The sequence below is a fragment of the Muscardinus avellanarius genome, assembly GCF_963383645.1.
Source record: "Muscardinus avellanarius genome assembly, chromosome: 1".
NCBI lineage: Eukaryota > Metazoa > Chordata > Mammalia > Rodentia > Gliridae > Muscardinus > Muscardinus avellanarius.
In genome coordinates, this window is record NC_137786.1 from 36,057,615 (window position 1) to 36,118,562 (window position 60,948).

Genomic DNA, 60,948 nt, shown 5'->3' on the forward strand with positions numbered 1-60,948 from the left:
AAATTGCTGAGACTAGCCTCAAACCTGCAATCCTCCTGTCTCAGCCTCCCAAGTAGTAGGATTCCAAGAATGCACCACCATGTTGTGGTATACAGCCCTTAATTACATTTTTTTTTTTTTGCAGTACTGGGGGTGGAACCCAGGGGCTTACTACCTCCTTATTTTATATTTTTATTTGGAAACAGGGTCTAAGTTGCTGAGAGCCTCACTAAGTAGCTGAGGCTGGCTTTGAAACTGTGTGATCCTCCTGTCTCAGCCTCCCAAGTGCTGGGATTACAAGCACGCGCCACCACACCTGGCCCTTAAATACATTTTAAGAGGGGATGGGGTCTATGTTGCCCTGACTGGTCTCAAAATGGTGGACCCAGTGATCCTCCTGCCTCACCCTTCTGAGTAGTTAGCAAGTACACTTAATATTCTTTCTGATGTTTCAAAGAAAAGCACTTTTGAGGCTACATTATAAATTGAATCAGATTTTTTTGTGTGGGGAACACAACTTTTATTTAGAACTTACAAACTGGTTATTGGGACTTTAATGTTTGACAATCCATTTCCTGAAAATGAGCAAGAAAAATAACTGGTGTTTGTGACTAATGATAAAACTCAAAATTGCAGCTGGGGATGGTGATGCATATTTCCAGTACTTAGAAGGCTGAGACAGAAGGATTGCAGGTTCAAAATCTCACAATTTAAAGGGCTTTCAGCAACCTAGTGAGACTTTATTTCCAAATAAGAAATAAAATTGGCTGAGGGGGAGTGAAGCTTGGAGGTAGAATGCCTCTGGACTCAATCCCCAGGACAAAAAAAAAAAAAAAATCAAAATCAAAATTGCAAGCAAAAATTTTGAATTTGGAAATACTGTACTCACCATAATGATCTTGCTAACTTCTTAATGAGATCAGTGGTAATAAAACCAGATGTCTTTAGTTTGATAAATGCACCAATATTTGTACACGCTGTACAAATTAACCAATATTTTCCAAATGTACATGCTTGTGATAACTAGCCTCTGAGGTCTCCGGTGACACCCCACTACTGACATTCATACCCTTGTGAAGTTCTGGAACCAGGGTCAGTCTGTGTCACCTATGGAACAGGGCATATGTGATAACTGATGACTTCTCATAAGATAGTAAGGTAGCAGCAATGTTTCTTAACCTGGGTAAGAGGTTTACAAAGCCATATTCACTATACACTCTAAAAAATTCTTTAAGCCAAATATTCATGATTTGTGCACTTTCCTGTATCCCCTAACAAGATTCTTAGGGGATGCTTCATGGTCACATTTGTAGCACTTGGTTCACAGTGGCCAAATGAGGAAATAGTTTGAAGAGAGAACAATTAAATGGTGCTTAAGACTGGGTCCCTTTTCTAGGGGTTTTCTAAATCTTTCAAGTAATATAACCTGGATCCCCTCTACTCTGGTAAAGGTTTCCTCCCTTGAAGTTTTTACACTTCATTCACCACTTTTTTCTTACTTTGGTCTATGATCCTTATTAACCTTCTGATCTATTTAATATTTTCTATGTTTTCTTCTGAACACCTTCAAAGTTATTAAAAACTCTCTAAATTTATCAGTTAATACTTGTCATTTACAATAGTTTATTCATTTATAATAAATAGGACAGTTCCGTAGAAAATGATTTTTCAAATAAGACAATTTCTTGTACAAATGTATACACAGTAATACCTAGAGCAATAATTTCCTTGCAACAACAACCCTATATGCTACACACAACTCTTTAAGCATTGTTTTCTCTTGTTTTAAAGACTCAGAATACCAACAGTCTAAGCCGGGCGTGGTGGCGCACACTTGTAATCCCCACGCTTGGGAGGCTGAGACAGGAGGATCGCACGGGTTCGAAACCAGCCTCAGCTACTTAGTGAGGCTCTCAGCAACTTAGTGAGACCCTGTTTCCAAATAAAATATTTTTAAAAAGGTCTGGGAGTATAGCCCGGAAGTAGAAAGCCTCTGGGTTCTACCCCCAGTACCACCAAAAAAAAAAAAAACCAACAGTCTAACAAAAGCCCTCCCTAACAATGCTGTGTGGATACAAGATTTAATACTGAATTATAACAGTAACTGTATTCTTACCAAATCCAATGTTAATTATGTATAAATGTAACCTATTTTGACTTTTAGGTGGTTGATTTTTAGATAACATCACAACTAATTGTGATGAGATGTGATGTGTGAGACAGAGATCCCAATATTTGAAGTACTAAAATTTGGTCAAACAATGTATATTTTATATTTAGGTGCACTCTTAAGTAAGGTAGCCCCGAACAAGTTCTTACTCTCCCCTCCCCATTTTCTTTTCCCAGAGGTTAAATAATAAAGACATTGTAACAAATGAAAAATGAACTTTTTCTTTATTTTGCCATCTCTAAATCAAGGTACTTGAAATTTTATACTCCCAACAAAACATACATGAACTACTAGGATTGATTTCTACCCTACCACCAATTTACAGTTATGCTGTATGTGGACTTTCACTCATCATCTCAGGAGAACTCACAATGAAAGTGAGATTTATATTTTAGGTGGGGAGATGGGGGATGAGTTAAGGAAAAAAATACACAACACACATTTTTCTTTCATTCCAAAGGTGCCATTGGAACACAGACCGTGGAGCTCTGCATCTACCCACAGGCCACCAAGCATCAATTCAGTGTGGATGGTATCACTACATGATCAAAAAGGGCAGCACAGGGAGGGAAAAAGGGAAAATTTTTATATAAAATTATCTAAAACTCTGAAAAACTACAAAAGCATTTTAAGAAAAAATATAACCAAAGTAAAAGCAATGATATTTATCTCAGTGAAATTATTTTAAATTAGATATGATATATTAAGCTCCCATATGTCCCAAACTGGTAGAAAAAATCCTCTCAGTGAGAAATCAATTTTAATGGCAAAATTTTTACATATCAGTAAAATCTGTTATATTTAAAACTATGTATACAGTACATTTCTGGCAAAAACCTTATACATCTTTCAGTTGTCAAGACAAAGTAAAAATATGGTTGCATAAAATCACAAAAAATATAAATTGTTGAAAAGATAATAAAAAAGATTAAAAATCATTTGCATTGACTCTCCTTACATCTTCAATATCAGTAAGAATTTGCAAAACACAATAAATTTGTGAAAATTCTGTTGCAACCTTGACACGCTTAGCCAAAAGTTGTCATTTCAAATATCCTACCTTAAAAAAGAATTTACTGCAACAGACTACATTTATCATACTATTTTACACAAGTGCATTATTTAAACAACTCCAAAATAAAACTCAGTAAGTAAAAGAAATCACAATAACTTATGAAAAAAGGAAAGATTATAAAATTAACAACTTTTAGAGGGGCCTATTTAAGTGGTTCCTCCTTTTGTTTTCTCCACCCCACAAGTTTATAGATATTACTTAGTTCTATATACAATCTGTAACTTTAAAAATAAGTCTTCTGCTCTTAACATCAGGAATAGAATGCTGCATTCAGAGAGCCTAAGTGAAGTCAGTGTCCCCCAGAGTACCACACCCAAAGTTATAAAGTATTAACTCATGTTTAAATGGACTCTTCTTAACTTCACACAGCTTTCCAATTTGAAGTTCAATAGAATAAGGCCTGGACAAAAAGAATCAAGATTTCTGTATTAAATTTAGTGCAGGAGTCCAGAGGTACTGAAGTCACCGTAAACTAGAGTAACCACTTATGCCAGGTATCAGGACATCTGATTATATTAGCATCTGGTTACTTGAGTGCTAACTGTATTTGCCAAAACAATCCTAATATAATGAAAAAAAATTAGCTCTTTTACAATGGGAAAATAATCAGTGCCAAAAAATGTCCAAAAAGAAAATTTTTCCAGTGCATGGGGATTAAACCAAGGGCTTCGTGCTTGCTAGGCAAGCACTCCACAACCGAACTACAAGTCCAATTCTAATTTTTTGATAAAATAAGGCAAATATGGGTGCTATGGGTTTTCTTTTTTTAGGGCGAGGTGGAACTGGAGATTGAACCCAGATGCGCTCTGTCTCTGAGCTACAATCTAAACCCTACTTACAAGCTGCTGAGATTCTTAGTTTGCTGAGACTGGCCTCAAACCTGAGATCCTCCTGTCTCAGCTCCCAAAGTACTGGGATTATAGGCATGTCCCACCATGTCCAGCCAGTGTATTTTATCATTTTATCAGCATATAAATGATATCAATTTTATCTGAGGAGACCTTAAATCTCATTTATACCTATTATGGTATTACTAAGGAAAAAATAAATCAGAGATCATAGACAAATTAAACATGTTTAGACAGACTTGATAATGCTAATTTTCTAAAAAAATTAAAAGCTGACTATTTAGAAGAACCAATTTATTCCACATTTTGCCAAATTAATGTTATATGTGACTAAAGAGCTATAACAAAATCCAATGTGTACCACTTTAATTGGATCCTGGTTTGAAATAACCATCTATAAGCTGGGTGTGGTGGCACGCTTGTAATCCCAGACAGGAGGGTCACAAGTTCACAGACAACCTCAGCTACTTAGGCCTTCAGCAACTTAGTGAGAACTTGTTTCAAAACAAAGAAACAAAATAGGGCCAGGGGTGTAGCTCGGAGGTAGAATGTCCCTGGGTTCCATCTCCAGTATCCCAAAACAAGAATAAAAGAAATAACCATCTATAAAAGAAGTTGGGGGACAAACGGGGAAATCTAAATATAGGATAGTATTAAGATATTGGGGAATTACTAATTTTACAGTGAATTTGTAGGAGATTTTTAAGAGAACTATCATTATTTTTAGGAGATGCTTGAAGTATCTGGGGCTAATTAATTGTGTCTACAACATCCAAATGGTTCAGGTAAAAAAGCATATATAAACACAAATATATATGCATTACTATATCTTTATATATATATATACACACATATATATGAATGTAGAGAAAGCAAATATGGCAAATGTTAATTACTGAATTTAAGTAATAGATAAACATGATCACCATACACTTTTTTCTTTAAAAACATTTATAATAAAGTTGGGGGAGATTAGATGCAAGCATTTAAAGTTTTTAAGACCTGTTCCTTCTATGCACTGAATAAATTTAAGCGATACATAATCAAATGACTAGAAATGTTTGCATACATTCAATACTGGCTAACATGATAAGCCAGAGGAGGTTGTGAAATTGGCAAAAACGACATGATTTATTTACAGTATATGCAACTCAGCTCTTGAAACAAAAAGAGCACTTTATATACAAAACATACAGGGGAACAATTTTCAGATTAAACTTAGTGCCTGGACTATCTGGATATATAAATTGTGTGTTTTGGGACTTACAAGCTAAAGAAAAAATTTTAATTGACTTTAATATTTCATATGACATATTATATAGTACAGAATTTTAAGAGGGCAATATGGAAGAAGTTATCCAGACTGTTTCTACTACTGAAAATATTAGCTATTTAAGAAGTTATGAAGCCTAGAAAACAATATAACCCATAAAGGTTTATGGAGACTCTAGGCAAATATTTATTGAATAAATTTATGAAGTAAATATAGAACATAAACATGTAATAATATATGAAGGCCTTTATGGTAAATATTCTACAAAGCCCTGTGTATACTAAATATAAAACAGCCAAAAACCAAGTGAGCCTGAGAGACCTATAATTCATTGTGTGCATGTCATATTATACTAATACCTACTGAACAATGAACAAAATGATCTTATTTCTGCACATTAGGCTTTTAACTATTAATATGTTCCAATCCCTGTGCAAACTGCATTCCCAAAGGCCAATTCTTAGTTGTAATTTATATATATACACATATGCACATATATATGTATATATATACATATGCACATATATATATACACACACACACACACACACAAACACAACTTTATATCAAATGGAAGCATTTGGCTATTATTTGTTATTCATGCTTATTGCTATCAAAGAAATAAGCAAAGTTTTAGATTTATTGTGCAAGAATTTTAATTAGATTTGCACACATTTCAAAAAATTCTATCGTGTGACTTCCAGGTCTTGGAGTTAAGTCAACAGGAGAAGAGTCAAGTGAGGTCACAGATGAGGTAAGAGAAACTTCTGAGGATTTTCCTTGAGCCTCAGCATCTGAGTCATTCCTTTGGCAAGACCGATAGTTGCTAATTGATCCCGATCTCTGAGGAGTAGCAGTCCCCGATTTGGCTTCTGTAATCTCATCTGGGTAAAAAGAATTTCAGTATATTATAACCTATGACTACTCCCACAATTTTCTAACAAGCCACTAACCAGCTATCCAGAGCATGTTTATTTAAAATACCTTCTATAATTAAGGCAATGTGCCTGTGTTAAACTCTTACCTTTTTTTACACACAGGACATATTCTTGTATGGCTATTCAAGGCTGGGTACAAATTACAACTATTCATCCGTAAAAGATTCATCCTTAAAAATTAAGAGCCCACTAAAGTTATTACCTGGGTTTAATAAGTATCATTCTTTAGAAATAAAAGTTAATCTTTCTATATTAAAATTATAGAATCAATTCACTTGAAATACAAAAGGTATCTTGAAAATCATTTCACCCAAGTCTTACTGATGAGAAAACATGAACCCAGAAAAGTTGTGATTTAAGTGATTTTTCCAAGGAAACAAACAAACAAACAAAAAAAAAAAAAAAAAAAAAAAAAACAACCAGAAGGATAAAGTTATCCCAGTGCTTAGGCGACTGAGACAAGAGGATTGCACAGATTCAAAGCCAGCCTCAGTTACCTAGTGAGGCTTTCAGCAACTTAGTGAGACACTACTTCCAAATAAAGTATAAAAATAGGTCAGGTAAGCCCCTGGGTTCCACCCCCAGTACCACACACACACACACACACAAAAAGAATAAAAATCGGGCTGGGGGTTTAGCTCAGAGGTAGAATGCCCCTGGGTTCCATCCCAATACTGCAAAAAAAAAAAAAAAAAAAGATACAAAAACAAGAAATGCAGCCGGGCGTGGGGGCACACACTTGTACTCCCTGCACTTGGGAGTCTGAGACAGGAGGATCACACAGGTTTGAAGCCAGCCTCAGCTACTTAGTGAGGCTCTCAGCAACTTAGTGAGGCCCTGTTTCCAAATAAAATATAAAATAGGCTCTGGAGTATAGCAGAGAAGTAGAAAGCCTCTGGGTTCCACCCTCAGTACCACCAAAAAAAAAAAAAAAAAAAAAAACAGAAATGCAGCAAGAAGCTATCACTTTAGGATCAAACTGTATCTTGGCCTTAGGGATTTTATAAGATGATAATTTTAGAAAGACCATACACCATAAGATTACACTATTCCCAAATGTTTCAGAAAGTCACAAAATTTAGTATTCCTTTTATATTGAATTGCTAGGAAGAGGTCAAAATACTTCAAAAGAAGCCGAGCGTGGTGGCGCACGTTTGTAATCCCAGCATTTGGGAGGCTGAGACCGGAGGATCACGGTTCGCAGACAGCCTCAGCTACTTAGTGAGGCTCTCTGCAACTCAGTGAGACCCTGTTTCAAAATAAAGAATAAAAAATTGGGCAAGGGGTATAGCTCAGAGGTCAAATGCCTCTGGGTTCCATCCCCAGAACAGCAAAAAAAAAAAAAACAACAACTTCAAAAGAGTCAGACTAACCGCCAAGTTAGGTAACAAGATCTAATATACCATCTCTGTTGTTTTATGTGACGTACATACCATCAATACTACGGAAATCCAGTAGGTAAGTTCTACTATCCACTTGGTATAACTGAAGACTCATTTTGGAATATGTGCTTGTCACCGGATTCTTCCTTCGTACACGCAAATAATACGGGTTTACAACCTAGGACATATTGACGAAAACAAATCCAAATCAGTTCTAAAGAACATTTTATAGACTACAAAGTTTGCAAAATGTGTTAAGACTCAGATGCTTTCTTACCTTCCATTCATAATCCAATTGTTTAATTGCTCTGCATACTTCTGCCATGATATCATTTGGTCGACTCTGACTTCTAATCCCCAAATGCCATTTTGCTTTCCTTACACCTTGATGTTTGGATTTCTGTGGATTTAATTCATCGAGGGTATGGCGTGCCCTTGGTGTTTCAGCAACCAAGAATGGTACTCTTTCAGGATGGGGCCGAGTTAAATGGTGATCATCGAGAAAAGAATCAGGTGGACTTGTTGCCAAGTAGAAATCTTTGGCTTCATTCATTATTCTCCTGTTATCTATTATGAGGTGGTAGGCAACAGCCAAAGGGTCCTGGTGATTTCTGTTGTAAAGGCAGCTGAGAACTTCCTCTTCCGAGCATTCAAATTTTTCACATACTTCTTTTAAGGCTTCATCATCAATCATGGTTGAACTATATGATGGATCCTCAGGAAAGAGATATTTTGGAAGATCTTGTTTAAACCATTCATGTTCCCTGAGAGAAAATGATGGGGTCAGAATAATTCTGAGTACAGCCAGGACTGAAAATAAGAGCTTTGAGGACTTTATTTTTATTGTTGTGGTACTGTGAATTGAATCTAGAGGCATTCTACCTCGAAGCTATACCCCCAGCCCTATTTTTTACTCTTTATTTTGAAACAGGGTCTCACTGACTTGCAAAACACCTCACTAAGTAGTAGCTGAGGCTGTCCTCAAACTGTGACCCTCCTGTCTCAGCCTCCCAAATGCTGGGATTATAAGCGTGTGCCACCATACCCGGCTGCCACACTCTGATTTTAAGGGTTGATAAAGCAAGAGGAAAAGAAATGTCTACATTTACATTTCAAGTTTTGAAACAAAAGTCAATGACAAACAATCACAAAGTACAACTTATTTCCAGCTCAGAACAAAAACATACTGTATGGCTTTATTATAATATTCTTTTGAGCTGGGCATGGAGGCGCACATGTGTGATCCCAGTACTTAAATGGCTGAGATAGGATGGTCGCAGAGTCAAAGCCAGACTTGGCAACTTAGTGAGGGTCTCAACAACCCAGTGAGACCCTGTTTCCAAATAAAAAATAGTATCGGGCTAGGGTGTAGCTTGGAGGTAGAATGCCTCTGGGTTCAAACCCCAGTATCAAAAAATAAAAGTAATAATAAGAATAATACTCTTTTGATATGCTAAGTGAAAAGAATCTAATACAAATAGTAGACAACTACCCTTCATGGAGTTCTCATTATGTGCTGGGTTATTATACTAAACACTTCATATCTACATAGATGATCTCCCCTCATCCTTAAAGTAGCTTTATGAAGGTAACATCCCCTTGTTTAAAATGAAGGAACTGAGGTTCAAGCAGATCAAGGAACTTTCTAGGGGTCACAAAAACAGTCAAAGGTAAAGACACAGAAGCCAGTGCAAGCTTGTAATCCTAGCATTTGGGAGGCGAGACAGGAGGATCGCAGGTTTGCAGCCAGCCTCAGCTACTGAGTGAGGCCCTTTGTAACTCAGTGAGACCCTGTTTCAAACTAAAGAATAAAAATAAATAAATAAATAAATAAATAAATAAATAAATAAATAAAATAGGGCTAGGGGTAAAGCTCAGAGGTAGAATGTCCCTGGGTTCCATCCCCAGTACCGCAAAAAAAAAAAAAAAAAAAAAGACTCAGAAGGCTATGGTCTGAATTATTTCCTATTCCAATATGTTAGAATTAAAACAAAAACAAACAAAAAAAAAAAATTGAGAGAGGAAAATACCCAGAAGAACAGGAGTTATCTTCTAGGTGATAGAAATAAAAATATTCCCTTCTCTCTGGTATTTTTCCAACTGTCATATATTACTTTTTAATTACAAAAATATGTAAAATACAAAGATATCGTTTAGATGTTTTACAATATAAATATTAGAAAATCATGTATCTTTTCCTTATGGGAGTAAAGTCATGCCCTTCATCTGTGGTCTATTTGTTAGCTAGTCTTTTAGCATACAGAGTAAATGCAAAAGAATCAAGCCTTCGTGTAATCTTCCCTTCTTGATTACTCTAACGTTTTCTTATTAAGTATTCCTAGATCCATGATTTCTCCCTTCCTTCTCCCTCCATCTGAGAGAAATGTGTAATCCAAGCCAGGCACAGTGGCACATGCTTGTAATTCCAGTACGTGGGAAGCTAAGACAAGAGCATCACAGGTTCTAGGCCAGCCTCAGCTACTTAGTGAGGCCTTTCTTCTGAGACCCTATTTCAAAATAAAGAATAAAAAATAGGACTCAGGGTATAACTCAGAGGTAGAATGCCCCTGAGTTCAATCCTCATTAACACAAGGAAGGAAGGTAAGAAGGAAGGAAGGAAGGAGGGAGGGAGGGAGGGAGGGAGGGAGGAAACATAGGTAGGTAGAGGTAGGTAGGTAGGTAGGTAGGTGTAGTCCAGCCATTAGAAGATCAAAAAAAAAAAAAAAATTCTTAAAAGAAAAAAGGTGGGGAAAGACAAGGATAGTAGGGATGGGGGGGCGGGGGGGTTGGCTGTAAATATTGTGTGTGTATGTGTGTGTGTGTGGTGTTGTGTGCAATACTGAGGATTGAACCCAGAAGCACACTCCAGCCCCATTTCACTTTTCATTTGGAAGCAGGGCCTCACAAGGTTGCTGAGGCTGGCAGCAAACTTGCAAGCTGCCTATCTCAGCCTACCAAGTACTGGGAGGATGCCACAGCACCCCGTGCTGTAGTGACTTTTTAAGTCTTCATCAGAGACTGCTTGCCTTGCCTAAGTTAGGGGAGTAGATTTGTCGTCTTCACTTCTGCCTTATTTAAACTATTAGAGGGGCCGGGCGTGGTGGCGCACGCTTGTAATCCCCGCGCTTGGGAGGTGGAGACAGGAGGATCGCGCAGGTTCGAAGCCAGCCGCGCTGGCGTAAGAGACCCTGTTTCAAAAATATAAAATAGGTCTGGGAGCGTAGCCCGGAGGTAGAAGGGCTTCCAGGAACCCCAGTACCACCAAAAAAAATAAAAAATAAAAAATAAAAAATAAACTATTAGAGGGAACCATATGAAATCCAACACTGGCTTTTACCTACAAAACAATAATTTCACATGACTAAAGTGTACTAACAGGAAAAACAAGTTATTGATTAAAATTTCTCATTCCTTGAGATTAAAATATAATCAGTGAGATCAGAAGTCAAAAAAGCATCACATCAATTTACTACTAGAAAGTATTCAACCTAATGAGAATACATTAAGGTGAAATCTAAAGCATACTATAGAAAATCCTGCAGATCCACTACAAAATTTAATTAACAACCCACCAGGATCCTTCTTGTTTATCAGCAGCATTTTTAGTGTTGGGCAGATTTTTACCCAAGGGCTCGTGAATACTAGGCAAACTCTCTACCCATGAGGTATACCCCAGCCCATCATTAGCTTCCTTAAGTTTAAAAAGTAATATAATGGTCATTATAAAGTTTTATAAAAAACAAAGATATATGCATATGCAAAAAATGAGAGTCCTGCTTCTTACCAGTCTTACTTCCCTAAGTAATCAGTTTAGCACTTATTTTTAACACCAAAGTGAAATAAACATGCTCTTACACTGTAACTTCATATAGAAACACTGGATTTCACTGTGTATTCTCAACCTCTTTTCATTTTAATTTATATTATATAATTAGGTGTGATAGTTTCCAAATTGCTTTATTACCTGATATCTTTTATTGTGGCCCTCTTCATAGGATCCACTTGCAGCATGTGTTTCAAAAGGCTAATCACAGAAGGATTTAAATACTGAGGGGTATAAAAAATCCCATCACATATCTTCTTAAACAGAGTTGGCACATGGTCGTCATCAAATGGAAGGGTTCCACACAACAAAGCATAGAGAATAACCCCGCTGCTCCATATATCCACCTCCGGGCCTGCGTACAGTCTGCAACAGGAAATGCAACTGCATCAAATAACCATTAACAGTGTCAGAGTCAAGCAACCACTCAGAAAGCTCAGTGCGGACAATTTAATAAAGAATTAGTACTCAATGTGATTTTATACCTATTCCTGCATATTACACATAAATATCTGAATTCTATTACTATTATCTTAAAAACAAAAGTAAAGTTTTCTAAATCATAGAAAAAATTTTATCAATGGAGCCAAACTTTGAACAAACTGATGACTATAGATTTTATTTTTTCCTGAGGGGGGTAACCAGGGAATGAATCTATGGCCATTCTACCTCTGAGCCACACCAAGAGCCCTTTTAAATTTTTTATTTTTGAAACAGAATCTGGCTGAGTTGTTGAGAGTCTCACTAAGTTGCTGAGGCCGGCCTTGAACCTGGGATCCTCCTCTCAGCCTCCCAAGCACTGGGATTACAGGCATTTGCCCCCTGTGCAGCATCAGAACTGAATTTAAAATCATACTTGAACGTGATGATACACACCTGTCATGCCATTCGTTGAGAAGCTAAGACAGAGACTACAGGCTTAAGGCCATCCTCGGAAACCTAGCGAGGCCCTCCTAAGTACACTACAGTCAACCGCTTTACCTAGCTGCAGACTCATTAAAACAGCTAAGGTCTGATTTCAAGGAAAACACTTATTTAAACTGATGAAAATAAATTGTTGAACTAACCAGTACTCTTGAAAGGAAAAGTTCCCATTTACCAATACCTCAAAAATTTTATTCAAACAGGGAAAATCATATTTCATTAAGCACTAGTACATATGTGCATAATTATAATACATTTTATTTAATTGTACTGTCCCTACTACGCAGGTCCTGAGATGCTTTCCTCCCAGAACAATCAGACAAACAGAATAATAACTTTAAAAAGAATTTCAGACATTAAATTAATATAAAAAGATGATATTCAACAAATCTAGAATTAAGTACTTCTGAGCCTTATTCATAGCTATGCCTTTATACAATATCATTTCTTTGAGCAGTCTAGAAAAACAAGCTTATAAAAACAAAGAAAATACTAAAATACATATATATATATATATATATATATATATATATATATATATATATATATATATTTGTACTGGGGGTGGAACCCAAGGACTTTTTAACCTCTGAGCTATACTCCCAAACCTATTTTATACTGTATTTGGAAAGAGGGTCTCACTAAGTTGCTGAGAGCCTCACTAAGTAGCTGAGTCTGGCTTTGAACCTGTGTGATCGCCTGTCTCTGCCTCCCAAATGTTGGAATTACAAGCATGTGCCACCACGCTCCCGCTACTAAAATATATTTGCATGCATTATGAGTTAGTCAAGATGTAAAACATTCAAACAGAAATCTGGTTTGTATGAAAAGTTATTAAGTTAAATTTAAAAGTTACTAAACAAAAAAGCTTCTCTGTTTTCAAATTTCAGTGTGTGTTTTTTTAAATGATAAACACATAGGGAAAATTAACTTCTGTTTTTCACACTCTTATTTTGTGTGTATGTGGTAATAGAGTCTAAACCCAGAAGCAATCTACCTCCAAGTTATACCCCCAGCCCGAATTTATTTCTTAATCAGAAGCGGGGTCTTGCCAATCAGAATTTATTTCTTAATCAGAAGCTGAGGCTGGACTGAAACTTGCAATCCTCCTGTCTTAGCCTCCCAAGTACTGGAATTACTTACAGGTGTGAATCACCACACCCAGCCAAATTCTGAGGATTTTATTGGTGCATTACAATTATATGGGAAATATTCATACATACATGCAACATTTGATCAACTGAATTCCCCAGTATCTCCCCTTCCCCTCTCCTTTCCTCTATAGTCTACAGGTCTCCTTTCTACTTTCATGAGATCTTCCCTCTTCTTTTTCCTTTTTGCTCTCTAGTTTCTACTGAAAAAACATATGACCCTTGACCTAGTAAGTCTCACTTATTTAATTAACGCTGACGCTCTCCAGGTCCATGTATTTTCCCACAAATGATGTAATTGTGTTCTTTATGACTGAATGAAACTCCACTGTGTGTAGATGTATTCCACATTTGCTTCATCCACTCATCTAATGATAGGCACCTGGGCTGGTTCCATAACTTATTGTGAATTGTGCTGCTAGCAGCATAAACATGCATGTGTCACTGTAGTATGCTAACTTTAATTCTTTTGGTGAAATACTGAGAAGTGGGAATAGCCAGGTCATAATGTCGGTTCTATTCCTAGTTTTTTGAGGAATCCCCACATTGATTTCCATAGTGCTTGTACTAATTCACCCACCAACAGTATACAAGTACCCCCATTCACCCCACATTCTTGCCAGAATTTATTATTTGTAGCCATGAGACTGTCACTTTTTTTTTTTTATGATGGTACCGGGGGTGGAACCCAAGGGGCTTTTCTACCTCTGGCCTATACTTTCACACTTTTTTTTTTCATATTTTATTTGGAAACAGGGTCTCACTAAGTTGCTAAGAGCTCACTAAGTAGCTGAGGCTGGCTTCGAACCTGTGCAATCCTCTTGTCTCAGCCTCCCAAGTGCTGAGATTATAAGCGTGCACCCGGCAATGACTGCCATTCTAACTGGAGTGAGATGAAATCCTAGTATTTTGCATTTCTCTGACTTCTACAGATATTAGACATTTTAAAAATATTTTTGTTGGCCATCTGTACTACTTTTGAGAAATGCCTGTTTAGTTCATTTTCCCATTTACTGACTGGGTTATTTTGGGGGATTGATGTTAATTTTCCGAGTTCTTTATATATTCTGGATATTAGCTCTCTGTTAAAAAACAAGATAGCAAGGATCATTCCCCATTCTGTATGCTCTCTCTGCTCCTTTGTTTCATTTACTGTACAGAAGCTTTTTTATTTGATGCCATCTCATTTGAAAATTACTTTTAACCAGCATGGTAGCACACTTCTATAATCCTGATACTTGGTAGGCTGAGATAAGAGGATTGCAGGTTTGAAGACTGCCTCAGCAAGAAGTGAGAGTCTCATTAACCGAGTGAAACCCTGTTTCAAAATACAAAACAAAATAGGGATAGGGTGTAGCTCAGAGGTAAAATGCACCTGACTCAATCCCCAATACAAAACATACCAAAAAAAAGTACTTGTATTATTTCCTGAACTTTAAGGAGTCCTCCTGAGGAAGTCCTTGCCTGCACCTATTAGAGTGTTGCTCCTATGTTTCATTCTAGCAGTTTTGAAATTTCTTGACTGATTCTTAAGTTTTGATCCAGTCAAGTTGACTTTTGTGTAGGTGAGAGATAAGAATCGGTTTTCAGCTGGGCGTGGTGATGCACACTTGTAATCTCAGCATTTGGGAAGCTGAGACAGCAGGATCTGGGTTTGCAGCCAGCCTCAGCTATTTAGTGAGACCCTTTGCAACTCAGTGAGATCTGTTTCAAAATAAAGAATAAAAAATAGGGCTGGGAGTGTAGCTCAAAGGTAGAATGCTTCTGGGTTCCATCCCCAGTACCGCAAAAAAAAATAAATAAATAAATAAAAAATAAAAAATAAATTCCAGTTTCCCTAGCAACATTTGTTTAAAAGGCTGTCATTTCAGCTGGGCATGGTGGTGCATGCTTGTAATCCCAGCATTCGGGAGGCTGAGACCGGAGGATCATGGTTTCGCGGACAGCCTCAGTTACTTAGTGAGGCCCTCTGCAACTTAGTGAGACCCTGCTTCAAAATAAAGAATAAAAAATAAGGCAGGGAGTGTAGCTTGGAGGTAGAATGCCCCTGGGTTCCATCCCCAGACCCGATTTAAAAAAAAAAAAAAAAAAAAAAAAAAAAGGCTGTCATTTCTCTGGAGTACATAATTCACACATAACTAGAACTAAAAACAAAAATCACATAATCATCTCAATAGATACAGAAAAGGCCACCGACAAAATTCAGAACCCACTTATTATAAAAACACGAAAAAAAACTTTTTTGGTGCCTTTATCAGGATCAGATGAGTGGGTAGGCTTGTCTCTGTATCTTCTTTTCTGTTCCATGTTCTACATTTCTGTTTTATACCTGTATCATGTATGTTTGTTTTTGTTACTATTGCCCGATAGTATAATATGAAATCAGGTATGGTAATGTCTCTAACACTGTTCTTTTTACCTGCCTACCTTTAAATCTTTTTTTTGTTGTTTCGTTTCGTTTTGTGGTACTAAGGACTGAACCCAGGGGAATTTATTTCAGCGACATGTTACCTCTGAGCTAAATCCCCAGCCCTACTTTTTATTCTTTATTTTTGATTCAGGGTCTCACTAAGTTGCAGAGGGCCTCACTATATAGCTGAGGCCAGCCACAAACCTGCGATCCCTCTGTCTTAGCCTCCCAAGTACTAGGATTACAAGCGTGTGCCACCACACCTGGCCCTCTGAATCTTGCTAACTTTAATTCTTCAATTTCTTCTCCCAGGAAAAAAATTTAAGTGCTCTCTTCTAACTACGTTAACATAATATTACTTGCAAAGCAACATTCTCCTCTATACGTGGAGCACTTAACTTTACCCACTTAATGTTTTTTTTCTTATCAGAATACTTCCAGATAGGAAAAAGAATAAGCCTTCCCTTTGCTTTCACTAGAATAATGCACATTAAGAAAACCTTGAAGAACAAGACCTTTGCAAGTGTTCTGGGGGTAGGAGGGGATCAAATACTACCTTCCTGAAATTACTTCCGGTGCAGCATAGTTGGGCGAGCCACAACTTGTTCTTAAAAATTCACCATCTGACATCATGTTTGAAAGACCTGAAAATGCACAAAACAGCTACTCAAGACTTTCCACAGACAAAGGTAAACGCAAACTCCCATTATAGAATAAGACAAAATTTGCAATTAAGTGATAAAACAGCATTTTCTTCTTTGCTTCAACAAAAACAGTTCTTATTCCCAAATATTCTGCAATTGTTCCCTCAAATGCATAATCTATTTCAACATTGTTTTATGTGTGCAGTACTGAGGATGGTCTCCAGGGGTGTTCTATCTCTGGGCTACTAGACCTATTTCTTATTCTTTATTTCTGAAACAGGGTCTAAGTAGCAGAAGGCCTCACTAAGTTGCTGAGGTTGGCTGTGAACCTACAATCCTCCTGTCTTAGGCTCCCTGGTACTGATATTACAAGAATGCACCACCATGCCCAGCTCTATTTTAACTTTTAAAGTTAGTTCATGAAGGACCCTGTGGTCCGGGCCTCTGGCCCCGACCCTGGGCAGGTGGGCAGGAGCTGGTGGGGCACCCCTAGGCGACCCCCTTTCCACCCGGAAAGACCCTGTGGTCCGGCCCCGACCCTGGGCAGGTGGGCAGGAGCTTGTGGGGCACCCCTAGGCGACCCCCTTTCCACCCAGAAAGACCCTGTGGTCCGGGCCTCTGGCCCCGACCCTGGGCAGGTGGGCAGGCGCTGGTGGGGCAACCCTAAGTGACCCCCTTTCCACCCGGAAGGACCCTGTGGTCCGGGCCTCTGGCCCCGACCCTGGGCGGGTGGGCAGTCGCTAGTGAGGCACCCCTAGATGACCCCTTTCCACCCGGAAGGACCCTGTGGTCCAGGCCCCTGGCCCCGACCCTGGGCGGGTGGGCAGGAGCGGGCGGGGCACCCCTAGGCGACCCCCTCCCCACCCGGAAGGACCTTGTGGTCCGGGCCTCTGGCCCTGACCCTGGGTGGGTGAGCAGGCGCTGGCGGGGCACCCCTAGGCGAACCCCTCCCCTCCCGGAAGGACCCTGTGGTCCGGGCCTCTGGCCCCGACCCTGGGCAGTTGGGCAGGCCCTGGTGGGGCAACCCTAGGCGACGCCCTTTCCACCCGGAAGGACCCTGTAAAAAAGTTAAATAAAAAGAAAAAAGGAAAATATCAGAGAGGGGTCAAGGAGGCCATGGCGGATGCCAGGATACTGGAGATGCAGACAAAACTTATCCAAATGAACTGGAATTATTGGAAAAATTCCCCGCTAAGGAGGACTGCTTCTTCTCTACATTGTTAAGAATCTTGGATATCACCTGTAAGGAGAGAGACTTTAGCGGAGACCAAGGAGAAAGGCGGTGCTGAAAGCGGTCTCCGCGTTGGCGGTGGAGACTTGTATCCAAGAGAAGCAGAAATCGGAGCCTACCAACCTTATTTTTTTTTTTTTTTGGAGAAATTACACCAAATGTCAAATGCTGCTTAGGAACACTGGACAACATTCAGAGTGGAAAAAGAGCTTGGGAAAGATTTGAAATGGTGGAGACAGTGGCAATGGCAGTGGCCAGTACTCAGGGGAGACAGAGATCTGATGCATTACACCTGGAAACTTTGAAGTAATGACACCAGAGGCAGAATGCTACCACAACGTACCCTCGAGAACGTGGGACAAATGGTTGGGCAAAGAGGGTGCTCAGATTAGAGCCTGCCGAGGGGTGAGGCCAGCGACGGACACAGCAAAGCTGGGACTGGAGCCTGTCGTGAGGCAAGGCCAGTGCTGGGTCCTCCGAGGCCGGGATCGGAGCCAGCTGAGGGGTTAGGCCAGTGTCAGGGCCAGCGAGACCAGAATTGGGGCCTCCCATGAGGCAAGGCCCCTGCTTGAGCCAGTGAGGTCTGGATCAGTCCACCGGGTAGCCAGGCTACAACTGGGGCCATCAAGAGTGGGATTAGTATTTGCAATGCGGCATGCACAGAGAAATATCGCAGAAAATTAAAACCAGATGCTTCCCCTAATCAGCAATAACTAGGAAGAAAGGGACAACAGGAAGTGGTCGAGCTATAGAAAGGGCCCTATAGTGAATCAATTAAGGTGACCAATCAGAGGGTATGGAATAGGGGAGGATGGAGCCTCTTTAAAAAGCCGGAGGTACATAAACATATGTATCACAGTTAATCACCAAACAAGCATGGGATCAAGGGATGGGGAGGGAATGGGATGGGGACTGGATGAGGGCTAACTGGATGATGTGTGCTTGTATATCCTCTCAAGTCTTGTATTCCAATGTGATGTATGATTACAATGCACCAATAAAAATAAATTTTAAAAAATTTAAAAAATTAAAAAAAAAATAAAGTTAGTTCACTGTTGGGAGTTTAATGAATGTATTTTGCTTACGAGAATAAACTTGGCATGTTTAAGTTTTACTAATACAGTAATTGCTAGGGAAATAAACTCAAAAACATGAGTAGAAGTGTTAAAATTCAGTTTCTATTAACCCTGCTATGATTCTTTAAAACAGAAAAAAAAACCAGTAATTTTTCAACTGAAAGTTTCTTACTCCAAAAATAAAACTCTGTCCTCTCAGAAATGCACTCTATAATCATGAGCTTGCCATGGTGGCACACACCTGTAATCCCACTACTTCGATGGCTGAGGCAAGAGAATTGCAGGTTCAAGGACAGCTTAAACAAGTAGTGAGATTCTCCTCAACCTAACAAGACCCTGTTTCAAAATAAAATTTAGAGCCCGGCGTGGTGGCGCACGCTTGTAATCCCAGCATTCGGGAGGCTGAGAGCAGAGGATTGCAGTTCTCGGACAGCCTCAGCTACTTAGGCCCTTTGAAAATTAGTGAGACCTGCCTGGTTTCAAAATAAAGAATTAAAAAGAAAAAAATAGAGCTGGGGGTATAGCTCAGAAGTTGAATGCCCCTAGGTTCAATCCCCAGTACAAAAAAAAAAAAAAAAAAAAAAAAAAAAATTTAAATTAAAAAAAGCAAGGTTTAGTGGCCCATACCTGTAATCCCAGTACTTGGGAGGCTGAGACAGGATCTCAGGTTCAAAGCCAGCCTCAGCAATTTTGTGAGGCTCTCAGAAAACTAATGAGATCCTGTTTCCAAATAAAAAACAAAATTCCGTAGATGTAGCTCAGAGGTAGACAGCCTCTAGGTTCAATCGATAGTATAAAAAAGCCCGGCATGATGGCTCATGCTTGTAATCCCCGTGCTTGGGAGGCTGAGACAGGATGACTGAACAGGTTCAAAGCTAGCCTCTGCTACTTAGTGAGGCTCTCAGCAACTTAGTGAGACCCTCTTTCCAAATAAAATATAAAATAGGTCTGGGAGTATAGCACAGAGGTAGAAGGCCCCTGGGTTCCACTCCCAGTACCACAAAAAAAAAAAAAAAAAAAAAAAAAGAAAGAAAAAAAGAAAAGAACAAAAAATTTGGGGGGGTGGGGTATGGGGATTCCTGGAAACCCTTCTGCCTCCGGGCTATACTCCCAGTACCTATTTTTATACTTTTTTATTTGGAAACAGGGTCACTTAAGCTAGCACGGCTGGCTTCAAACCTGGGCAATCCTCCTGTCTCCACCTCCCAAGAGCGGGGATTACAAGCGTGCGCCACCTATTAAATAAAGATAATCATGAAAACTCAAGAATAAGGAAGTCAAATAATTTAACCGGTTCCAAAACAGAAAACCAAAACACCAATAACTAAGGTTTGTTTGGTTTACAGTGTTCAGTGCATCTCTATAGATTTAAAAATAATATACAAAGAAAACTAAGGAAAATATTTATAAGAATTTTCTCTGATTTGAACTGAAGCCAACCAAATGAAGAAAGCTTCAGAAATTCATTTTTCTCTTAGGTTTAATGTAAATGGCAATTTACACAGGAAATAAAGGAAAAATAAATTCATTCTTAAAAATCAAATATTTAAGCTGAAATTGGATTATCTTTTTTTTTTTTTTTTTGGTGGTACTGGGGATCCTGGAAGCCCTTCTACCTCCGGGCTACACTCCCAGGCCTATTTTATATTTTTTTAATTTGGAAACAGGGTCTCTTAAGCCAGTGAGGCTGGCTCTGAACCAGTGCAATCCTCTGGTCTCCGCCTCCCAAGCACAGGAATTACACACGTGCGCCAACACACCCAGCTAAACATGTTTTAATTTATATAATTTTGTTCAAATAACTCATCTTCTATCTTTCAACTTTTTTTATGTGTGGTACTGGAGATGAAACCCAGGGGCTTTTTATCTCAAAGCTATCCCTCAGCCCTATTTTTTATTCTTTTATTTTGAAACAAGGTCTCACTAATAGCTGAGGCTGGCTTCAAACCTGTGATCATGTCTCAGCCTCCCAGGTACTAGAATTACAAGCGTGCACCACCACACCCGGCTATCTTTCAACTTTTTAATAATTCTAACCATTCTCTTTTCTCCATATTTGACCAAAAGAATACACAGGGAATAAGGTATTTACCTTCTTCCTTCACAAAAATAATGGTCTCTTTTCAAATGATCTCTCTAATACTTCCAACTTACTTATCTAGTATCAAAAATTTTAAAGACTTAAAGCTAAGAAAAGAATAAATGGTTTAGAGTCAAATATGACAAAGTAGAAATAGCAATAAAGCAGAACTATATATATTCAAGCGTAATACTTGAAGAAAAACTTCCTTTTTATCCTTTTCTTTAAAACCCCTTCACAGTAGCCAGGCATGGTGATATACATCCATAATCCCAATACTGAGGAGGCTAAGACGGGAGGATCTCAAGTTCTAGGCTAGCCTCAGCAACCCCATGAGACACTTTTTCAAAATAAAAAGTAAAGAGCTGGGGACATAGCTCAGTGGTAGGGTGCCCTTGGGTTCAATACCCAGCAACACACACACACACACACACACACACACACACACACACACACATTCACTGGGCATGGTGGTGCACACTTGTACACACACACACACACACACATTCACTGGGCATGGTGGTGCACACTTGTACACACACACACACACATTCACTGGGCATGGTGGTGCACACTTGTACACACACACACACACACACACACACACACACACACACACACTGGGTGTGGTGGTACACACTTGTAATCCCCATGCTTTGGAGTTGGAGACAGGATGATTGCACAGGTTCGAAGCCAGCCTCAGCTACTTAGTGAGGCTCTCAGCAACTTAGTGAGACCCTATTTCCAAATAAAATATAAAATAGGTCTGGGAGTATAGCCCAGAGGTAGAAAGGCTCTGGGTAGCCCAGTTTAAAAAAAAAAAGAAATTCTTCAAAATGAGTTTTGTTTTTTTTTTTTTGCAGGTCTGGGGCTGGAACCCAGGGGCATTTGACCTCCGAGCTACACCCCCTGCCCTATTTTTTATTCTTTATTTTGAAACCAGGTCTCACTGAGCTGCAGAGGGCCTCACTAAGTAGCTGAGGCCGTCCGCGAACCGCGATCCTCCGGTCTCAGCCTCCCGAATGCTGGGATTACAAGCGTGCCCACCACGCCCGGCTAGGTTTGTTATCTTTTCTGTGCCATCTTATTTATGCTGTTAGTCACCTAAGTCACTTAAATGTGATTGAATATATTTTCAAAATGCATAAAATTTAAAAACCTTAGTTTTTCTTTTTACGTGCATATTGACAAAATGTTATACTCAATCTACTACATAAAAACTATCTGTTGAATGCTACTTATGTTTGCTGAACATAATGAGCATATAAAACTACAGAAGTATCCTTACCAAAATCAGCGATCTTTGCATTCATGTGTGCATCAAGCAGGACATTTTCAGGTTTCAAATCTCTATGGACCACCATATGCCTGTGACAATAATCCACACCAGAAAGGATTTGTTGGAAAAGACGTCGACTTTCTTTCTCATCCAACTAGAAAAAAAACAAAAGTATCTTAAAGATGTGTCTTTCAAAAAAAGAAAATAAATTGTGTACCTATAATTCTCCCCCCTACAATTTTTCAAATTACATGAAACCTTCCAAAGTTCCTGATACATTTGAAAGAGAAGAGATACATGCATCATAAAGCACAAATGCTAAGAGGATCTTGGGACCCAAGTCAGCAGCATCCTAATCCTATTCCTATCATTTGCATACGACTGCATGTAATGCCTTGCCATCTTCTATACCTCATGACCTATATCAAGTAGTTTCAACTTCTACTTGAAACCAGGCATGTTTTCTCCTATAAACTAGAAATGTTTAGTTCTTCATTCCTTTAACAAGTTTTATTAAGCACCTTCAAAGTGCTACACAGTTTTAGACATTCATGATAAACAATGAATAAATAACAAACTAAGGCAGTAAACAGGTGAATATAACATATCAGTGTGCTCTGAAAAATAAAGGAGCAGAATAAATATAGAAAGTGATGCTGGGATGCATGATACTATTTATACTTTTTTTTTTTTTTTTTTTTTTTTGCAGGTCTGGGGATGGAACCCAGGGGCATTCGACCTCTGAGCTACACCCTGCCCTATTTTTATTCTTTATTTTGAAACAGAGTCTGAGTTGTGGAGGGCCTCACTAAGAAGCTGAGGCTGTTCACGAAACAATCCTCTAGTCTCAGCCTCCCAAATGCTGGGATTACAAGCTTGCGCCACCACACCTGGCCTATTTAGACTTTAAAGTAGTAACAGTAACATTTAAGCACTGTTAACCAATTAGCAAATAATCATATTATTATACTTCCTGAAATTTTTAAATGTTTTAATTTTAACAAATGTTTAGTTTTAATTTGTCTTGAAAAATATGTCTTTATTTTTAGTGTTCTTACTGAAAAAAAAACTGTAACTACCTTTTTAAAAATATTCTTTTTTCCTCTTTTGGCACTGAGGATGGAACCCAGGAGCATTCATTCTACCTCCAGTTATACCCTTTTTATTTTTGTATTTTGAAAGAGGGTCTAAGTTGCTGAGGCTGGCCTTGAACCTGAGATCCTCCTGCCTAACTCTCTCATATATTTTCTTATATTCTGATGTTATTTCATTATAAGTGATAACCATTACTTACACATGCCTGTTCCCAAGAAAAAAATCATATTTAATAAATAGGCTATTAATCCTGTAAGCAAAAGACTCTAATTTTCTACAGGTCTTGAACTAGCATTCTAAAACCAGAATTCTACAATAAATGACATGGATAATCTGGGAGAAAAGACAAACTAGTTACTTCTTTTGAAAACAAAATTAAGTACTATAAGACATCCTTCCTCTAGGGAAAAAAATGCTAATATTTTAGCACTTTAACACCTTTATTTCTTCGAATGGAGATGTATAGGAAAAATATATCTGTTCAAAATATAGAAAATGTAAGAGAAAATTTAGCTCATTAAACAAAACATGAGGTAAAATAACTGGGTAGTTTACAAAAATGAACTTATGGAATACAGTCCAAAAGGATGGAGGATAGTCTATAGAAGGGAAGACTGGAAAAGTCAAAACATATTTCCATTTAAACAGCACAGACTGAGTCTTTCGCCTCTATTCCTTGAAAGATCACTAAAATTGTATCAGCAATAAAAGGGGCATATTAAAACTAAAAGAACAAGACAAGAGAAGAGACAGCAGCCATCAAGAGGAGGTGGCAGCTGGACAGGGGTAAACAGTGATAAAAACTTAGCCAACATGAAAAAAGATGAAACCTAAGACTAAGGAGTTGGAAACCAATAAGAAATAAAGTCATTTGCATATATACCTGGGAAGAGTGAGAAATGGGAAACCCCAGGGACTTCTGAAGGCAGAAGTAAGAGGTTGGCTGAAAACTGGACAACCGGTTGAGGTAAGAAGCTTTAAACTCACCCCTCCTGGGAAGTAAGAAAGAACTACCTCTGTTGTCAAAGAACTAAGGCAGGAATAAGGCGCCACGAGGAAAACATAGATGAAGGGAAAGTCAGTATACTAACTATGAGCCCTCTTCCCCACTTGGCTGCCACCCTTCAAAGAAACTCTTCTACAGCAGATAATCAGACCTGAGGAAAAAATAGTTGTTATTCCTGACATATGGTATGCTTTACAAATGAAGGGTCTCTACCAATTCAAGCTAGGGGAAGGCTCACCATCAGTAATTTCTGCCCCCATGAGCTTGGCATTTAGTACTTCCCTTTTACATAAAAAAGGACAACCAAGAATCACCAGATATAGGAAAAAGGACCATGCAGAAAAGACAATAAAATGAACAACAAAAAAATGTTGACAAGAACACAAAAGGTACAGAAATGGTACAAGGAATAGAAGACAACCTTTTAAAAAATTGCCACCAACAGATAAGGCAAACACATCTGTGGGGGAAAAAAGTTTTTAAGCAAGAAAATTTCAAAATATAATAAATACCTCTGGTATATATATGATGACAAATGAAATTTTAATATTCAAAAGATAAAACTGAGGAACTCACCACAATATAAAACAAAATGGCCAAGAAATTAAAAACAGAAAAAAAAAGGGGTAAGAAAACAAGCTATTATTCAACTTGTCCCTGTTTCTCTTTTTTTAGGCAGAGCTATCATTCTGGTTAATAAAGACTAAAGATGGAGAACAACTGAAACAGAAGTAAACCATGTTAAGAAAAGGTAAAATCAAACTTAACTTGCTTTTGACTGTAATATACAAATATTCCATATAGAATGAATGAATAATGTAAATAAGTTTGGATTGTAATGTAAAATATTGTTTTCTCAATGCCACACACAGCTCTTTCAAAAGGGGGTTTTTGTATACCAGATTACCTGGGTGCCAGAAAATGTATGGATAAGGGGCAGTGTTCAGTTTTTCTATCTGTAACTTAAAGTACTGTTCAAGATCCTTGTAGCTCTAAATTCTGTAAGTCTAATTCCTATTTCCTTCATGGAGCCTGTTCTTACTACTCTAGGTACATCAGATTTCTGAAATCAAAAAAGTGAAGGCAATTGAAATGTGGTATTGACTAGCAAGATATAGATCTTTAAATATTTAATAATATGTTTTGTAATGACTAATTATATACTTTAAGATACATTTTAGAGTATTTGCATACCCCCAAACTCTAAGTTTGAAGATCAAGAGTTCCAGAGTCTCAATCCAACTCTGTCATCAATAAATCATGTGACCCTGAGCAACTATACAAACCATGGGGTTCAATACTGTCAACATGGTGTATAAGTAGGAGATTTTTTTGGAACCCAAGGGCATTCTACCTCTGAGCTACACTCCCAGGAGATTATTTTTAAGAGCCTTTCTAGCTCTAAACAGTCTGTAATCCTAAACAAGTATATGACTGATGAAACTGGCTATTAAGTAGACCTCTTAAAATTGCTTTCTGACCTTTTGGTGCTAGTAAGGGATAAGGGGAGTTATAAAATATATACAGGATTAAATTAGAACTGCTTACCCTTCCATTTTTACAGATATAATCAAATAGCTCTCCTCCTGAGACATATTCCATCACCATGAAAATATCAGATGGTGTACTGATGACCTGGTACCTGGTGAGAGAAAACATTATCTACTAATATTAAAACATGTATATTCATTCAGTCAGTAAATATTCACTAAGCACCTATAATATACCAGGTACTATGCCAGGAGCTAGGAAAACTGCAGGGAACAAAACAGATTCTCTGCTCTCATGCTGTTCATGTTCCAAAGGCCAGGAAATAGTCACTAAATAAATAAGTAGTATCTCAGGTGGCAGAACATGCTATCAAGAGAAATAAAGCAAAATCTTCTATACTAAGTGCTCAAGGAAGCCTTGTAATAGAGCAACATCTGAGCAGAATCTGAAGGAAGGAAGTGTGTTAAACCATGCCGGCATGTGGCAGGAAGGTGAGCCAGACAGGGAGGGCGTGTGCAGAGGTCCCGGCAGCAGCCTGCCTGGCACGTTCAAAGCACAGCCAGAAGGCAAAAACAGCAATGTGGGAGAGAAGAGGATGTGGAGTCAAAAGTGTACTGGAGGCCAAAGGGCATACAACTCTACAAACCATGAAGAGGCTTCTTTTACTTGAAGGGAGATGAAAAGCAACTGAAGATTTTAAATAGTCAGGTGGCCTGGCCTATTAGAAAGGTAAGTGTCAGCAGTATGAAGAACTGACCGTGGATGGAAAGGTGGAAGCAGGAGACTAAAGCAGTCAGTCATGAGAGACGTGGAGGCAGTTCAGACCAGTGTGGTAGTGATAAAGAAATAGAAATACATCAGATATATTTTGGAGGAAGATATGGAATGGGCGGTAGGAAGTAAGAGAAATATGGAAGTTGAGGATGGTTCCTAAGATTTTCTCCTGGGTAACTATTAACAGAGATGGTGAGAAGTGTGGGAAGAGCAGGTTTGGGAGGGTAACAAAGAACTCAGATTTGGCCTTTTGAGCTTGAAATGCCTCGTGGACATCCAAATGGAGATGTAAAGTAAGCACAAGGCACAGAATTCAGAGTTCAGAGAAGAGGTTTCAAAGCAGGAATTGTACATTTAGGGATCAACAGCATGACGTTCAAAATCATTTTAACAAATGAGAAGAATTGAGAGTGAAACAAACTTCAATTTCAGCAACTTCAATAGAAAAGGCTCGGCAACTTTAAACTATATGCTGCACAGTAAAGCAGGAGCTGAGCAATAAATAGGTTATTTGTAGACCTGACAACTGGCAACTATACTGCCCCTTGAAATATTAGATTCCTGAGATTCTGCTACTTGTATGATCAGTGATAAGCAGCATGGGGGAAGACCTTTCCCAGGGTAGTGTCTCCAGTGAAGATACTTGAGAGCATGTGGAAATTTGGAGGCTGAGAATTTTTACTATAAAATCAATTGCTGGCTCTACAGCAACAGAAGCATTGACCGTTATCTATCAGAAGGCATCTGTCCAAAAGACAAGAAAATAATGAGGGAGAAAACAGTAATGCACAAGGTTAAAACATGAAGATAGGTATAACTGATAATGAATGGGGTTAGATAAATACATGAACAAGGAACTTCAAAACCCTTAGAAAACATGAAGAAATGTACGTCATCTGTCAGAGTAAGTACATTAACAAAAGTAATAAAAAGATTACAGAATGATATTCAATACAAATAGAACTTACAGTTTAATTATATGAGGATGCCTGAAAAGCTTGAGGTTCTGAATTTCTCTGCGTATTTTTCCTACCACATCCAAGCTTCGAATCTTCTGTCGATTGAGTATTTTCACAGCAACTTTATGCCCAGTCAATTCATGTTTGCCAACTGTGGGGAAAAAAAAATTTTAATAAATTACCCCAATAATATATTTAGGTATAACTCAATAATAATAATCTTATTAGCATTTTCACCCTGAAGATTTAAATGTTCAGTAATTCATTAGGGAGAATAAAAGAAACTGGGGGTAACAGTGGTTTCTTTGAGAACGGAAAGCTGTATACCTTTTTATACTGTTAAATTATTTTATTTTTAAACTATCATACATATCAATAACACTTTTAATCTTTTAGTATACAGTTCTATGAATTTTTACAATGTAGGAACTGGAATCATTGCCATTATAATCATATGAGAAAGAACAGATTCATTATCCACCCCCCAAAAAAACTCCTTCATGCCATAGATATACGTTCCCAATCACTGATAAACTCTTACACTTTTTCATGTTTGGTTCATGGGCATGAGGTTTCTATTTTCAAATAAGAAGTTATAAAAGTAACTATCTTTAAATTCCCAATGCTGTGGCCACCCTATGATCTAAATTCTAGAATCACAGTTATTAAAGAGGCAAAGTCTGTAAAACTTTGACCTCTATGCATTCTTTCTGAAAAACCTACTGGAAAATATATATTCCATAAAAATCAGGAAGGAAATGAAGAAGGATGACGTGGAATCTAGTAAAGAAGGGATTCAGTATAGGAAAAAAAGTAAAAGACTCCCCAAAGTGGTGAGGAAGGAAGTTACAGTAACAGATGTGGAGAAGGCAACACATCCAGACAGGAAAGAAAGTAAGAGGTCTTAGGGAGAGGAGGGTGTTGAGAGTATAGAAATACTGTATCAAGAGAGATTTATAAAAGTACTAGAAGATATGAAAAAAATAGCCTTAGGTCTGAAGAAAACTATGAAAAATAAGATAATTGTTTTGTTTTGTGGTACTGGGGTGGAACCCAGGGGCTGTTTTCTACCTCTGGGCTACACTCCCAGACCTATTTTATATTTTATTTGGAAACAGGGTCTCACTAAGTTGTTGAGAGCCTCACTAAGTAGCTGAGGCTGGCTTCGAATCTATGTGATCCTCCTGTCTTAGCCTCCTAAGCACTGGGATTACACGCATGTGCCACCATGCCCAGGCATAGGTAATTTATTAACTTGAAAAATTTAAGAGTTCTACAAGAAACAAAATATGGTCTGTTTAGCAAATAGTATTCACTTAGCAAACAGTATTTACACAGTCATAATTATGAAAAGAAATATGAATTTTAAAAGCATGAGAGGATGATGTATACAGGAAAATGTATAGGGAAGGAAAAAAAATCTATAATCCCAGCTGGAATGAAATTACAGAAATAAAACACATTCTGATTTCTAATAAGGTTTTCTCCAATCTCCAATACCAATTAGATGTGATTAAATGCTACAAACTTGACTATTAAACTCCTATTCAGGAACTGCTTTTTTTCTGAGAACTAGTTTATTGACAACTGAGGTACTGCTCTCATCTGTTCCAAATGCCCTCCAAAATTTGAAACTCTAGCATAATAGGAACCTTCTCCCATTAGCTTTTCAACTAAAACAGGACTGGGAAAAAGCCATGAAAGTGGAATCTGCTCACATACTCACACTTGGGAAGAACCAGAACAGAATCCATTTGGGCTTGAACTCCAATCCATTACAAATCAACCAATCATGTGTTGGACCTTGTTCAACTAAATATTAACTTAGTTATAGTAAATACAGTATTTAGTATTAGTAAACATCAACTAAAGATCACCTTAGTAAAACCCTGTTTCAAAAGAGGTAGGGGTGGAGCTCTGAGGTAGAACGCCCTTAGAATCACCTCATCTGGCCCTCTATTGGTTACTGACTGCAAAAAAATAAGGAAGAAATTAACAAGAGTAAGAAGGAAGAAATAGGAATCAAGTATATAGTTAAACTTTTGAGTAGTAAGTGAATTATTACTCTATCTGTAAATAATACAAGTTCTCTCCCAAAAGGCAGAATAAAAAAGGCCCTCAGTAACTTAGTGAGACCCTGTTTTAAAATAAAGAATAAAAAATAGGGCAGGGGGTGCAGCTCGGAGGTTGAATGACCCTGGGTTCCATCCCCAGACCTGAAAAAAAAATATATAGGGCTGGGGGTATAGCTTGGAGGTAGAATCCCTCTGGAGTCCATCCCCAGTACTGGAAGAAGGAGGAGAAGGAAGAGAAGGAGAAGAAGAAGAAGAAGAAGAAGGAATGTAAACTGTCATGAGGGCACCTGTGATTCCAATTACTGTGGAGGTACTAGGCAGGACATCTTAGGGAGACCCAGTCTCAAAATAAAAAAATAAACTTGTGGTAGAGAGCTCCTGGGTTCAATCCCCAATAGCAAGAAAAAAAAAAAAAAAAGTAAAGTGTGAGTTTTCTTCTAAGAATTTAATTTAGAATTAAATAGATTTTTAAAAAGTGTGTGTCAATGTTTATTACAGTGTACTATACATAAGTACAAGACTGCAAATCACCAGAGTGAGGAATTTCAGAGAATAGTTTAATACATTATTTGAGACTCTTACAGAAAGAAAAAGGAAAATGTTCTTAAAACAGGAAAAGAGTAAATGAAAACCACGCTCCCCTGTTTTCCAGGTTCACAAAAATACTTACATGAACATGACAACTTGCTAAAATAAAAATAGTAGCTGGGCATAGTGGCGCCCACCTGTAATCTCAGTACTTGAAAGGCTAACAGGAGGATTACATGTTTGAGTCAGCATCTTAGCAAGATCCTGTTTCAAAACTAAAAATAAAATAAGGCTGGGGGTATAGCTCACAGGTAGATTGCCCCTGGGTTCAATCCTCAGTATCAAAAATAAAATAAAAATTGAAAATAAATAAGAAGGCTATCATATATTTTTTTCAAATTCTGCTGTTTTATATTCTTTTCAGTTAAGAAACAAAGCACAGAGAGAAGGAAATAAACAAATAACAGGTGGTGTCCGCAGATTTTCTCAGGAGTAAATATCCAATTCCACTTCCATGTGAGAAGGCAATGAGTATACAAAGCACAGATTTTGTAGTCACAGGGTTTTTCTCCTATTTGAAGGCACTTACTAGATATTTGACTTGGGCAAGTTAAATTTTAACGATTTACTCATTCACAAAAATACATAAAAACCCACATATCCCATAACACTGACCTTATAGTACATGAAACAGTTTATAAGAAGCCTTTTCCATGGTGCTCAGCACATAGTAAATAATCAATTCATAAATGGTAGCTATTACTATTTAGGGTTATTTTCCATCTTCCCAGACTAGACCTATCTAGACCATCTTCCCAGACCATCCCTATCAAGCCATGAATTATCTGTTTTAGTCCCTGAACAGTTTTATCTCAGCTCTTTGATTTGTGCTTTCTGTCTACTTGGCCTCAATAGCATGCATTTATCCAGGGATATAATAGGTGCTAAATAAACAATAGCTGCCACTGTTTACAACTAGCTCCCATCCCCGTAAGCTGCAATTCCACCAAACCTGCTCCACTTCCCCTACCACCACTAATCATGAGCTTTATGACTTACAGAGTTCAATCTACTTCCTGACTTTGGTTAATATTCAAAATATGTCAGACATACATAAACACAGAGCACCCATCCTTGATAGTTATTTCAACACCCACCCAAAAATGACAGTAATGCTTCTTTGGTCACAGAAGATCAGAGTGAAAAAAAAACAGGTTCATGTGACTTGAGTTTAAATCAAGTACAAATTAAAAAAAAATCTACAATATATTTTAAACATAAATTTATACTATATTAAATAACATTTTAGCTGGCCATGATGGTGCATGCTTATAATCCCAGCATTTGGGAGGCTGAGACAGGAGGATCTGGGTTCACACACAGCCTCAGCTACTTAGTATGGCCCTTTGCAACTCAGTAAGACCCTGTTTCAAATTAAAGAATAAAAAGCTGGGCGTGGTGGTGCACAGTTGTAATCCCCGCACTTGGGAGGCTGAGACAGGATGATCGCACAGGTTCGAAGCCAGCCTCAGCTACTTAGTGAGGCTCTCAGCAACTTAGTGAGACCCTGTTTCCAAAATTAAATATAAAAAAAGGTCTGGGAGTATAGCCCTGAGGTAGAAAGCCCCTGGATTCCACCCCCAGCACCACCAAAAAAAAAAAAGTATATATATATATATATGGAGAGAGAGAGAGAGAGAGAGAGAGAGAGAGAGAGAGAGAGAGAGATACAAAGAGCATAAAACAAAAAAAAAATATGTAACAGTAAGTACAGTTACTTGAAGAGTATAGAGTATCTCTCCCACCCACCCCCAAATTTATGTCAACCTGGAAACTCAGTTTGTGGTTTTATCTCAAAAGGAAATTACCCTGATTTAGGGTAAACTCTATTATGAAATGACTGGTGTCCTTATAAGAAGGAACAGACACACACATATAAAAGGCTGCCATGTGACCATAAAAGCAGAAACTGAAGTTACAAGGAGCCAAGGAAGAGCAAGTTAACCAGAAACTGGCAGAGGCAAAGATTTTCCATAAGAGTATCCAGACCCCTTGATTTCAGACTTCTGGCCCCCTTGTGAGAGACTAATTTTCTGTTTTCAAACAGCACACCTCACTTCATTACTACAGCCTTAGCAAACTGATACAATCAAGATAAGCAATTTTAAAATGAATTTTGTAAAATAATCATCATTAAAATTAACAAGTTAACAAAGAAATCCTTTTTTTGAAAAAGACTTCCTAAAGCTGTATTAGACATGTCCGAAATTTCTTAAATGGAACACACTGTACATGAGGACAAAGACTAATGTTCATTCTGGATGAGCATCAGTTACACCCCGTGCTTTCACACAGTGCTATCCTGGGAGTTGTCAAGCTTCTGAGGACTTCTTGCTCTTAGTAGACTAGGTCCTAACTCCTGTGCTCTTCTGGTTTTTGAAGCTGGATCCCATCCATCACAGTCTACCAGGAGTCAACTTCTACAGTCTTTTCCCGTGTTCTAATTGTTTTCTATGGGCTAGAAAATTCATAGAACTAAAATCATTAGAATAGATTCTAAAGTATACTGTACAAAACACTAACATCTGGAGACTCCACAAAGTGATCTCCTAAGGAGGCTCACTATTGTAATAAGTAAAGGTTTTGAGAAGTCCTATAGCAAAGTAGTAAAGAAACTCCCTCCCTACTTCCTTTTTTGGGGGCATTGAGCCCAGGCGCATTCTAACTTTTGAGCTACATTCCTATCTCTTTTGTATTTTTATTTTTTCAATTTGAAATAAGGTGTTGCTAAATTGCTGAGGCTGGCCTCAATCTTTGATCCTCCTGTCTCAGCTTCTCACATACTGGGATTACAGCCTCCACCGCCATGCCTAGCAAGGCATTTTATTTGTATTAGAGTATTACATCTCTAGAAAAAGAATCCCAGGATTTCCTCCTATGTGTTTTCATCTTGCTTCTTCACCTCCACAGTGCCAGCTGAGGTGGCACACAATGAAACCAAACTGATGAGATGGAAAGAGATTATTCTGTGATTTTTCTAGATCTCTGAGTTGCACATCAAATTTGGGGTTGATGCCTCCTCCGTATCTGCTTAACCTGCCCGTGAAATTCACAAGAATCTTCCCAGCTGTGATCATCAATGATTCTGCAGTCACCAGAGTAATTCAGCTTCATTTTCACAGGTAGAAACCAGATGATGACTCTGGGGCTCCTGCCTCTCTCCAGCATTGTGGATGATCTTGAAATAGTTAGGACATGCGTATCATTATGGTGACATGAAAAGATGGCAGAAAAACGGAATCTTAATTGGATAAAAGTTTTTCTCTCCAAGGTTTCAAAATAATGTCGCAACGGTGATGACTCTAAAATATTTTATCTTTCAGAGTAAGCATTATTCCCTTTGACTTGTCCATTCTTCCCTTCCCATTTTCTATCCAGCAAAATCTCAAAATTGAGCTGGGTATGGTAGAGCACGCTTGTAATCCCAGAGAGGCTGACACAGGAGGATTGCCAGTTCTAGGACAGCCTTAGAGGTAGAGCGAGACTCTCGGCAACCTAGCAAGACCCTGTTTCAAAAAATAAAAATAAAAAGGGCTAGAGGTGTAGCTCAGAGGCAGACTGCCCCAGGGTTCAATCCCTGGTACCACACACACACAAAAACGTATTTGCTTTGAACCCAATTATCAACATACTTATTATATTAAAATTTCAGTAGCACAGTCCTCCCTCCCCCTCTGGTGGTGCCGGGGATTGAACCCAGGGGCATTCCATAAAACATTTTCTACTTTTACGTGAGCACCATAGTCTCACATCATAATGTAGTTCACACGCTGACTTACATGCACACAGCACTTGGTGGGCTCTCCCTCTCCATACAAGACATCAAGATGTGGCATTGGTATTTCCACATATGTATATAATATGAATGGAGATGATTCCTCCACTGGCCCTCCTCTCTCCCCGGCCCCTCTTCCTAGGCCACCTCCCTGGCTCCACTGGAGGTTCTCCTCCATTATATGAAGTCCCTCTGGTATCCCAGTTGCTCCCTAGAGAAAACATATAAATCTTCACTTTCATTGTGTGTGTGTGTGGTACTGGGAATGGAACCCAGGGGCATTCTACCTCTGAGCTACACCCCCAGCCATTTTATTCCTTTAATTTGAAACAGGGTCATACTAATTTGCAGGTAGCTTCACTAAGTAGCCGAAGCTGGCCTTGAACCTGGGATCCTCCTATCTCAGCCTCCCAAGTACTGGGATCACAAGCCTGCGCCACCATGCCCATTGACCCTTCACTTTCTGTGACTGGCTAATTTCACATAACAAAATCTTCTCCAGGTCCATCCATTTTCCTTCAAATGACATTATTTTGCTCTTTATTGCTTAGTAGAATTCCATTGTGTGTATATATCGCATAATTGTGTAATCCATTCACCTACTGATGCATACCTAGGTTGGTTCCATAGTTTGGTGATTGTGAATTGTGCTGCTATAAACATAAATAGGCATATATTTATGATATTCTTATCCCAGACTCTTTGGAAAGAAATCCAGGAGTGGTATAGCTAGATCATATGGTAGATCTATTCCCAGTTTTCTGAGGAATCTCCACACTGATCTCCATAGTGGCTGCACTAATTTGTGATCCCACCAACTTTAAAAGTATAGGATCTTGGGGTTCAGGGGATAGCTCAGTGGTAGAGTATTTAGCAAACCCAAAGTTCTGGGGTGTTTGATCCCCACACCTAAAAAATTTTTTTTAAAAAGTATCTTAGACCTTAGGAAACACCCCACATTATCATATTCGGACCTCACAATAAACCTATCATACAATATTATCTTATTTTAAAAATAAATTTAACTGGATCATATGGTGGATCTATTCCCACCTTTCTTAGGAATCTCCACACAGATCTCCATAGTGGTTGAACTAGTTTGCATTCCCACCAACAGTGTAAAAGAGTTCCTCTTTCCCCACATCCTCGCCAGCATTTGTTGTTGTTTGATTTCTTTATGCTTGCCACTCTGACTGGGGTTAGATGGAATCTCAGTGTAGTTTTGATTTGCATCTCCCTGATGGCCAGTGATGAAGAACATCTTTTCATGTATCCATTGGCCCTTTGTATCTCTTCTTTTCTGAAGTGTCTATTTAGTTCATTAGCCCATTTCTTGATTGGGTTGTTTGTTTTGCTAGTGTAGAGTCTTTTGAGCTCTTTGTATATTCTGGATATTAGCCCCCTATCAGAATGGCGGATGGTAAAGATTCTTTCCCATTCTGTAGGCTTCCTCTTTAGGTTATTGATAGTTTCCTTTGATGAGAAGAAACTTTTTAGTTTGATGCTATCCCACTTGTTTATCTTGCTTTAATTTCCTGAGCTTTGGAGGTTTTGTTGAGAAAGTTACTGCCTGTATCTTTCCAAGGGGGTTGAATTCAGAGAAATACAGCAACATATGCATACCTATGTTCATAGCAGCACAATTTGTAATAGCCAAAATATGGAACCAGCCCAGATCACCATCAACAGATGAATGGATAGCAAAACTGTGGGAAATACACACAATGGAATTCTATTCAGCCATAAAAAAGAACAAAATTATATCATTTGCAAGAAGATGGAAAGCCCTGGAGAGCATCATGTTAAGTGAGATCAGCCAAGCACAGAAGGAGAAGATACATATGTTTCCTCTAATATGCCCAAACTAGGAAACACAAAGGATACCAGTGGGACTCCAGATATTAGAGGGGAAATACTAGCTAAGTTTGAATGGAAAGATAGGAGAGGAGGAAGGCTGATCTTGATTAATGAGGGTCTACATCTGAACATGTGTAAAATTATGAATAAGACATGGTTAACCTGGACAACCATTGGTGGGAGGGGGGAAGGGAAAATGGGGACGGGGGGGGCACCAAATATAGTTTAAATGTATACTATTTATGTTCAATAAAAAATTGTTAAAAAAATAAATAAATAAAAATAAAAATAAAAATAAATTTAAAAAAACAGACTCAGCCAGACACAGTGGCGCATGCCTGTAATCTCAGCTACTTGGGACGCCAAGGCAGGAGAATTGAAAGTTTGAGGTCAGCTTGGGTAAATTAGCAAGACACAATTCCAAAACAAAATAGAAAAGGCTAAGGATGCAGCTTAGTGCTAGGGTACTTGCCTAGTATGGGCAAGGCCCTGGGTTCAATCCATAGTACACCCTCCCTGCCCCCCCAAAAAAGAGAAAAGGAGGCGCTAAGAGAGATTGTGGAATCTGTTAAAGTAAAGCTGCTGTGGTCAAGCTGGGACAGGTCTCTGTTGCCAGGTCTTCTGACCTCTCCATTTTACCACAGCAGCACTGGGCAGCGAGAAGGGGAAAAGTCTTGGCACAACATCAGAGTGGAACTGTTTTCTCAAAATTGGGCTAAAGACTTGCTGCTGAGTAAACTCAGTTGCAGCCAAATTAGCTGTTGCTCTGTAGTCATTCAACACAATCAATGCATGCAGTGAATGGATTTTGTCAGGAATATGTAATTCCAAGGGTTTCTCTTTTTTTCATAGAAAAAACTTATTCCTCAGACTGGTGCTATTTTACAACAGTGTGAAAATGTTGCTTTTGAGCAAAATATAAAGCAAGTATTTTAGCCACAGAAGACCTATTCCTAACCCAGAGGAAAGTAATCAACTAATTATTATTATTATTTGGTCATGTTATTGCCCTCTAAAAAGAACTCTGTCTAACTGTATAGAACACTGTAACAAATGTTATTCTAACCAGAAGTGAACAAGATCATACTTTGAAACAGAGAATTTTAATGGGCTAGAGATATCACAAAGAAATATCTACTGAAGATTTTCTAACCACTTAATCAATTTGCTCCCACTCTAAAAGTAAAATAATGAAAATTTCAGACAGGAAGATGGCAGGTTTGAGGCCAGTTTCAAAATAAAAAACAAAATAGGCCGGGCGTGGTGGCGCACGCTTGTAATTCCCGCACTTGGGAGGCTGAGACAGGAGGATCGCACGGTTTCGAAGCCAGCCTCAGCTACTTAGTGAGGCTCTCAGCAACTTAGTGAGACCCTGTTTCCAAATAAAATATAAAAAAGGTCTGGGAGTATAGCCCGGAGGTAGAAAGCCTCTGGGTTCCACCCCCAGTACCACCAAATAAATAAATAAATAAATTAAATTAAATAAATAAATAAATAGAGCTAAGTGTGTGGCTCAGAGGTAGAACACCCCTAGATTCAACCCCCAGTACCCTCCCTACACATAACCCCCTGCAAGAAAGGATAAAATTTTCACTGGAAAAATGTTGGACAAGTAGCTTAATCCTGAAGAAGTATGAGCTTTAAAAGCTACAGGTGGAAATTTGAGAGATCTGCCTTTGTGTATGTATGTTACTAGAAGTAACACAGGGGCTTTCTACCTCTAGGCTACACTCCCAGACCCATCTTATATATATTTTTTGGAAACAGGGTCTAAGTTGCTAAAAGCCTCACTAAGTAGCTGAGGCTGGCTTCAAACATATGCGATCCTGTCTCAGCCTCCCAAGTACTGGGATCACAGGTGTGCACCACCATGCCCCACTGAGATCTACCACTTTTTTTTTTTTTTTTTTTTTTTTTGCGGTACTAGGGATGGAACCTAGGGGCATTCTACCTCCAAGCAACACCGCCAGCCCGATTTTTTATTATTTTATTTTAAAACAGAGTCTCACTGAATTGCAAAGGGCCTCACTAAGTAGCTAAGGCTGTCTAAGAATCTGAAATCCTCCGGTCTCGGCCTCCCAAATGCTGGGATTACAAGCGTGCACCACCACGCCCAGCAAAATCTACCTTTTTATAAACAACATTTTAGGCATACTAAAACCATACCCATATATACCTTAGCACCGCTATCTTAAGCAGTAAAACTATTGTAGAGACAACTAAAGTCCTATTCCCAGTTTCCCTTCTCCTTCATTTGTCCTCAGATGTAACTACTCTCCTAGATTTGGTGACTATTTTCCACAAATTTTACATTAGATACATAATTACTGTTTTTTGCAGTACCGGGGATGGAACCCAGGGGCATTTTACATTTGAGCTACACCCTCAGCCCCCCCCCCTTTTTTTGGCGGGTCTGGGGATGGAACCCAGGGACATTCAATCTCTGAGCTATACCCCCTGCCCTAATTTTTATTCTTTATTTTGAAACAGGGAACAGGGTCTCACTAAGTTGCAGAGGGCCTGGTCTCAGCTTCCGGAATGCTGGGGTTACAAGCAATGGACCACCACACCCGGCTTTATTCTTTATTTTGAAACAGGGTCTCACTGAGTTGCAAAAGGGCCTAAGTAGCTGAGGCTGTCCTTGAACAGTGATCCTCATGTCTCAACTTCCCAAATACTGGGATTATAAGCCTGCCCCCACTCCCAACTACATAATTACATTTTAATGAATGAATAAGTATGAATCTGAAAAAATGTGGTAACATTGTCTTTTCTTTTGATTTTATTCTTATAAATTTAATTTTATATATTTTGAAAACATGGCTGCACTATATACACAAGTCAAAAGGAAAGGATATACAATACAATGTTCTCTACTAATTTCCATTCCTGAGCAACTATTTTAAGGTGTGTGTGTGTGTGTGTGTGTGTTCTTTTTTTTTTTTTTTTTTTGGTGGTCCTGGGGGGTAGAACCCAGGGGCTTTTCTCCCTCTGGGATATACTCCCAGACCTATTTTATACTTTATTTGGAAACAGGATCTCCCTAAGTTGCTGAGAGCCTCACTAAGTAGCTGAGGCTGGCTTCGAACCTGTGCGACCCTCCTGTCTTACCCTCCCAACCGCTGGGATTACAAGCGTGCGCCACCACGCCCAGCTTTAGTTATATATTTCTAAGACACACTATACACATAAAAGCAATCACACATATACAACTGCTCTTGTCTTTTATACATAAATGGTAGGCATACCATATATAAAGTTTTACTTTTTCTTCTTGAAAATACACCGGGTAGTGCCAGGCGTGGTGGCGCACATTGTAATCCCAGCGTTTAGGAGGTTGAGACAGGAGGATCGCACAGGCTCAAAGGCAGCCTCAGCTACTTAGTGAGGCTCTCAGCAACTTAGTGAGACCCTGTTTCCAAATAAAGTATAAAATAGGTCTGGGAGTATAGCCCAGAGTTAGAAAAGCCCTGGGTTCCACATCCAGTACAACAACAACAAAAAAGAAAAAGAAAAAGAAAAAAAGAAAGAATGAATGAATGAATGAAGGAAGGAAGGGAGGAAGGAAGGAAGGAAAGAAAGAACGAATGGACGGACCTGGCAAATTATTCTCTGTACAAAGTCCCCCATTTTTCCCCTTAATATTTACAATATATACACTTATGTGGATAAGCCATAAAATACCATCTGTACCATTAGAAAGATTATTTCCAAGCTTTTATATCAGAGATGTGTCAATAAATAATCCATTTCTCCAAATATATAGATACATCTATAAAATAAGTTCCTAAAAGTTAACCTGCTAGGCTAATTCTAGTAAATACTGTCACACTGTATAGAGGTACCAATGTGTACTTCCACTGGCACTGGGTGTCTTGCATACTTTAAGATTTCTATAAACACATTAGACTGTACACATTCTACAACTTGTTTCTGATGTCTACTCTTCCATTCTTGAGATTCACTCAGGCTACATCCACCTATGTAGCTCTAATTCATACAAAGGCTGTTTTCTTAAAGACATTTAAAAATAACTTTTCCCATGCATTACTCACAAAGACAACAGTTAGTTACCTCTTTACTTAAATCTGCAGTTTTATGTAAGTTGGTGGGTTTATTGCAGTTCTAATAGGTTATATGTATAAATAAATAATTTGTCAAAACCACATCTAGCCTACTAAGAAGACCATCTTCTCTATAAAAACTGCCATTTTCCACAGGTAAGAACTTTCTAAACAAGACACCAAAGGCACAAAAAAACTAAAAGGTGGATCAATATATGGAATTTCATGAAACTGAAAAGCTTCTGTACAGCAAAGGAAACTATTAAGAACCTAAACAGAGAGCCAAAAGAGTGGGAGAAAAATTTTGGCAACTATTCCTCCAACAGAGGACTACTACCTAGAATATATACAGAACTCAAAAAACTCAGCGCTAAGAAAACAAAGAACCCAACCCAAAATGGGCAAGTAAATTTAATAGACACTTCACAGAAGAAATTCAAATGGCCACTAAATGTATGAAAAATGTTCAACATCATTAGCAATCAGAGAAATTCAAATCTAAACTACCCTGAAATTTCACCTAACTCCTACTAGAATGGTAATCATTCAAAACAAATGCTGGCAAGGGTGTGGAGAAGTGAGAACTCTAATACATGTTGGTGGGATTGCAAATTAGTGCAACCACTTTGGAAGACCGTATGGAGGATCCTCAGAAGAATGGAATCAAACCTACCATATGATCCAGGAATACTACTTTTGAGTATCTACCTAAAAGAATGGAAACCAAACTGCCAAACTAATGCATGAGTACCTATGCTTATAGCTGCACATTTCACCATTGCCAAACTATGGAACTAGCCAAGATGTCCATCAACAGATGAATGGATTACAAAACAATGAGACATGTACACAATGGAATTTTATCAAACATAAAGAACAAAATTGAGTCATTTATAGGGAAATGGATGGAACTGGAGAACATTATGCTAAGTTGAGATTACTCAATCACAAAAAGTAAGAAATCAGATGCTCTCCCTAATATGTGGAAGCCAGAGAGAAAAAGGGTCAGAGGAGGAACTCTAGACAGAGGAGGAGAAACCATAGATGAGCAAATAAGGAGGCCTAACGGTGTGATGGGAGGGGGGAAAGAGAGAACTTCCCTAATGTACATAATGTACATTCACAAACATATCAAAGTCAATCGGAAGTAGAAGGGCTTCCAGGAATCCCAGTACCACCACCAAAAAAAAAGCTCTATTTCAAATGATATCAATTGTATAAGGCCAATTCTATTCTTTATAAAGACTTTCTGTCAAATTAAGACTGGTGTTAGCTGGGCGTGGTGGCTCACGCTTGTAAACTCAGCATTTGGGAGGCTGAGACAGGAGGATCATGCAGGTTTAAAGCCAACCTCAGCTATTTAGTGAGATCTTTGCAGCTCAGTGAAACTCTGTTTCAAAATAAAGAATAAAAAATAGGACTAGGGAGTATGGCTTGGAGGTAGAATGCCCCCGGGTTCCATCCCCCCCCCCAAAAAAAGACTGGTGTTAGTTGTCAACTTTACCACAATGCCTGCTCACTCAACATCCATGTCCCCCCTTCTCTAACCCTAACAATGCCCACGTTTTAAGTGTCTAATTTGCCCTGTCCCCACACTATTCAAGTGCTTCAGAAAAAGATGCCCCCCTCACATACACACATTCCTCCAAGGTAATGCCAGCCCCATCTCTAGCACCTAAGTCAACTGGCACGTAGCAACCCTGGCCGGAGGGAATGGAAGAGCCAGTAATACACAAGACAGGCTGGGTGTATTATCTACTCCAAGTGACAGAAAACCTCCCAACTGTTCTAACAATTAAAAAAGTAACTGAAGATTTTGACCAACACCCACTAACATGTTTATGAACAAATTTAATCACAACTAAGAAGTCTATGAGCCTTTGACTAATATTGGCTCTTCTTCATGTGAGAAGTTTGTTGACTTAGAGTGTTTCAAGAGAGAAATGTGTGAGGGAGAAATGAAGGTTAAGGAACAGCAGTCACTGGAGAGTTTCCTGTCTCAGTCACATCACCAATAAATGCAGAAAATAAATACTCTCTTCTCTCTTTACTATCTGCTATGCCAAAAGCTACTTACAAATTAGAAAACAGAGTCAGGTCTCTATTAGGGGAATGGTGAACACCATAATTCAAACTGAAGGCTGGAAAGGGGAGTGGGCATCAAGACTATCTTCTCACTATTTTAGAAACATTAATGAGTATTTTTTACTTGTAACTAAAAAGCAGTTTGTGATTGCTAACAACTAAAGAAAGAGCATAGCCAAAACTAAACAAAAAAACTTCACAGACACAGAAATATCTCAGTGGTCTAATACAGGCCCCCTTAACACTGCTATCGCCCTCTTCAGGCATTTTCCTCTTATTTCCTTATATTGTTGGCCTTGAAGATTTTTATTAGAAGGTTTAGGCAATTGCTTCCCTGTGGACTATGCCGCAATTTTCCAGTTCTATAACCCAAAAAGGGCAAAGGAAGGGTTCTCCTCTTCCATCCCTACATAAAACCAGAAAATGTTTATTTCTGGAAGAGCAAGGTTCAGTTAATTCATGGTAAAAATTTTCACTAAGTTTTCTTTCAAGTGAAATATTTACAAAGAGCTTATTATATGCAAGCCATAGTCTATTTCTCCAAAGCCAATGCATGAATTATTTTTATGAGTTCCAAACTTCCTCATTCTACATCTCTAATAACAAAGACAATTTTCCCCCCTTTGGTGATACTGGAAATGGGACCCAGGGACATTCTACCTCAGAGCTATATACCCCCAGACCTATTTTATTCTTTTATTTGGAAACAGGGTCTTAATACATTGCAGATGGCCTCACTAAACTGCTTAGACTGATCACAACCTGCAATCCTCCTGCTTCAAGCATGGATTACAAGTGTGGCCACAACACCACCCAGCAAGTCAAATACATATACACACACATATATATACATACACATATATACATATAATATATACATATAAGAGTATATATAAAAATATATACATATATTTTTTAATCTTTTTTTTTTTGCGGTGCTGGGGATGGAACCCAGGGGCACTGCATCTTCGAGCTACACCCCCAGCCCTACTTTTTAGTCCTTTTAATGTTTGAAACAGGGTCTCACTGAGTTATAAAAGGCCTCACCAAGTAGCTGTGGCTGTCCCTAAACTGTGGTCCTCCAGTCTCAACTTCCCAAATGCTGGGATGACAAGTGTGCACCATGACCAGCAGTAAGTCAACTATTTTAAAGAAAAGAAAAATCTATGCCTTACAGCGGTAGCAATTAAACTACCTATGATAGAATTGGTGGACTTAGTAAATTTGCTATTTCCAGAATACTTATGTTGTTACACAGAATAAGAGATGCTACCCATGCTTGGATTACTCTTTTCATCTCAGTACTTGGTAGGCTGAGACAGGAGGATTGCTGGTTCCAGGATAGCCTCAACAACATAGGGAGACTCTGAGCAACCTAGTGAGTCCCTAGTTTCAAAACAACAAAACAGGACTAGAGGTGTAGGTAGGAAGTACAATGCCCTGGGTTCAATCCCCAACACACACACACACACACACACACACACACACACACACACATCCTACACTTTTCTGAACAAAAAAAGTTCAACCGATGGCCACTAAAACTGTTTATTGGGATATAAATATCCATCCGGGAGTGGTGGAGCATTCCCATAATCCCAGTACTTGGGAGGCTCGAGACAGAAAGATTGCAGCTTCGAGTCCAGTGAACGGTAATTTAGCAAGACTCTGTTTTAAAATAAAGAATAAAATAGGGCTGGCGGACATACAGAGATATATAAATATCCTGTGAAGATAAAAGAAAACGAACTGTACTATTAGACTAATAACATCCGAAGGCAACATCTACCCAAAGTACAAGATTTAAAACAGAGATACTGTAAAGCTCCTGATAAAACCGCTGACGGCAAGGAAACTGCATTCCGAATGTAAACCATACATGCCAAATACAGGACTGGTTTATACCTATTTACTTGCTTTGAAAATAATCAGCAACCCTGTCCGACAAAACCGTTGTTTTGTTTTCGTCTTAATTCAGTCGGCTGCCCCCAAAGCAACCTTAATTCTGGGAGAAGCTACGGATCCTCAGGGCAGGGCGGGGCCGAGAGTCGCCCGGGATGGAGGGGCCGCCACCCGGGGGCGCGAGGCCGGGGCCGCTGGATCCCCAGCCCGCGCCCCGCAGCCCGGCCCCAGCCCGCAGCCACGGTCCCACATCCCCGGCCCCGCAGCCCGGTCCCCGCCACCCATCCCGGCGGGGACCGCAGCCCGGGTCCCACATCCCCGCAGCGCGCCCCGCCCCGCCCCGCAGCCCGCCGCGCCGTCGCCATGGCGACCCGCCCCGCAGCCCGCCGCCCGCGGTCAGCCGGACCCCGCCGGCCGGGCTGGCCTGGAGGCGCGGGCGCGGCGGGGCGGCGCGGAGGGAGGGCGGCCGGCTCCCGGCTCCTCACCCTTCACTTTGCCGAAAGTGCCGACGCCCAGCGTGTCTCCCAGGATGTAGTGGCCGATCTTCACCCGGCCGTCGTGCTTCTGCTTCTCGGCTGTCGCCATCTTCCTCCAGGAACTGAGCCTGCGCATGGCGCGGCGGCGGCGGAGGCGGCGGAGGCGGCGCAGGGTGGACGCGGCGGCCCAGCCCGCTCCGCGCCGCGCTCCCCCTGGCGGCGGGTCCCCGCCCGCCCGGCCGGCCCGCGCCGCGCGCCCCCGCCCCTCCGCCCGCCCGCGCGCCCCCGCCCCTCCGCCCGCCCGCGCGCCCCCGCCCCTCCGCCCGCCCGCGCGCCCCCGCGCTCCCCCTGGCGGCGGGTCCCGGCTCCGCCCACACCCCCAGGGCCGAGGCCGGGGAGGCGGGGCGCGAGGGGCCGCCCACCTGCCCTGTCTCAGTTCTCTAACCTGGATTTTCATCTTTTCCTCCCGGGTGGAACCTAGAAGCCACTGGGGGTTTTCACTTGCGTCTTTGATAGTTTTTCACTCGCATCTCTGGGGATTTCCCTCTCTGCTCAATTTTACTTGGAGCCAGTAAGATGCTGTTGGGCACCAACAACTTAGCTCAAGTGGCCTGGTCGCTCTTTGCTCTTGGATTCTATCCTGAAATTTCCTCCATTGCAAGAAGCAGGTTGGGGATGTATGTGAGTGTACGTATGTTCGGGAAGGGGGATATTATCCAGAACTTACAATGTATAGGAATTAATGTTTGGGGATTATTAGTAAAATGTACACTTTCACTACATTGGTAAACAGGTCTTCCAATTACATCAACCAGGTGTGATGGGTAAAACTTAGTCTATTGTTTATATAAATGAAACCATGACATATTCAGGGAAAGTGAAGGTTGCTTATATGTAGTAGTATTTTAAAGTAAGTCTGTTACTTATTTCCACTAATCTAAGAAGAAACAAAATCAAGTGCATTAAAAAAAAGTTTAACGGCGGCCCCGTTGGCAGAGGCCTATAACCCCAGTATTTGGGAGGCTGAGACAGGAAGATGGTAAGTTCGAGGCCAGCCTCAACAACTGTGACCCTGCTTAATTTTATTTAAAATAACAGAATTATTATTATTATTATTATTATTATTATTATTATTATTATTATTATGGCGGTGCTGGGGGTGGAACCCAGAGGCTTTCTACCTTTGGCTATACTCCATACCTATTTTTTTTTATACTTTATTTGGAAACAGGGTCTCACTAAGTTGCTGAGAACCTCACTAAGTAGCTGAGGCTGGCTTCGAACCTGTGCGATCCTCCTGTCTCAGCCTCCCAAGTGCCAGAATTACAAGCATGCGCCACCATGCCGGGCACAAAATTATATTTTAAAAAGACGAGGTGTATTGCTCAGAAATAAAATGCCCCCTACCCCCCGCAAGGTGGTGCATGCTTGTAGTCTGAGTACTTGAGATGCGCAAACAGGAGGAACTCAGGTTTGCCACCAGCCTAGCAACTTAGTGAGACCCTCTACAATTTAGCAAGACCTTGTTTCAAAATAAAATAAAATAGGTTTGGGGGTATAGCTCAGAGTTAGAATGCCCCTGGGTCCCATCCTCAGTACCACAAAAAAAAAAAAAAAGAAAAGAAAAAGTTTACCTGTAATCCCCAATACTTCGGAGACATAAGACAGCAAGTTATTGAGACCCTCAACAACTTAGTAAGATCCTGTTTCAAAATAAAATAAGGCTGGCTGTATCTCAGAGGTAAATGCCTCTGAGTTCAATCCCCAGTACTTTAAAAAAATGTTTATTTGCTCTCAGTTTTGCAATGTCACTGCATTTGGGTCAGTGTCAATGCCAAAAAAAAAAAAAAATGCAGAGTAATAGAGGAAGTTTTTTCTTTTTCTTTCTTTCTTTCTTTTTTTACTGTAATGAAAAATGAAACTGTTTTCTAATGAAACTGTTAGTTGGATATGGTTTTTTTTTTTTTCATTTTGGTACTGGGCATTAAATCCAGGGGCATTCAATCCCCATTCCTATTTTTGATTAATTAATTATTTATTTTGAAACAGTCTGCTAAATTGCTGAGGTTAACTTTGAATCTGCAATCCTCCTGACTCAGCCTCCCAAGTACTGGGATTATATAGGTCACTGTGCCTGGTCAAATAATTAATAATAATGATAATATTGATAATAATATAAAGGCTGGGTATGTGGCTCAGAGGTAGAATGTGCCTGGGTTCATCGTCCAATATGAAGATGAATAAATAAAGCCTGTATCCAGCTAACAGTTTATAAGACAGTAAAAAATAATCTTCCTCTATTCTTTTGCGTTTCCTCTCCCCTTCATTCCTGTTTTAAATTTTTTATCACATTTTCCTTCACCTTCTCTTCTTCGCACTCGGCCATACCTCTACTTTCTGCAAGTGCTTGTTAACTGCCAGACACTATGGCAAATTTCATTTCTTTAAAAAGTTCAAAGCCACGGTTCTTGTCCTGGAGGAAAGACTACAGTGGTAGTTCTTTCCCTCACCCAACCAGGACAGAGAATGTTTACATGGCTCAACAGTCTTCAGGGTAGAGGTTAGACCATGGCTTACACCCAGTTTCCTGACCTATTGTGGTAATTCTGCTCTTATCTCAGCAAAGTATATTGGAATATAAGTTGGCAGGAGTGACATTACAGAAGTAACTTGAATCCACTTTAAGAGAGGGGAAAGGAACTGTTTGCAAACCTTAATACTTCAGCTTTTATTAGTACAAATAAGTTCAGCAGTGACGAAGACATACTGGGATGACCCAACACTGGGGTAGAGACTTCCTCATGGAGGAGCTGGGTGGGTGACAACTACTTCCTCTCTACCCCTTTAGTGCTTCTAAGGGAGCTGTGCCTCTTAGTCATTATAGCAGCCCAGCTACTGCCCCTGCCACCACCGCCGCCTCCTCCTCCTCCCCTTCTTCCACTTCTTTACTGGAGATTAAACCCAGGGACATATTACCTCTGAGCTACACCCTCAGCCCCCTCCCCTTTTTTATGAAACAGGGTCTCACTCAGATGCTGAGGATGGCCATGAACCTGTGATCCTCCTGTCTTAGCCTCCTAGATTCTGGGGTTACAGACAGGGGCAATGGCTGTCTGGCCTCTTTTCTTCATAAGTGTTACTAGACTCTACACAATCAGGTGGATTTTACACTTACTTAATATCTGCCATTCTTCTATGTCAGTCTCTCAAGTACTAGAATTACAGGAGTGGGTCACCATCGTGTGTGTGTGTGTGTGTGTGTGTGTGTGTGTGTGTGTGTGTGTGTACACATGTGATTGAGATTTGACCTCAGGGCCTTGTGCATGTTAGGCAAGCACTTTACTACTGAGCTATACCCCTAGCTTGCACTTGACTCTTAAGTCTACCAGTTCCCCTTCCCAAAGGCATCCATAGATACCAATTTCTTGGGAAAAGAATATACTTCTAAAGTGCATCTAATTACCATCTTCTATGGCTCATCACTGTCAATAATGTACAAACTGAGAAGCATGTGTAAGACCTTTCAATATTCAGTTCTCTTTATGTCTAACTTCTTCTCTACATCCATATTCTATCCACTAGCTCTTCCTAAATAGTCCAATGCTTCTCTTTGTGATTTTACATACAATCTGCCCACTACTACAGGGTCTCTTAAACTTGGGATGCCTTCCTCAAATTCTCTCCATCACACATACCACCTTTTTCTTTAAGTAGAAAGGACGATTGTTGAAGTTTGTACAGCACATTGAGCATGCTAAGGGGCGGGATCAGAACTCTCCTATCTGAACCTGCTGAGGAGCAGCAGCAATTACTATGGGTCTTCTGTTGTAGAGGCCACAGGAAGAAAGGACTGGAACATGACTGGTCTCCTAACCAAGGCACATTGAGAAGCAATCAACAGGGCAGTCATGGCCAGTCCTGGGGAGGTCTGAGTGGTGGTTTGGGGGATAACCTTTGGCCTTATGGACTTGGACTCAAAATGAGAAGAGCCTAGCACTTCAGATACAATCACTTGTGGACATTCTTTTGCAGACAGTCCTTAATGCTAAAATCAGAGAGAATGGGTAATTCAAGAGGCCTTTTTTTTTTTTCCCTTTGGGTGGTACTGGGGTTCCTGGAAACCCTTCTACCTCCAGGCTACACTCCCAGACCTATTTTACACTTTTTTATTTGGAAACAGCGTCTCTTAAGCCAGCAAGGCTGGCTTTGAACCTGCGCAATCCTCTTGTCTCCGCCTCCCAAGCGCGGGGATTACAAGTGTGTGCCACCACGCCAGGCCCAAAGCTGTTTTTATAGCACATATATGTCTGTAACCAATAATGTAGAAGGTTCCACACTTTGACACAAGGTGTAACTAGACCATTTTAAAAATGTCAGTTGAAAAATTATGGCTTTATTATTGCTTAAACAAAACTAGAACTGTTGTTGAATCCATCGCCAATACATTTACAGCAATCTGTGTACTGAACATAATAGATTGACATCTAACTCAAGATTACAACATCTGTCACATTTTAAATGTGGTCAGGCTTAAGTTTGTAAAGGGACACTAGATTCAGAAGCTATGATGCCAACAGTTGATTCTTATATTCCTGATTAACCTACATGTTAACTTGAATGAAGACCTTGATTGTACCAACTGATCTACACTAGAAGCCTCAGCATGACCTGACATGAGCAGGCCAGTGGCTGCCTTAATGTAACAGTCTGGCAGTTGCTAAATTTGTGTTCCCATTTTAAATTGACCAATCTTAGGGTGTCACACTTTTGAATGGCTGAAGTGGGAGAAGATGTAGTAGTTGTTTACCTGTCCAGGATAAAAAGCAGCAGTAATCTACCACTGCTGATAACTCTATTCAAAACAACTCAGCAGAACACCATGTTACTTTTTATTGCTCAACTCCATGTAGCTGACTAGGTCAATATTTTTCTGAACAAAAGCATGTTTTTTTAATATGGAAACAGTGACAAAGGAAAGGCTTAAACTAAGTAAATGTGAATGGAAACTTGAAAATATCCATTTTTATAAACCACAAAATTTCTTGTTGTTAATCAGGAAATCATATAATTTTGTAATTAAATGTCAAGCCTGTGGATGATTTTATTTATTTATATTTTTACTATTTTTTTTGTGTGTGCGGTGCTGGGGATGGAACCCAGAGGCTTTCTACCTCTGGGCTACACTCCAAGACCTATTTTCTATTTTATTTGGAAACAGGGTCTCACTGAGTTGCTGAGAGCCTAAGTATCTGAGGCTGGCTTTGAACCTGTGCGATCCTCCTGTCTCAGCCTTCCAAGTGCTGGGATTACAAGCATGTGCCACCACACCTGGCCTGTAGATTCTTTTTTTTTTTTTTTTTTTTTTTGAACTTGGAAGTTCATAAAGGTTTGCAGTGAATAAAAGGCATCCATCTGGAGCATATAGCAATATTAAAGAGGATTCATTAGTTACTTCTGTTTAGGACTACAGCATGCAAGGTTATGACAATGCAAGATCATTTTTTCCTGTGCTGGTTGCCACATCTTACCAAGTACCAGGGGGGAAAAAAAAACCAAAGCAGTTTTTAAACTGATATTTACCTAAAGAAAATCATAAAGTCCATTGCTGCTGCATACTGTGTTGTTACAGTCCAGTTTTGTGTGCTTCATTACAGATTGGTTACAGGACTTCTGTGCTTTGTAAACATAAGCAGCATGGAAAAGTTTAAATACCTGTGTTCAGATCATAACATCTAGTCTGGATTTGCTGTGTATATTGTAATGTTAAATTTAAAAAGAACACCCTTTGTATTATAATCATGCAGTCTTATATATGATAAACAGTTGAATAATTTGTAAAAAGAAAAACAATTTAAAAAAAAAGCTGAAAGTGTAGCTTGGAGGGGAATGCCCTTGAGTTCAATTCTCAGTATAAAAAGAAAAGAAGTCAAGAGACAAGGAGCAGACTCCCTGCCCCCCCCAACGTACATTCCTTTGTAACTTGATTAATTTTGAACTTTATGCAACTATTACAGTCAAAATTTAACTTAGAAAATTAAAACTCTAATTTTACCATGTTAGATAGATTGGAGAACAGTAAGACCAAAGCAGTTACCACAAAAGAGGAGACTTGCAATCATCCTGTGTGCATGAAAAAAACCTTAAGACCAGTTAGAAGGTGAAATTACCAACCACAGAGATAGTTGTGAAAGGAAAGGGAAAGAAAGGAATCTCAGTTATCTTCCAGGTTTCTAAAACCTGGATCTGAAACGGGGATCTGACTAAAATAATGAATTCTAGCCAGGTGTGGTGGCATAACCCCAGCATTTGGGAGGCTGAGACAAGGATCTGAGTTCGCAACCAGCCTCAGCTACTTAGTGAGGCCCTTTGTGAGTCAGTGAGACCCTGTTTCAAAATAAAGAATAAAAAATAGGGCTGGGGGTGTAAATGCCCCTGGGTTCCATCCCAGTACTGCAAAAAAAAAAAAAAAAAAATTACATTTGTAACAGTAAGGCACTGTTTCAAATTCTATTTGTAACAGTAAGATTATCTAAGAGACATTCTGGTAAAGATGTCCATGTTGATGCTGGTAACACAGGACCATAGTTCCAAAGAAAAGTCAGTCTAGAGCTACAGACTGAGTGTCAGCCTTGATGGCAGATGAAGTAGGGCACTGAGTACAGATGAGGTCTCCTTGGTTTGTAGAATAAAGGGATCCAGGCACAGAGCATTCACCTTGAAAACATGGATAAAGAGGATCCTGAAGTAATACAAACCTAAAGGAATAGACAGGACAGCAGCCAATTTAAATCAGAACCTCCCCCAAAAGTCACAGTATAATTGTACTACCCCACCCCTCCTTTGCTAAGGTAGATGATTTCTAACACCTGGTTTGAAATTTTTCTAAGCTGTATGCCACCATCTCATAATAGGAAGAAAAGAGACATTAGGTAAAATCTGAGGGAATCAGCCAGGTGTGGTGGTGCATGCTTGTAATCCCAGCATTCGGGAGGTTGAGACCAGAGGACCCTGTCATCCCCCCTCAATGATTTTCTTCTTTTACGGAAACCATGTGAGGGCACAAGAGAAGTCAGCAGTCTGCAACCTCTAAGATGGCCTCACCAGAACCCAACTGTGCTGGCACCCTGATATTGCACTTCCATTCTCCAGAACTATGAAAATAAATTTTTGTTTTTATAAGTCTGTGATATTGTTATAGCAGCTGAATGAAATAGGAAAAAATAAGAACTACTTTTTGTACTCTCACAAGACTTTCATCACAGTTCTTTTGACACCAGATTTTCCAGCAGACATCAACTAGGTGCCTTATAATAGAATTCTATTTTGACACCCAACTCTCAGGATATGACGTCAGATTCCATAAAATGTCAGTTCCATAGGATTGCCTCTCCTTCAGATGCCAATCACACAAACTCCAGCTGCTTCTGATCAACCAACTATAAATTATAATCTTGGGGACCATGACCCTTTCCCCTGGTTCAACTGGTTTGCAAGAGCAGCTCACAAGAGAAGACAGTTTGCTTACATTTACCAGTTAATTACAAAGGATACAGATGACAGCCAGACAGAAGAGCTGCATATGACAAAGGTATGTTGGAAGAGGTGTAGATCTTCCATGCCTTCTCCAGGAACACTACCATCCAAGAATCTCCAAGTTTTCAGCAATCTGAATCCAGTCCCTTTCGAGTTTTCTGTTGTTTTTCGGTACTGGAGATGGGACCTAGGGGCATTCCACCTCCAAGGTATACCCCCAGCCCTATTTTGTATTATTTTAAAACAAGGTCTCACTGAGTTGCAAAGGCTTAAGTAGCCGAGTCCGTCTTTGAACCATGATCCTCCTCTGGTTTCAGCCTCCCAAATGCTGGGATTACAAGTGCGCCACCATGCCCAGCTCCTTTTTTTTAAATAAAGCTTTCTTGCATAGGAAGTGAGATTTTTATCATTTTCCACTGACAATCAACTTTCAGTAATCCTACCCATAGAGGTTGAATGGTAGGGGTGATAGTACTGCTAGTGTCATACCTCTCACCACATTGGTCGTTTCCCTTGGTAAGTAGCCCCAATGGATAAACCTGATGTTATCCATGGGTCCACTATGAGTACCCTCATTATGATACTATCACTTAAGAAATTACACAGATCTTAGGAGTCAAGAACAGGGGTCAAAGACCAAATATTAGATGGAAAATTTTTTTTCTGTGGTACTAGGGATTGAAGCCAGGGACATTCTACTGGATTCTACTAGCATTTCTAGCCCCTTTTTTGTTTTGAAACAAGGTCTTGCTAGGTTGCTGAGAGTCATGTTAAATTGCTGATCTTGAACCTGCAATCTTCCTGTCTCAGCCTCCCAAATACTGGGATTACAGGCGTGTGCCAGTATGCATACCTGAGGGAAAGAATTTCGAAGTGCCCTTCCAACAAAGGTTTTAGGAGCTGTGTGCCAAGAACCAGTAACAAATGCCAAAAATATATTACATCACAATAGTCCAGCAGTCCAAGCTAAACAGTTGGCTTATCTCCTTAGTCACTTTTTTGGGTGGCTGGGGGAAATGGTGATTGGACCTATGTACATTCCACCACAGAGCTATAACCCACTCTCCTTTTTTGTTTTGAAACAGGGTACCCCTAAATTGATGAGCCTCACTAGGTTGCTGAGGCTGGGTTTGAACTTTATTGCTTTTTACTTAATTGTATTCCATTGTATGTGTGTGTGTGTGTGTGTATATATATATATATATATATATATATATATATATATATATTATTTATTCATTGTTTGAGTTTCTTCTAGTTCTTGGAGTAGGAATAGCCTGCAATAAAAATCATACCCGCCTTCATTTTCATTTCTCGAGTGAATACTAATAGTGAGATCATTGAGATTTATAAAGGTATTGTTTAGCTTGTAAAAAGCTGCCTATTTTTTTCAGAGCAGCTATATTATTTTTTATTTTGACCAGCAAAGACAAGGGTTGAGATTCTTTTTTTAAAAAAATTTGGCAGCCAGGCGTGGTAGCGCACGCTTGTAATACCAGTATTCGTGAGGCGGAGACCAGAGGATTGCGGATTTGTGGACAGCCTCAGCTACTCAGCAAGACCTGGTTCAAAATAAATAAAAAATAGGGCAGGGGATAGGGGGTGTAGCTCAGAGGTAGAATGCCCCTGGGTTCCATCCTCAAACCCCACCCCCCAAAAAATTGGCATATGGATGCCTAGCTTTTCCAGGGCCTTGTTGCAGGTCCAAACCCATTTGGTTCAGACTTATATGCACCAAGCCTGGCTGCTAGTTTTCCTAAACTCCCCATCACTCAGTGTCCAATCTCTATAGTCTTGGAAAATTGGCTTTTTAAAATTTGTTGAAGCTGGGCATAATGGCACACTTGTAATCTCAGCGCTTGGGAGGCTGAGACAAGAGGATCGCACAGGTTCAAAGCCAGCCTCAGCTACTGAGTGATGACGCTCTTGGCAACTTATTGAGACCCCGTTTCTAAATAAAGTATAAAAAAATAGGTTGAGTCCCGGCCGGGCGTAGTGGCACACACTTGTAATCCCCACGCTTGGGAGGCTGAGACAGGTGGATCACACAGGTTCGAAGCCGGCCTCAGCTACTTAATTAGGCTCTCAGCTACTTAGTGAGACCCTGTTTCCAAATAAAATATAAAATGGGTCTGGAAGTATAGCCCAGAGGTAGAAAGCCTCCAGGTTCCACCCCCAGTACCACCAGGAAGAAAAAAAAAAAGGTTGAATGTAGCACAGAGGTAGAAAAGCTCCTAGGTTCCACCCCAAGTACCACAAAAAAAAGGGGAGGGGGGAGGATGAGACAGGAAGATCTTGGTTCTGGGCCAGTCTCAGGCACACAGTTGAGGCCCTTTGCAACTCACTGAAACACTGTTTCAAAATAAAAAAATAAAAAAAATAGGGCTGGAGCTCAGACTTAAAAGTGCCCCTGGGTTCCACCCCTAGTACTACAAAAAAAATAAAAAAGGTAATAGAAAAATACAACTTTTTTTTACAAACCCTTACATAATACTGCAAAAAAGAGATCATTTCTGCTCAAAAGTTTTTTAGGGTGACACCGGGAGTGGAACCCAGGGGCTTTTCTAACTCTGGGCTACAGTCCCAGAACTTTTATACTTTATTTGGAAACAGGGTCTCACTAATTTGCTGAGAGCCTCACAAAGTAGCTGAGGCTGGCTTTGAACAGGTGTGATCCTCCTGTCTCAGCCTCCCAAACACTGGGATTACAAGTGTGTGCCGCCACGCCTGGCTGCTCAAAAGTTTAAAACAAAGAACATCTGATCATTAATTTACCAACTTCTTTTAAAACAAATGTTAGAGAACATAAATTGTAATGAACAATAAAACTTAAAAAGTGGCATGGACATGCCACAGAAGTGTAAGAATTTCAGACTTTGGATCCTAGATTCACTGCTTAAGACTCTCAATTGAAAATTAGAATTGGCACACACAGTAGGAGTATAAAGTGCAAGTTGGCCTGGGGTAACTTTTTTGTGTGCTACGAGTTGAACTAAAGGTTGTTCTAACTTGGAGCTGCATCCTCAGCCCTTTTTATCTGAAACAGGGTTCTGCTAAATTGACAAGGCTGTCCTAGACTCCCAAGTACTGGGATTACAGGCATGCACAATCACACAGTTCACACTACTTTAAACCCAGAGAGCTGGCATGTAGACTCATGCCTAAAATACTTGGGAAACTAAGACAGGAGAATCACAGGTTCAGGGGGCTAACTTCATCAATTTAGCTAAACCCTTTTTAAAAACAAAGAAGGGCTAGCTAGACATTGTGGTATGTATATACCAGTAGTTGGGAGACTGAGGAGGATCACAGATTTAAGGACAGCTTCAGCAAGTACTGAGACTCTTATCAACCTAGCAAGTTCCTGTTTCCAAATAAAATTAATAGTGTTGGATTTACATCTTGTACGTAGAATGTGGCTAAGTTCAATCATCAATACAACAAAACTGAAATAGTGCTGAGGTGTAGCTGGGATGCAGAATGCCCCTGGAATCAATCTCCAGTTATAAAAAGCCCATAGCTACCTAAGTCTCAAATAGCCAAAATTCATCAGCTTTTAACTGCCTACTTGTAATCTTTCAAAACCTCATCATCCTGTCTCCTGTAAGACATTTCTCAAATCTTTTGTTCAACAAATACCCTATGCCCTACAACTTTCTAGTATTAATATCCAAGTCTGCTGTATCATACAAAAACAAATGGGATACACGAAACTCATGCATTATTCAGTTAGTAACCTATAAGTATCAAATAAAATTAGAGCACATACTTAAGGGGGGACGGTCTCTAAACAATTCATGAGACACCATGTTCCTGAGGTCTTATTTCAACCACCCACCTGTGACACCCATCTGGTCCTGTCTCAAAAAGCTAGTGTGACATTGCTGATACCTTTTGCTGAATGGGTCCATCACCTAAAAGCCAGGTGTATCACTCAGGACATTAGATATGCTAGACATGGCATGAACAGTCCATGAACTAGAATTCATCGTGTAACTATTTGAATCTCACTGCTAATCCACCTGTCTTGTATTGCTTTTCCTTGGGTGTGTAATTAGAAGTTTTAGTTTCCTAACATTAGGGGATCATTATAACACAATTTCCCACTGAAACCTATTTCATGCCAAGATCCAGATACTAGCAAACAGGCTCACCTCTCATACAAGGCAACACACACATCTTTAATGCACCACACCATCGCCCACTTCTTACCCTATTTCCTTTATGTAGATAGGGGTTGAACCCAGGGGCATCCCACCTCCAAGCTACACCCCCAGACTGATTTAGTCAGCACTCAATTGCTTCAGCGTTTATTCCTTCCTGGGCTTTACCTATTTTAGGGGCCCTCTCTACCATTCAGGAACCATTACTAATGTTGAAACATTATGTTATAGAACAAGCTCAGTTCCTGCAAGTCAAAACACAAAACTGCATTTGTTGGTCAAGAAGAATTTCATAATCTTATAATCATTTAGACTTATCCACTGCTCACAAGTCCATAGAAGTCATTAGCTTTCCAGTTTGCAAAGGAAGACAGGCACAGTACCACCACCTCATCACGTGTCCGGTTTGTGCTCTAGATACCAGACATCCCTAAAGGAAAAGCAGTTTCACATACTGAGAAAGCCCAACAGTGATTTAGATGTACAGGGGATTCTACAGAAATCAACATTAAAAAGCTAAGACCTAGGACATGGTGGTAGATCCCTGTAATCCTAATTTCTCAGGAGACTGATAAAGGAATGTAGCTGTTCCAGCACATGTGCCCTTTGTCCCAGACTTCTCACTCAGCAGCAGTTAATCCCATATCCTTACTAAGAAAACACAACAAAAAATTTGACTTATATAAAAAACAGATGAGTTAAAAACTATGTATCACTGTCTTTAGTCTACAAATCACAAGGCTCAGGGTTGGCTTTACTTCCTACTCAATCCACTCCATTTTCTCAAGGCCCTACAGATTTATTTCTATTAAACATTCAAGTTGACTCATATCTAGCAAGCTGCTTTAATTGTTCTTTCAGCTAGTCACTACAAAGTTTAAATGTTAGGTGCCAAGCAAGCCTTTTGGATGCCAAGATGGGTAAAATTCTTTCCAAAAAACAATTCTTTCAACAATTTCCAAACCTTGTATGATTGCCAGGCACCCTAATGTCTTTTGACTCTAGCAATTGGCATTCAAATAAAAGCAGTTTTGTGTTACTAAAAGTCATGTTAAATGGACAAGTAAATCTCACCATTTAAGCTGTCCCACTCCCCAAACCAAATACTAAACTCTAAAAGCCTAACAAAAATACCTTAACACACCAGATGCACTTTTAAAAACCAGAACATTTATTGTGACTAATTGTCGAAAATCTCAAGATGAACTGGATGCTGCAACAGCTGCCCTCTTGGGTTTAGGTGTTGTTCCTTCACGGAATCCATGCCTGTATGGTATTAAGAAATAAGAACAGTTAACTTTAGCAACACCAATAAAACTTTTAATTTTTGCTAAATAGATTTTAATGAGCTTATCTCAGTTAAATGCTGAAATCATTATTGCATTCATATGTTCAGACATTTATTTTTACAACATCACTGATAAGCTGTTATTTAATTCTGCTGAAAATATCCTTAAGGTTATAGTTGACTATACTCTAAATAAAGGCTCATATATTATTTGGCTATACTAGTCCTTGTCCTAGTATTTTTCTGCTTCTTGACAAGAGACCCAAAGTCATTTGTTAAAGGAGAGACACCTCAGTAATTTTCCTTTAGTAGACTACTCAACCAAGCCCAGAGATGTTCATCACACAGGAACCCTTGAAGATGTTTACAAAGCCTAAAACCACATTGTGATTTTTGTGGTACTGTGAATTAAACTCAGGGGCATTGTACCTGAGCTACACTCCCAGCCCTATTTACATTTGTACACAGGTAACTCACAATAAAAAAATTTCTATCCCAAAATATCAACAGTTGAGAATTGCTAAAATAGAGAAGAGGAAAAGGCACAGATTTAAGTCTGTATCACTTTCAATCTCAATGAAGACCTCTAATAGGTTGAATCTAATACCTGACTACCTACTAATCACTTGTGTCATATCATCTCTGACAAATTTTGGTACTAGAATCAGATATTTAATAAATATCAACATATTGGGAAGTCTAGCCCAAGCAATGCTCCCAATATTTAAATTATACTATTGTTCATTGAAAATTAAAATTCAGCTAAATTCCCAAAGGTCTAAAAACTTTAACATCACCTTCCTACTTATACATGCAAAGTTTACTTGTGAAAAATAACCTTTTATACCTGGCCTGGTGGTACACGCTTGTAATCCGTGTTTGGGAGGCTGAGACAGAATTGCATAGGCTCAGCTACTTAATGAGGCTCTCAGGAACTTAGCAAGATCCTGTTTCCAAATAAATTATATATTTAAAAAAATAGTGCTGGCGATGTAGCCCAGAGGTAGAATGCCTTCTAGGTTCCATCCCCAGTACCGCAAAAAAAAACTTAAAAAAATGAAAAATAGCCTTCTAGGAGCTTTTATCCAAGTCTTTCAGACCAATTGCAATAAAACATAAAACTGTACCTGAATCTGCGATATACAATTTTTAGATGTCTCATTCGACCAGTCCCGGTGGTGTTTCGTCTTTTAGCTTTGGCACTCCAGTTGTCTAAAACACAAAATTTCAAATGTTTTTTTTCCTCATACTTCACCCAGCATACAAGTGTACAACTTGTATTACGCACCAAAAAAAGGGCTCTAGTTTGATTTAACGCTGGCCCATATAACATTACTTACACTTTCTCTTGCGCTTCGCAGGGTACCCACATTTGCCACAAGTAGACTTCTGAAGGTGGTAGGCCTTAGAACCACAGCGGCGGCACAATGTGTGCGTCTTATTACGACGCTTTCCAAAGGATGACGTTCCCTTCGTCTGTAGATTGATAAAAGTAAAAGACACAATTCTAAACTCTGGCAACCTGTGTCTGTATTCTGACGTTTCTAGAGAAGCTGTAGTAAAGTTCGTAATAATTTTTATTTGTGGTTCTGAGGGTTGAACCCAGCGGAATTCTACCTCAGAGCTACACCACCAGCCCTATTTTTATTTAGGAACGTCTCGCGAAGATGCTACGGCTGGCTTCAAATCTGAGGTCCCCTGGTCTCAACCTACCAGGTAGTGAGATTACAGGCGTGAGCTACCAAACTCCGGCTCGGTAACTCTTTGCAGGACTCCCGACTGCAAGAAAGCCCCCTGCTTAAGAGTTGCGACGTTATGAAATTGACTTTAGTAAGTTTGAAGACCAAAGAATGTGCCTACCCCGGAGCCTGAGATCTCCTGCTAAATAAACCACAGCCATCTTCTGTGCCGTTACAGAGTCAAACACTTCCAAACTTCCTTTGGCTCCTAATCAGGGGCAGAGCCATGCGAACTCTTGGGAAGTGTACCTGGAGCAAGGGACATGGAGCGGCGGCTGCTGCTCCACGACCGCGGGCTCGGCCCCACCAGTCAAATTAGGAGCCATTCTTCTGACTCTGGCGGGTCACCGCGTACCCCATTCCTGCCCGCCAGCTCCCTTTATCTACGACCTTGCCGGACCCCCACAGATAGCAAGCAAGTAGCAGGACAGACGATGCGGATGGAAAGGGATTCGAGGAGCAACCAGCAAACTCACCATCTCGCTTCTGTGGCCGAGACCAAAGAGACCGGAAGAGGATGCACTTCCGCTAAATCTCACTTAGAAGCTTCCGCCCAGAACTACTTCCTGCGGGGCGCGGTGCACCACTCTCAAGCGTCCCTCCCTTCGGTAACGGTGGGATCAAGAAGAGGTGCTGAGCCAGTCGTAGCCAATCGGCTTCAGCGCCCTGGGGTGGGCGGGGCTCTCCGCGGGGTGGGCGTGTCCCTGCCGCGCCCGCCTTAGCGCGGAGAGGCTACAGGAGCCGAGGTGCGCTTTCCTGCAGCTCCCGGCCAGCGGCGCAGCCCCGACGTCCTGGGCCACCCACAGGCGCGTGTAGTGACTTGATGGGACGAGTTTCTGATCCTGAGAAACCATCTTCTCCCGCTTTCTCCTCCCGGGCAGGAGGCTTTTGACTTTTCACAGTGAGGTCGCCAGGAGAGGTTGGGAAGGGCAAAGTATTTTTGACACAATAACAATTTAGAGGCAAACGGTTAGATTTCAAATTTCGTTATGCCAAGGAATTCTACGTGGAACTTGTTAAATATAGTTCCCAGCACCATACCGTCAGTAAATCTGATTCAGCAGGTTTGGGTAGGACATGAAAGTTTACTTAATTCATTTGAAAGCCCCCTAACCAACTCAATAAAGCTATTGTATTTGTGAGCTGTTATCCAAAAATATTATCTTTAAGAGAATCCAAGAAAATTCCCAAACATTTAAGAAAAGGGAAAATAGTTCCAAATCATCTTATTTAACCTGTAAAGCAAACCTGAGAATTCCTGATCAATTGTATGCAAAACTGTAGCAAATTAACTGCTGGCAGAATAAAATGAATGCTGGGAATCAGAGGTTCAGTTTTCACAGGTTAACAATTGATTATTGCTCAGTAAATAGGCTTTTTTCTTGGAGCAGGGAGCAAACACAAAACACAGTTTGTGTCCCGTGGAAATGGTAGATTGAAAGTGGGGGAAAGAAAGTGTGAGGCAGCTCGGGGAGAAAGAGAAAGCAAATGGTTGAGTAGACCAAACTGCCAATCAGGGGAGAAGTTCTGGATCCAGTCCTCCACTCCTGTGGTGACAAACTACTACACACTTGGTGGCTTAACTCAAAATAGATTTACTAACAGGTGTTAAACTTTCAGCTAAGGCAAATGAGTAAGGTCCAGAGAGCCAAAGTACGATCTGTGCCTATGGTTAACATACTATATATTGCACATTTAAAAATCCATTAGGAGCCAGGTGTGGTGGCACACAATCATTATCCCAGTACTTGGGAGGCTGAGACAAGTGGATCTGGTTCTAGGTCAGCCTCGGTAA

At 39.8% G+C, this 60,948-nt stretch overlaps 2 protein-coding genes across 3 annotated transcripts; both read right to left on the reverse strand.

Moving 5' to 3' along the window:
* Window positions 1-5,984: 5,984 nt before the first annotated feature.
* PRKAA1 (protein kinase AMP-activated catalytic subunit alpha 1) lies at window positions 5,985-44,566 on the reverse strand (the record flags this gene model as incomplete). 2 transcript variants are annotated; one of them, XM_080701692.1, is made up of 10 exons in its annotated part: window positions 5,985-6,229; window positions 7,717-7,843; window positions 7,943-8,429; window positions 11,630-11,854; window positions 16,530-16,617; window positions 22,293-22,437; window positions 25,403-25,447; window positions 25,933-26,026; window positions 27,618-27,759; window positions 44,440-44,566. In XM_080701692.1, the coding sequence occupies 10 exons, from the start codon at window positions 44,564-44,566 to the stop codon at window positions 5,985-5,987; spliced, it is 1,725 nt and encodes a 574-aa protein (XP_080557818.1). The 2 variants fall into 2 exon arrangements, with proteins under 2 accessions (XP_080557818.1, XP_080557819.1); XM_080701693.1 differs by lacking the exon at window positions 25,403-25,447.
* A 12,708-nt stretch (window positions 44,567-57,274) lies between these two features.
* RPL37 (ribosomal protein L37) lies at window positions 57,275-59,651 on the reverse strand. Its single transcript, XM_080698687.1, has 4 exons — window positions 59,630-59,651; window positions 58,755-58,890; window positions 58,542-58,626; window positions 57,275-57,392 (listed from the first exon to the last, which is right to left on the reverse strand). The coding sequence occupies exons 1-4, from the start codon at window positions 59,630-59,632 to the stop codon at window positions 57,323-57,325; spliced, it is 294 nt and encodes a 97-aa protein (XP_080554813.1). The 5' UTR covers window positions 59,633-59,651; the 3' UTR covers window positions 57,275-57,322.
* Window positions 59,652-60,948: the final 1,297 nt, after the last annotated feature.

Bases quoted from the DNA above. Each gene is read 5' to 3' on its own strand.
- RPL37 (XM_080698687.1), bottom strand. The intron at 58,627-58,754 runs GTAAGTAATGTT...TTTGTGTTTTAG, and splicing joins TGCGAAGCGCAAGAGAAAGT to ACAACTGGAGTGCCAAAGCT. The intron at 57,393-58,541 runs GTACAGTTTTAT...AATACCATACAG, and splicing joins ATTGTATATCGCAGATTCAG to GCATGGATTCCGTGAAGGAA.